Source organism: Medicago sativa, chromosome 8 (genome assembly GCF_051527215.1).
Source record: "Medicago sativa cultivar Bolivia chromosome 8, Bolivia_mono, whole genome shotgun sequence".
Classification (NCBI taxonomy): Eukaryota; Viridiplantae; Streptophyta; class Magnoliopsida; order Fabales; family Fabaceae; genus Medicago; species Medicago sativa.
Window position 1 is genome coordinate 70488248 of NC_140756.1, and position 60948 is coordinate 70549195.

Genomic DNA, 60948 nt, shown 5'->3' on the forward strand with positions numbered 1-60948 from the left:
CAATTCTTGAATCTTTTGCAAATCCAGTTGAGATTCAGCTTCTGGTGAAATAGCTTCTGATGAGGCAGCTTCTGATGATGCAGCTTCTGATGATATAACTTCTGCAGCTTCTGATGACGCAGCTTCTGATGATGTGGCTTCTGGACCTCTTGTCTTCAGAAGCACTATTCTTCAGGAGCAGCTTTACTTCAGGAGCGCTATTTCTTCAGGAGCAGCTTGACTTCAGGAGCGCTTTGCCTTCAGAATCATCTAAGCTTCATTTTCTTTTGCTCTTTATTTGCTCATTCAGAACCAATGATGATGTAACTTTATAATTATGGTCCTGTACACTTGAACAAATATTAGCTAGTCCAATTTACAATTTTTAATACCTTGTTATCATCAAAACTCTTTAAGGTTCATTGTTAAACACATTTTGTTCCAACAGTTTTGCATAAAATAAGTTGTTTTTAATAAGCTGTTTTTTAATAAACAATTGATAAAGATAAGTTATTTTTCATAAAAAAATATTCATTTTGGTATTTTATTTTATGAAATTAAAAATAAATATATGGATGGATTGGATATCCATCCATTAAAAAACTTAAAATAGATGGATTTTATTTTTCATGGATTGGATTGGATTGGATTGGATTATCTTAAAAAAATTGAGTGGATTGTAAAGGGACCATGGATATTTTTTTATCCATCCATTTACATACAAATCCATATCCATCCAAACCATCCATTTGCCACCCCTAGTTTTACTCTCAAACTATTAACTTTTTTACTATAAAAACAAAAATTTAATGTTTATTTAATTAAGAAATAAAATGTATAGGTGATTTAGTGATTGTGTTTGGAATAAATTGGATATTAGATTTGGCATAAATTTATTATATCTACATTTTCTCGACATCCTTATTCTCAATTTAAATTTATCATACCAGAGGTATTAGATTCATCAAACACTCACATCATTTTTCCTTTTTCTTTTTTTAAAAATAAAATAAAATTGGTATTCGGTCTAAAAACCCACTACTATGAGGGGTCAAATTCTACTGTCTACATGCGACGACTCCATTTAAACAAGAACAAAGTTCTCTATAGACTAAACCTACCAAAATTGACAACAAAAGAATCAATATTAATAACATAATCCTTCATCTCTGTAGCACATATGAATTCCAAAGATTGCAAGTAAAGAACAAAAACCAAGATTAAGAAGATCTGAAAAATAGCGGAGTCAAACTGATTTGTAAAATACATGCTAACTAATACGTTCGAATTCCTAATAAAAGGAAATTATCAGCTCATAGTTACCTTCAAAATCTGTTAACTTTTTACTTTAAAAACAATAAATATGATGTTTAGATATTTTAGTCCTTGATGTAGTATATAAATTTTCTCTCCGATTTTCCGCTTAGTAGAAGAAAGAGAGATATCAGAAAATGAAAGCAAGGGACCAAAGAAAAGGTATTAATGATAAAGTGAAAAACCACCTTTCATCCATGATGGTTTATGCATCTGAAACCAAGGTTTTCAAAAATAAGATTTTGCTTCAGGTCAAAAGGGAAGATCAAAATTGTAAAATCCCAATCAAAATCGAAGGAATTTACTCAACTATTTTTGTAGAATCCATATAAGAAATTGTAAAATCGCAATCAAAATCGATTGAATTTACCAAAAGAAAAATAATGTTAGATATATATTATAAATTGTATATAATCATAAATGACTCAGTTTAAAGTCCACAAAATACGTATAAATAAATGACTAAAAAATGGACAAAATCCTTCAAAACCCTTTAAAATCCTGCGATTTTGTATGGATTTCACGATTTTGTACGATTTTACTAGATTTTTCCTATGTTGAAATTCTGCTATGGATTTGAGTCATTGAAGGTGAATAAAGTTGTGAAATCCTAGATTTTAAGATTTAAGTCGGGATTTTGACAACAATGTCTAAAACAACATATACTTGATTGTGTCTTTAGATATTTGAACATGTGTATATGTTCACGAATGTAAATCAGAATATAGTTACAATATGTTTGATTAAGAAATGCCCTATGAGGAATTCCAAGAACACTCTTAAATAAACTTAGAAGAAAATACACAATTCAAGATGAATCAATCCCCTTTAAGCTTTCTAAGTGTCTCATTTTATAGGTCTCAATTCTTTGACATAACGGACCTCTCTTTGGATGTTCAGACCCAATAACCCTCTGAGATCCACATAGCTCGTTCGTACATGTATTGTAGCGCGTGAAGCTGATCATTTTTCCTTTGCACAGCTCGTCTGTACAAGGCGCGTGGAGTCAAGGGCATGCAGCTCACGTCACTTGTTCATGCAGGACGCGTGACACGTTATGAGATACCTTTACAAGGAGGACCACAATGTTACTTGGACAATAACTAGAAAAAGAGATATTGACATTGTTGAAGGTGGAACTCATGTGACCTGAACGATCAAGCTGAGCTACACATGTTGAAGGTGGAGCTCATGTGAGTTGAACGATCTCGCTGAGCTAAGCATTATGAAGGTTGAGCTCATGCGATAAATGATCAAGCTAAAATACACATATTGAAGGTTGAGCTCGTGTGACCTAAACGATCAAGCTGAGCTACATATGTTGTAGGTGAAGCTCGTGTGACCTGTCCGATCAAGTTGAGCTGAACATGTTGAAGGTCGAACTCATATGACCTGAACGATTAAGTTGACCTAAACATGTTGAATAGTCAAAGTATAGTAGTGTCCACGTGGCATAGTCCTCCATACAAGTCCAATACATCATCATACTTTTTTGTATCTCTTACCCTATTCAAAATCCATGAATTCCATCTCAGCTTAGCTTACCTAGAAATATCATCTTCATTTTCCTTCTTACAAGAAATCCATTTTCTGCATTTAGAGGTATTCAAAACAAAATTTGTCAAACATATATAAGTCAGTGCTAACACATCAAGTTATTTAATTCTCATTCATACGAGACATGTATAACCATCAACCGTTCCGTTTAACACTTGCACTCAAAATCAATATTTGTCTTGTTTCTGAAATATCTTAACCTGTCGTAGATTTATTCAAACTTATAATCTGACTGCATTTTATTTTTTCTGATAGAAAATAAATAATTTTTTACCAATAAGAAGCTTATTCTTTAAGTTGTACGTAATTCTAATGTAAATTTGAGTTGAATATGGATGTATTTGTACTCTGTTCAAGTAAATAAACCTAATCATAAATTAGTAAAACCAATTAAATTCAAGAAGATTCAGCCGTAATTATCCCTATTTTTTTAACCAATTAAATTAGTAAATCAAATTCACAAATTAGAACTAAAAATTAGGTTCATGAAACATTGTGAATATGTCAATTCAACAACCACGGTAAATTGAAAAATTCACAAATTATTAAATTCAAAAGAAATTGAAAATTTCAGCAACCACAATAATAGTTTCTTCAACAACAAGTGAATAAATAGGATTGCAAGGCGGGAAAAGAATAAATTTTAGTTTTTGAAGATTAGGAATTAGCAAATGGAGAAGCAGGAAGGCTAGCAGTGGTGGTGGCCTTGCCGGTGGGAGTGGTGTGTGGTTTGCGTTTTTTCTTCAATTGTGCATAGTAAATTGCATTGTACATTCAAATCAGATGGTACAAAAAACAATTGAGGGGAGGTATGAATAGACGAAAGAGAGTAACATAAAAAATAAAAAATAAAAACCTTCCAAATTTTGAGGCCTTGTGTTGCGGGATTGGATGCCCTTGCTATGGATCGATCTTGGTTAGAATATCTGGATGTTTTATCTTGGTTTTCGGGTGTCAAACATTGATTACGTTTGAACCTTTTTAACCGGTGATATCTCATTTTTTTGTGGGAAGGGAAAAATAAGAAAAACCCTTGAGAATCGAGGTCCGGGAGTTGTTTTCGCTACGGGAAGGTGTTAGGCACCCATAACGACTATAGTAACCTATAGGAACCGTCTTTACGTTCTACGCGCGCGCTTTATTTTTAAATGCTATTTGAAAAATGATATTTACACCTAAAGTTTGCTAAGTGAAGAATTGGAGGGAGAAGGAAGTGTTTGAATTTTTATTTTATTTGAATTGAAGGAATATTGTTTCCTTGCCTACGTACCCTTTTAAGGGATCAAATCCACCGTAGTTCTCTTCCAAAAAAATGTTTTTTGTTTTTGTTGGTTGATTTTAAGTTTGAAAATTGGAATTTTGAATAATGGAGGTTGAGAGGCCTTAAAGGCATGAGATTTTAAGAAAAAGGTGGGGTTTGATTAGTTATTTTGAAAAAGAAAGTCAAAGTATGATTAAAATTCATTGAAATTTTGATTAAGAAAATAAAAGAGAAAATCAATGGGGTTTGGATCCCCAAAGTTTATTAGGAAAAAGATTTGAGTGATGTTGTTCATGTTTGTTTAAAAAATGATTTTTTTCTCTAAGTGTAAATCCTAGGCATTTATCTAAACATTCAATCCTAAATATACATCTAAACATGCATATCCTAGCCATACATCTAAAAATATCTATGTGATGTGTGTGCATGTGTCGGTGCTTGTGTCGGTGCTTGTGTCGGTGTACATCATTAGAGTCCATTGTCCTTTACATCATTGGCCTAGATACATTCTATGGTCTTGCAAGAAATTAAAAAGCATAAGAAAAACATTACAAAATTCCTAAATCTTTACATTCTAACTCTTGGTAAAATTTAAAGTGCAAGAAATAAGATGAAGGAGGAGATGAAGTATGGAATGCTTATGAATGAATGAAACATGAAGTAGAGTGGTTAGTGAAAATAAGGCATAGAATGATAGAAAGATAGGCAAGGAAATACTAAACAAAGAATAGTACAAATGACAAGAATAAAGTGTCAAAATGTAGTAAAAATTCATCATAACCTCTCAATAAGTACATGACCTATAATTCTCCCATCATAAGCAATTTTCAAAGACTTCATTGTGCCATGAGTGTGAGAATTATAGGGCATATTCAAGTCAAGGATCATGACATATTTTTAGGTACACTTAGCACTTTATTTTCACATACACACATTTACATGACTTGTAAAACAAGAAACTAATTACATATACTCACATGCAGCAAGAAACACATACAAACAGTAGCTAAAACTTCACAAAATCATCTGGTATAGGTCACAAACATTTATCAAGAAATTGGAACTAGAATCAAGCAAATTTTCACAAATTTTTTAATACAAAACACCACAAAATAACAAGAAATTCCTCACATTATTATTTCCAAGTTTTAATATGCAAAAATCATCACAAAAATACCACAAAACTATCAAGGAGTGTGTATGAAAATTGTTAGAATTTTTAAAGAATTTTTAGACACAAAAACATATAAGACTTCACAAATTTTGATAAACATAGTAAACATTTAACTAAAAATACCACATATATTTTTTAATCAAGATTTATCACAAAAATATCAGGAAAATGATCAAGAACACATAGGAAATTTTTTAGGATTTTTTACAAGAATTTTAAGCAAGACAGGGGTGTAAACAGTAAGAAATAACAAGAATACACAGGAGAGGGGGGTACGCATAGCAAAACGTCACACATGGCAGGTTTGGGCTGAAAGGAAGAGATGGATCAGGCTAAATCCATGGGTTATGGGTCAGGCCATGGGCTGAACCGGTTCATTGGCCTATATAAGGCCTTGAACCGGTTTTGGTTCACTTTTAATCTCTATTTATCTCTCTAACTTCGCCTCTCTCTCTCTAAAGGCTCCTGAGCTCTGCAACTTGCAGGCCGGAGAAGACGACCGGTCTCTCCGACGCGGTGGCTGGCGTTAGCGCCGCCACGCCGGAGTTGAAACTTCGTTGTTTCTTGAAATTTTTTACATCATTAGATCGTCTTCTTCGTCCTAAGTTCAAAAATGATGTTCGTTTTCCTCAAAACCTAATAGATCGGTGTAGATCTACATCTAAACTTTTGTGATTACGACGTTTTCTTGAATCTGTTCGAATGTAAACCGTTACTCTTCGATCTACACCGTTCTATTGTTCTAATCATGATATGCAACTGGATACTGGAAACAAAGGAGAAATACGAATTTACCTGCGCTTAATTGGAGATTTGACGGAGATTCTTCGGAAAACTTCGTAATCTTCCTCGTTTCTTCTGGTAAGTGTTGCGATGTTGCTGGAAAATGAACCGGAGAATTTCTCCTTCTCCTTCTCTGGCCTAATCCTTTTCCTTCGATTCCTCTTCTTCTCTTTCTCACTGTGATCGTACGATCTGTGCTTGAATTGCAGTGATTGGTATTCGATGATGATGATTCAGTTGAATCTCTGAGAATCCACACTCAAATTCGTCGCAATTGAACATTTCTCATTGATTCTAGAAATTAGGGTTTATACGTGATTTTGTGAATTTCTTGTTTTCTTGTGAAATTGGACCAATCTTGATGATCGTGATAGTTCTGTGGTGTTGAATTTGGCGTGAATTGAATGGATTTGAACGGTTTTGTGATGGATTGTGTTTCTGGAAATTCAGTTAGGGTTTGTGTTCTTCATACTGTTCTTGAGAATTCTGGAATTTTCTGAGCTTTGATCCTTGAGATTAGAGAGAGAAATTTGAGAAGTGTTTTTGTGATGTGGCCTTGAATGATTCGTGGTGATGACACTGTGCAGTAAATGCACTATTTATAGCCTGCCATGTGTGATCCTGAACCAATGAGGAAATGCCACCTGGATTTGGACTGAGACTGGCTCGGCCTTGCTGGGTTGTGACTTGAGGGCCATTCTGCAATTTCCAGGACTTAAAGGACTGATCTGGAAAAAAACATTAAGGACCAATCTGCAATTCTTTAAGACTTTGGGACTGGAATGCAATTGGCCTAAAAAAAAGGACTAAAACTAAAAAGTTGACCTAAAAGACTTAAAATTTAAAATTAAAACCTAACAAGAAATTAAGGTGAAACAGAGGGACTAAAATGCAAAATGACAAAAAGGACTAAAAAGTAAAAATAAAATAAAATGGGTAAAAAAAATGTAATTTGAAAATAACGTAAAGTGAAACGATTAAAAATGACAAAACGGACTAAAATGAACCAATTACTTAAATGAGGTACTTTAAAGTAACCTCTCTCTGCCAAAATTTCGTGTGAAATGACCAAAATGCCCCTGGGGACCAAAATGACTCAAAATGACTCTGATGCAATTTTAAAATGATTTTTATCATGAAATTAAAGCAAGAGTTTATTCAAACTAATTGAAAAGACTCAGAGACAATTTTTAGAAATTTAACAGAGTTTTAACACATGAAAAGACTAAAATGCCCCTAGGGGCTAAACTGACTTAAAAATGACTTCAAATGCAATTCTTAAAATGGATTTTGACATGGAATTGAAATAAAGACTTATTCTAACCAGTTGAAAAGACTCAAACAATTTTTAAAGACTAAAATGAGTTTGAATGCAGGAAATGACTAAAATACCCTTTTTCCATGAATTTTGCAAATAATATTTGAAATAAGATGCAGAGAAAGATGCAATTGATCAGAAACAAATTCAAATGACTTGAAATGCAAGAAAACATGGACAAATACACAGTTAAAAGATTTGTAAAGCTAAGTTGAGAGATAAAGCAGAGTGAAATGTCAGTGTAAACAATAGCAAATTGGCAATTCTTCAAAAGTGATAGACATATATCAAAGATGAAAGAAAATTTTGAACAAGTATTTTTAGGTCCAAAATTAGGGTATAACACTGGAGAGATTTTTTTTTCTTGTTACATGAGAAAACGAGGAAAATTAAGTCATTGGAAAAGATACATCTAAAACATCATCCAATAGAGCAGATTATAAACATGATGGGGTTCTTAAAAGATGACAAGATGATCCGAACTAGAAACCCGTTTAGCGAGGATGTCTGCATACAAATTACCCTGTAGAAGGATATGATGAATAAAAATTACCAATATAATTTCAATGAGTTCCAAGATATTTGCATAATGATAAAACCGTTATTTATCACTAACTGCATCATATGAAGAGAGTCAGAGTAACACATAAGTTTTTTATAACCCGTCTCCCAATACAACATCTTGAAAGAATATAAGTATATGAGAAAGCGAGAAAAGGGGTGAAACTAGGGGTGTTCAAATCCAAACCGATCCAAAATAAAACCGCAAACCGATCCAAAAAAACCGAAAACCGCAAAAAACCGAATATATTTGGATGCGTTTGGATGTTGTTTTGTAAAAACCGCTAAGATCGGATCGGATTTCGGATCACTTTTTCAAAACCGAACCAAACCGAACCGAACCGCAAAAATAAATATTAATACTTATTTATTCATTTATTAGTATTATAAATTGCATTATTATGTTGTTTGTTAAATTTTAATCTTATACATTGCACTAATTTAATCTATATTATTATTACTTCATATGTTTCAAAAATAATTGATAATTTTCATACTATAATTTTATTTTTTTAATATATTTTGCATCAAACCTATTATTTTACGGTGTTTGTGTAATATTAATATTAAGAAAAAAATTATATTCTTCAAAAAAGAGTAAATAAAAAAATATATTTTGCATTTTGGACATCCAAAAACCGATCCAAATTAAACCGCATATATTTGGATCGGTTCGGTTTGGATTTTTTTAGAATACTCATCCAAACCGAACCGAACCGCATGTGATTTTTATTTTGGATCGGTTGACATTTTACCTCAAAACCGATCCAAACCGCACCGCGAACACCCCTAGGTGAAACATCATAAAAGATGGTATGCTTATAGATTAGGATCTAATATTTTCTTCACATTTTCTTTTACAATTGTTTAGATCTACCATGAGACACACATGTTTGGTCACAAACTTAATTATAACTATCAGTTATAATTGTTCACTTAATAATCTTTCATTTCATCTACTTTAAATTTTAAAAAAATGATACTGAAAATATTTTAAAAAAAGTAAACGGACTAACCTATTTACCACATCTAGTCTCGTTCTTTACCACCTAATTTCATCAAGACTAATTACGTATTCATTCCTTCTTTCACGTATGGGCTAAAATCATGCTCTATCTTTTTGAAGGTTTTTATGAAATATGAATCATGCTTTATTTATTTTATTTTTTACTTAAATATATATTTCGTCATTTATCTTTTATCAAATATATTTATTTGAATTTTTTATTTCATTTTCTTCGTTTTAGTTTTTTATCTTTCTTAAATGTTTTTTTAATGGAAAATATATACTATATATATTAAAAACAAAAAGGAGAAATCTCCTACAAGATTTCAAACATATATAAAAATTTGAGTACAAGAAGTACTTAAATAAAGTGATAATAAAATTCAACCCTTCCTCAAAAACAAAAGCAAAAACTAAAACCACAACTGAAACACAACATTACATATCAAAGTTAAAGCATTCAATGTTTAAGCTTCCTCAAAATCAAAATATGCTTTATTAAAATAGGAAATGAGCACACATTTTGCAAGAATTGAGAGAATTTCAAGAAGGCACTAAACACTAATGTTGTTCACTCTGGTATGAACATAAAGATCAATGACAAAATAAATGTGAGTTGTTTGTAACGACGATTGTGAATGAATTTCAATATGTGCAAAGTTTCCCGATAGAGACATACATAACATATAAGCTGGACTATTGATATAATTTACAATATTTTAATGGATGTCATTGTGATCTTTTTTTTCTTATTTACTACTTTATAGTAGTCAAAAAACATTATTTTGAATCATGTCACCTGACTATTTGGTCGAGAACAGCACAAGCCTACAAAATTAATGTCAAACAACTCCCTTTATAACGATGCCAATAGGACTATAGAGAAAATAATATTATTATTTTTTTGACAAGAAGGACTATCCTATTATCTGGGAGTTTAATTGTCCTCCTATAATGTAAGAACTTTCTTAGTCAAAGAAAACTGTAACGAATTTCTTAAAATACTAGTATTATATATTAATTTGATTAATCTAATGAAAATGAAAGGATTGTCTATGGCACAACACTCACCTCTATAAATTGGACAGCTTTTGGAGCTTTAATTCTTCATCATTGAGATATCATTTGATCATAGTCCAAAAAAACATTAATTAAGATTAGTACACAAGAGATGGCTGTCAATAATGAAGAGAAACCGCAACTCATTCCACATACATATTTAGTTCACAAGTCTCTCCTTCAGAGTGATGCACTATATCAAGTATATATTCACTCACTACAATTTTGAATTTTTGATTTAATAAAAAAATTTGACACATCAAATTTCATATATTGTTCAGTATATACTCGAGACCAGTGTGTTTCCACGAGAGCACCCTTGCTTGAAGGAGCTTCGTGAGTTAACAGAAAACCACTCACAGTAAGATTATACTACCTCCAAGACAAAAAAAAATTATAGTTTTAGTTTTTTATATTTTGTTATTAGTTTTGATATGATTTTATTTTCATACTATTCTTAATCATTTTATTAGAGGGAAGTAAATGTAAATACATTTATAAATATTCTTTGAAAAGAAAAAATTGTTTTATTTATATATCCTTTATTATAAAAGCTAGACTTGGTTAGCAAACATGTTGCCCTAATTTGCCCTAATCCCTAGCATTTTTCCCTCCTAAACATGCTAATCTAATCTCACCCGTTGATTCGATCTCTATTCTCAAACTCCTCATTTTCTCTCATATAACTTAGTTAATGCTAATTGAAAACGAACAACAAACTTTTAATGCAATTGAAAACAATTAACACACTTTTAATGGCAATTGAAAACGTAGTTAATGCCAATTCAATTAACAACCCACGTTCTCTCTCACGCGTAACAACACAAACCCTTCTCCTCTCCTTCTTCAAAAACACACACCAACCCTTCATCTTCTACCTTCATTTTGATCATTTTTCGTCCTTCTCCCACTAAATTAAAAGCATCAATGTCTTCATCTCTTCATCATCTACAAAACCCACTCACTTTCCACCACGTCGGAGTTGAACCACCGCCGTTGTACACCACATCGGAATTCGCTCTTCATTGTGTCGGGGTCGCTCTCGGAAGCTTCTTTTACCTTGCAAGGTTAATTGTTAATTTCAGCTTTTGTATTCCACATTTCTAATATTGAATAATTCATTGTTATTCATTTTGTTCTTTGTTTGGTTTTTTGCATTCAATGAATTTGTCGTAAACGTGATCAAGGGGTTATTGGCATGTATGATGCAGATGTGATATTCATCAACGACTCATTTTTAATTGCTTTCTTTTCTGCGTTTTTCTATTTAGTTTGAGTATTTATCTTCTGTGTTGATGGTTTTGTAATCCAAACAACATCTATGGATAAAATTTATAATTCTGCACTTCTGTTTCAAATTCTATTTGATAGTTTTTTTTGAGTAATATGTGTGATCTGTTCTGAAGTCAACGATGGCTAATCACATGTGTATTTACAATTAGGCTAAAACTCTGGAAAAAAATATTATTCAAAACTTATTTCAGTGGTTATTTCGACTCGACAACTAAGGCTTTGTATATACTTTCACTTCTTAAATGTGCCTGAAGTCTAACATTTTTAATTTAAATATACTGTCAATGTATTAGCATATCAAAAATTTTATGTCAACATAAAACAGTTTGAAATAGCATATAACAATTAAGTATGGTTAGGAAAGGATAATTAGTTTATTTCCATACATATGTTGTTCATCAAGTCTAACATTTTTCAAATATCATTTGCAAGTACTAAACCTTCTTCAATCACGTCATTCATATAGAACTTAATAGAACTTAATGATATTAGTTATAGCTTATAGGCGACACCAGTCGAATTTGAAAACACATTTAAAGACCTAAAATTCGAATTTCAAATATTTTTGGAACTTAAGGATATGCAATTGTGAATAAAAGATAAATTAATACTTATTATTGCAGAGGTCAAATTATTTCAATCAATAGATAGTTCAATAATGTTATTCAATGGCCACGCCAAATGTCAACTATTGGTATTTATGATTGACACTAACAACTTTTGGAATTGGAAACGTCATAATGCATTACAAAGCATTTGACAGTAATTGCTTTTATGGCTGCAATGAATAGGAATTATTACTGCAAGAAGTGAATGGTCATTCACATGTAATACTTTCTATAAATTGGTGTCGTCTCCTTATAATTTAGTTGCAGATTTTCAAATATCATTTGCAAGTACTAAACCTTCTTCAATCACGTCATTCATATGGAACTTAATGGAACTTAATGATATTAGTTATAGCTTATAGGCGACACCAGTCGAATTTGAAAACTCACTTAAAGATCTACAATTCGAATTTCAAATATTTATGGAACTTAATGATATGCAATTGTGAATAAAAGATAAATTAATACTTATTATTGCAGAGGTCAAATTATTTCAATCAATAGATAGTTCGTTAATGCTATCCAATGACCAAACCAAATGTCAACTATTGGTATTTATGATTGACACTAACAACTTTTGGAATTGGAAAACATCATAATGCATTACAAAACATTTGACAGTAATTAATTGCTTTTATGGCTGCAATGAATAGGAATTATTACTGCAAGAAGTGAATGGTCATTCACATGTAATACTTTCTATATATTGGTGTCGTCTCCTTATAATAATACTTTCTATATATTGGTGTCGTCTCCTTATAATTTAGTTGCAGATTTTCAAATCAAAAGACTAAACAGCCAGAAGATCATGTAAACCAATCATGTTAGATCTTAAGTCAACTATTATAGTTTAGGCTATTGTGACTAAACTTCTATCTTATTAATGCAAGTCATTATTCTTCCTTTTTTTTTTTTTAACACAACAACATTCCTACAGAATGTTTTTTTAAGCTTCATAGAATGGTGTCCTTAATATAGTGACAATACATCCGCAATAAGAAAAGTCATAATATTGCTACCTTATTGATGCAACTTATATTTCTACCTTTTTTTTTAACACAAAGTTTATGCCTACAATTTTTTTTTTTTTAAATTCTAAGAATGGCTTCCTTAATATAGTGAGAATGCAACCGCAATGACAAAAGTTGTAATATATTTCAAGGTGTTATCCTTTTTTTTTCTCGATATTCACCTGAATTTCAAAAAGTGATGTTGCGTTGCCAATTATAATGTACGAATCTATTTGAGCACGGGTCTTTTAAATGTTTATAAAACTTCTATTAACTATATATGGTTACATTGTTGCGACTTATTCGATTAACTTTTAAGCGGTAGGACCCGTGCGGTAGCACGGGTCAAGAGTCTAGTAATATAAACTATCAATGTTGTAAAACAGAAAAATTATGGCTATACCCGCTGATGAAGGACAACTTATAAGCATGTTAATCAAGCTCATCAATGCTAAAAATACTATGGAAATTGGTGTGTACACCGGTTACTCTCTACTCACCACTGCTCTTGCTCTTCCCAAGGATGGAAAGGTGAGGCTCCAACTTATATTATTTTATGGATAAAGTTTTTAATTGTATTTTGTTGAGTGTTATTGTACGTAGTTGTGATTTCGAATAATTACTTCATCCAGTTCTTTTTATAAGAGACAAACCGATCAACACATCAACTTTTGTTGATCCATTTGTCTGTTATAAAAATGACGGGAGAAAATATTTAAGAAATGGTGTTGTAAATTGTAATCACTCCTCTTATGTTTTTTAGTGGAGTTCATTTTAAACTTATCTTTTTGTTTCATGTGTAACTCATGGTTGATTTATTTTATTAGGTGTTAGCTGTTGACATGAGTCGTGAATATTATGAGCTGGGATTGCCCGTGATTGAAAAAGCTGGAGTAGCTCACAAGATTGACTTTAGACAAGGACCTGCTCTCCCTCTTCTTGACCAACTTCTTCAAGATGTGCGTACATCATTTCTCACCAACATGATTAATTTGATTTTGATTTTATCCATGCACGTTTTACAAACTTAGAATAAAAAATACTCTATTAATTTTGCAGGAAAATAACAAGGGGGCATTTGACTTTATTTTTGTGGATGCTGACAAGAATAACTACATAAACTATCACAAGAGGGTGCTTGATCTTGTTAAAATTGGGGGAAAGACGGGCAAAGAAAAAATTGTTTTATTTATATATAACTAGCGGAAAGACGGGCACTATCGTGCCTGTCTGTCCGCTCTTTCTACTGCGCTAACGCATGTGATTATTTTATTATGTTTGTTTGTATAATTTTGATTAAATTTTTTAAATTTTTAAATATTAATGGAAATTATTGATATATTGATTTATAAACAAAATATTGTCAAGTTATATAACAATTATTTATGAACTCAACATATTTTAGTTTGTCTGCATATAAAAGAAAGAAAAAATAATGATCTTTTATTGTTTATTCTAATATTAATTAGTAACATCATAACATAAATGTATAAATGACATTTTATGTGAAAGAAACATTGTTATGATTGCGATAAAAGAATATCTTTAAAAACTACATTTTTCGTAAAGTCTTCATTTTCTCCTTCTACTAGTATAGTGACCCGTGCCAAGCACGGGGAAATAAAAAACTTTTTTCATCAAATGTATAGATTTTATATTATGTTATCTTAAAGTTATAAGTGTGGTTATAATTTAAAATTGATATGGAAAAAAATATCATCTTAATTTTGTTAATTTTGTATATATTTTAAAATATTTAAACATTGCACATAAAGATTAAAGTATTTTAATTTATACTTATACTAATTATTTGTAGTATAAGATGTACTCATTGATAAACTTAGCATATGCAATATTTTTGCAAAAATACGTCGGCGTACTGTATATTATTATTTGTTGACATAATGTATTTTATTAATCATAAAAACTAAAAATTTGTATTTTTTTATATAATAGTCAGTGTCAGATGCATACACCTAGTCTGTGAATGCAAACGTTAAACTTTTTACGGGTGTGTATAAATATAGTTTGGGCTACAGAAACGCCGATTGTTATTTGTTTTTATTTTTTATAAAACCAATGGTTTAATGTAAATATTGTATTTTAGGGTAACAACGATGTAAAAAAAAAGTTCCACGTATTGTTATACCTAAAAAGTGCATCAATTAAAAGTCAATGGCAGGAGGATCTGCTTATATAGAAATTGCATGTCCCGTAATGACCAGTACGCCTTACAAAGAAATTAAAAAAAATGACTTCCAAACAATACGCAACTTTAGTTTTCTAAATTATAGCAACAACAATTCTAAAACATAACCAATGATCATACTTTTTGAAAAACTTCACGATACACAACATTTGTGGTCTCCTTGCAAACATTATTATCTTCATCCAAGATGAGCAGCTTCAAACCTTTTCTAGAAGTAACTCGAGAGACAACAACATAGAGTTGTCCATGCGTGAACACGGGCTTAGGAAGATAAACTCCCATTCGAAATAAAGATTGACCCTGACTTTTATTTATTGTCATTGCAAAACAAAGCGTCAATGGAAACTGCATGCGCCTGAATTTGAAGGGTAGTTCTGGATCACTTGGAGTAAGATTCATCCTGGGAATGAATACCCTGATACCTGCCCTTTTACCTGTAATTACGGTAGCAGCTATCGTGCTATTCCCTAGATGTGTAACTGTTAGCCTCGTACCATTACACAGTCCATTGGCCTGATCGATGTTTCTCATCAGCATAATTGGACATCCCACCTTAGTTTCAACCGGTGATTTGGAATTCCAGAGCTCTTAATACCATTAAGAAATTCCGTTGTGAATCACTCGCTTTGGACATCAGAATTTTCACCCAATCGACAAACAGAATCAGAGCTTAAATACTCTTTCTCTTCACCTGGAACCAGTGACATCATATATTCGTTAACATGCTCAACTGAATAAAGCGTTGGTGCGAGTATTCCCCTTTCTTGGAAAATAGTGGGTCACCAAGATTATCATTCAAATCGGGATACACAAAGTCTATAAGTGACATCAACGGATTTTTTGTGTTTGGTATGAGCAAATCTTCAGGAATTTCTACCTTCATTTCACCATTCTCATTCGAAGCGTCGTTGTCGTCTCCAATTGAGAGTATCCATTTGCCAAAATTAGCAATTTCTTACTGCTCTGCAGGTACCGAAGATGCACCCAATCTCATATTAACAGTAAGCCTCGACACATTACAATAAGCCCATATCTTTGATGAATTGATTGAGGCATCAATAATATCCTGCCTCGATCCTTTTCGGACAACAGGCAATATCTGCCTGAAATCACCACCTAAAACTACTGTCATTCCACCAAAAGGTCTAAACTCGTTTAGGGGATCATTCTTGGACATGATATCAAGCATTGATCGGTCAACTGCCTCAAAACACCATCGGTGCATCATTGGAGCCTCATCCCAAATTATCAACTTTGCAGCACGCACCAGGTCTTCCCCTAAGACTATCCTTTTCCATCGTAAGCGATGATGCTTCATTAATCTTAATAGGGACTGTCAGCGTCGAGTGCGCGGTTCTTCCACCTGGTAATAGAAGAGCCGCTATACCACTGGATGCATCATTCAATACAATTAACCCCTTCGATCTAACAGCAGCCGACAATGTTTTCCATATAAAGGTTTTTCCAGTACCACCGTAACCATATAAGAAGAAGAAACCACTGTCGTCAGAACCAATGGACTCCATGATCTTGTCATGCACACATCTTTGTTCATCAGTCAACATCAGTAACATATTAGTGTGTGTCTTTTCAGTTCATCATTGTTGTAATTTAGCTCATCAACGATAAGCTTGTTTGTGAAAGTTGGCACGTCTGCTGCGTTTGGCCTGGGCATAGATTTGAATTCAGTAAGAGACCATCCGTTTTCCTGAAGCAGCATTTCAATTTCAATCAAACACAGGTTCTTCAAGTCATCGTCACCTATACGCAGATCTGCATATTAAATGTGAAGTCACGCAATTAATATTAACACCTTGCATATGTGTGCACGTTGAAGAGAGAGAAAATATATTAGCTTTATATGAGAATCCTTTATATTTAAACATATCAGCCTAAAAAATATGGAAAATGCTAAATGGTATTGTAAAGTTAGTAACTCTTAGTTTGTTCTTTACTATATCTTCCAAAAAGTACCTCTTAACTACTTAAACTACTCTAATCAGCCTTTACTATATCCTAAAAAACACACCCCTCGAAAACAACCTTGTCATCAAGGTTGGAATGTGTTAAATTTCTTAATGTGTAATAGTCTTCAAATGTATCACCCTTATCCCTATTTTTTTATTAGTGAAGTACTGTTTTTCTTCACATCTTCATCAATAACATGAGTAGTTTCTCTCCACTTCCTTTACATAAGCATTTCATTTTGAGAAAAAGAGAGATAACTGATCTTGGAACCATTTGAAATAAATTATTTGTCTAAGAAACTTTTATAAAAATAATTGCCTCGTCCATGTCATTTGCACCCTGATGCTAAAATCGTCACCCCAGAATTCCAAGCAGTATTTGACTTGTGTTGCTTAAAAAACAACAACAAAGGAGTACACAAAGAAAAGTGCAGCGGAGACAACACTAACAAATATATCTCAGTGGAGATATGTTTTTATTTTGAAGTTTTATGTTACCTCTTAATGCATTTTAAGTGCATCTTTTCCCTTTAAAGTTGCATAATGACATGCCATTTGTTCTAATTCTCATCAATGACAATTACAACATGTTCTGGCCTTAAAAAAAAAATATCATTATGTCTTGAAACATGCTTATTTTCACTTCTGTCTTTGTCATAATGATAGTAAGAGAATATATGCAATACAACGAAAAAAATGACATTAAAGTTACGACTCAATTCTTAATCCAAAAAAGCTTCTTTTAGCTTAACTCAAACTAAAAAATTAAGCTTATTTGTAAAGGAGTTCCCAAGCCATTATTTATTTAACGCGAAAATAAATAGATATTGGAACTGCTACAAAATGATGTCATGAATGCTCACTAATCTAGATAACGTGAAAAATTAATCAATTAAAGAACAGAAAATGTGAACAAATTAATCAAGATATACATAGTGGAAATCTATATATGACAGTTTTGTGGCATCGATAGTAGGTCATGCATTAACCTTATGTTGTTTGCATTATCTGTGGGTGTGTTGACCTCATGTTAACCTGCTATTACGTGATGTAGCAGCTGGCTGGGAGGCTTCTGTATGTTCATAATTGTTGTTGCGTCCGCTTGGCTTTTTTGTTTTTTAGTTGCAGGTATTTTGGCCTGTTGTAGTGCAGCTTTGCTGCTGTGCAGCTGCGACTTTTTAGAGGATATTTGTGGGCATTAGATTGTGAGACAGGGGTACTATCGTGTAGGCAGCACCACGGTTTATCGTGATTCTTTGCTGGGTTTGGTCTTTGATTAAGGCAACCTAGTGTACACCTTGGCCTCATGATTTTTTGGGTGCAGGCGTGTTGCCTTTGTTGGTTCTTGTATTCATCCTCTGTTCATTTTTGCGAGTACTTGGCGTTTCCTACGCCCTCTCAACGAAGAATAATATTTGCTGTCTAAAAAAAATAGTGAAAAGCTATCTGGTGTGCCTACTTTATTAGGTAACCTTGAATTTATCTTTGTTTTACTCAAGCTATTGTTTTCTTACGTGCATACACTCGTATTTAAATTCTTTCTTTCTATTCTATATATTGCTGTATAAACCTGTTCTCATGAAGCACGGGAAATTAACGTACATATTTTATTTACTTTTACTCGAAGAATTTACGTATTTATATAAGTTTAACTATATATATATTTTTTAAATTGAAAATTAATTTACACAAAGTTAGTGAATATTTAAGTTATTTGATATATAAATTTAAAGTAACTTTAGTATAAATTGTAAAGTTTTTTTACAAAAAATATAACTTGTAATTTTGTGTAGTTTTCGTAAAAAATATTATATAGTTGTATTAAGATATTTGCTTTTAAAAATATAAAGTATATGTAGTTTGCAACTATATTTTATTTTAAATTAGTATCTTTATCCTAACTAATAAATTGTTTCAAGGGGTTGAATAGTTCAAATGGTTTGAGTTAAGGAATAAGAAGTTTGAGATATTGTGGTCAAACTGAAACGAAAGAGTAAAGATTAATGTTACAAATAATTACTAACATTTGTCATTAAAATAAATGACAACTGTTTCAATCTCTCCAACATAATGATATTTGGACCAAGACTATTTTACATTGACATTTAAAAAAAAAAACTTATATTTACTATTTTCAAATTCACCTTTTTAAAATGGTTTTTTATAAGATCTATGGTAGCCCATGATTGGCTTGTGAAACTTAGGCATGGCAATAAAACTTGTACACACAGATACCCGACTGAACTCATCTCGATTTGACGGATTTTCTCCTTTGTCTGGGTTTGGATTTTCCTCAATTTCAAAATACGGATATGGTGCGGGTAATAGAGATATAGATACTCACTTCGAACCCGTACCAATTGTAGAAATATATTGATATGTAACATGCAAGTCTCTAAATATTATCCCTACTTTTGAGATATTTATGAACTTTTAATCACTGTAATCATTACCTTAGTTTAAAATTGACTAATTACCTTATGGAGAGGTCTGTTTGATATAAAATTTGGTATTGGGTGTTTTCCCATTTCAACACTTCTTTTACCTTGTGTTCTTGAATTTGATGATAATAGTTATAGTTTCTCCTCTCTGATGTCTATCATGTTCGATTATGGTAATATATATGTCATAACCTTCATTAAATAATTTTTGAAAATACTACTTCCATGTACCCTTTATATCTCTTTTCTGGACAATAATTTTACTTGCTTCCATTTTAATACCCCTCACTTGATCCATATATCTTTTCTTACTTTTTTGTCCCTTAGCAAGAATATATATAAACTTTTCTCCCTCATTGGCGTGTAAGAATTGGTATAACTCATCAAAAACTTGTGATCTTGCTGCATTCAATGCCTTATCAGTCCCTTTCTTAGCTCTCTTATAATTTTCCTACATATTTGTACTTTTACACGTGTACCACACTTTAAAACATTCTCTTTTGATTCTCACTTTAATTTGAACATTTTGGTTCCACCAAGATTCTTTACTCATAGCTAGGTTCAAAATCTATTAATTCTCCTAGTGTCTCTTTTGCTGCTTTGCTAATCTCATACGTCATCTTGTTTCACATATCATTTTCGCTTCTATGTAGTTTTGCACAACCTTCCTTTAAAATCTTTTGTAGGAAAACACTATGTTTTTCATCCTTTAAATTCCACCACTTGATCCTTGTATCCCAATCATGACATCTCATCTTTGGTCTTCTCTTAACCCTTACATCCATAGCCAATATTATATGTTGGATAATCAAACTCTCTCCAGGTAAAACTTTAAGTCCAAACAAATATTTATGTCAGAATTGCCAATAAGAAATAAATCTATCTGAGAACATGATATCTCACTCTTGTATGTAATAATATTCCCTTTTCTTTTCCTAAAGTAAGATTAAAAGACAACAAAAAATCTAGGATGGATTTACCAAATGCGTTTTTCTCCCCAAGGTTATACCCTCATTCACACCTTCAAAAGTTATCAAACACTCCTTACACTTTAATTAAGCCTTTCAAATCCTTCCAAAATTTTACTTTAGGATATTCTTTCAAACCTATCCAAGGTGAGTAAACACTAATAACATTAAAGATGTCTTATTTCCTTTCAAAAAAATAAATTAAAGATGTCTTATTAAACTACAAATTTGTGGGCTACGATCCAATCTCCCTATCCTCTTTACATTCAAAATATCTTTTTTCCATTCCTTATCCTCAATAATGCCTACACCATTTCTTGATCTAACTATTCCAGTTTACAATGCTTAAATACTGAACTATCTAATTCTTTCGCCTTTTCACCCACCCACTTAGTTTCTTGTTGGCACATAAAATTAATCTTCCTCCTACTCATAACGTCAATCATTTCCATATATGTTCAAGTAAGAGTGCCTTTATTCCATGTTCAAAAACAGATCCTACTCTCATGAACTAACTTCTTTACCCACACTTGTTCACAAAGATGTGGGACCCTTGCTTATTTTTTACTTCATTCAGGCATCGATGTATCCACCTCTGCTCATTTAACATTGTACTTCAGCTATACAACACGTTTCTTCTTGTCACTGTCCTAATGTTCACACTATTATATATTAGGTCCATGCCTTAGAGATTCAAAGTGTTTCAATTAAATTCAAGTGTTCAAATTTTAAACAGTAGAATCTAGTCCAAGTCTTCAGTTTTTTTATAATATATAATGTCATTTAATTAAAGGGTTTTTATATCATGTGCAAATTTGCACATGTTAAGAAGTTTAAAGTAGTATGTTTGATTTGGAACTTGTGTATTTTCTATTAATATATAATTTTTTAATAAATAATTGTTGTTTTTCAATAAATAGTTGCCGCTTTTAGTTACTTTAACATATGCAATATTGCACATGTTAGACAAACCTTTTAATTATATATATATATATATATATATATATATATATATATATTTAAGATATTTGTTAAAAAGTTATGTGCTATTATTTGTTGATCCAACCTAATGAAACTTGATTGCATCGAGTAATAGATTACAATGAAAACCGACCCAGAACACATGTAGGCGTGGATACAAAAACATGTTTTCTTATTTTGAAATAGGTCTCCTCATCGATAATTAATTTTGTTCATACCCATAACAGCGTAGTTTTGAAATACATTTTTATTAAGCCAAAAAGGGTGTAGCAAAGACGCTAGCAACCCCCAAAATATATATTAGTCAAAAAAGAGAGATTACAAAATGAGGAAGGGGACCAAACCAAGACTTCCTCAATGAGAAGAAAACCTAAAATTTGGAATACCAGTCATGTTCCTTACATAATATTCCCTTGCAAACAAAGGTATGCAAGACCAGAAAACAAAAGAGTCCATGTTTAATCCAAAGTTTGCAAGAGAATCCGCCACTTGGTTTCCTTCTCTAAAGATATGTGTTACTTATAATATTTCCCAAAGAATAAATTGAATCTTCACTCTTACATATAAAACATGCATTTTATGATAATTATCAAGTACAATATTGACTCTCCGGTCTTCACTTTATATTGAGTCTTATGGTATTTAAAAGAAAAAAATCAATCCTAATTAAATTGTTAAAAAAATATCGGTACATATAATTTGTGATTTTTTTAAAGATGTAAGTACTGAATTATTAAATGTATTATCTTTAAATTATTATTTCTGCACCATAGAATTCTTTTTGTTTTTATATGTAAGAATTAAAGTGATTCTTGTAACACTCATCCAAAAAACTTATTTGACCTTATAAATTTGTTATTAAGTTTGGTGATCCACGCAATGCATATATCTCCAAAATATTTTCACACTTCAATTTGAACAATTCTTTTGCCTCACGTTCTTGAATTCGACAATAATAATTATGATTTCAATTTTCCTCTCTAATGTCAAGTTTGTTAGAGTTAAGTAAAATCTCGCATCCTTTAATAAATAAGGTATTCAAATGTTTTTTTCATATATCTTTTTTGGAGTTTTTTTATATAAATATTTACAAAACTAATTTTTTTAGTAAAAATGTGTACCAACTTGTAAGAAACATATTCAGTATGTAATTATGAACCTTTAAACAACTTTGTTGCACCCATTCTTAAAAACCGTGGTCGGGCCTAACACAACCCCACAAAACCGGCTTGTGATGTGATGATTGCCCCCATTTATAAACACATTGTCAGGTCATCACCTATCCGATGTGAGACTCTTAACACCCATAGACCAAATAGATAAAATAATTATTTGGTTTACATAGTAGTAATAACAAACTTACTACTTTAATGGTACGGTGAAAAAAATAAGCACATAAAATTGTTTAGTAATCAATCACTAACATTTTGTACATTTAATGTCATTGATATATTTATTTAAAAAAATTAATCATTAAAAATATCATGAGTGTAATTGGAAAATTCTAATATGCAATTTTACCTTTCTAAAATATTTATGAATTCATTGTCGTGTCTTATATTAACATATATTAAGTGATAATGAACTTATATGATTTTATTAGTGGTTGATCATTATCTCTTGTTGACAATTTTTTTTTAGAAATTGTAGTTTTCAAAGTATTAGGAATTTTCTCCCTCTCCACTCGATCACCAGTTTTTCTTCTCTATCTTATTTTTTTCCCTCATCAATATTTCTTTTTCATTATTTCAATGGAAGGTGAAGATCCATTTGATTTGTTTTCTTCTAGTGAAAATATGTTTGGATGCAATAAAAAAAGTGTTATTTAGAAGTCAAGTCTAATTCACGTGATATTTGGATTTTTATAAGACGCACACTAAATATAGCCTCATGTGCTATCACTTAATGAATAATATGGCATATTTAGAGGCACTTCCGGAAAGAAAAAAAAATGTATCGTATTCAGAAACATACACAACAACTAATAACAATCCTTTGCTATAAACATACACAACAACTAATAACAATCACTTGAAATATTTTATTTCTCCCAAGTATTTGGAAACAAATGTCGTGAATGAAAGGAAAAAAATAGATATCTTATTTAGAAAGTTCGTACCAAATAAATTTCATTCAAAATATTACAATGTTTATTTCAAATATTACAACGTGATCATTTATTTAAAAAGTTTGTACCAAATTAATTTCATTCAAAATATTGTTGATCCTTTGAGATATATGTCTTAAATAAAAAATAATAATGTGCAGAATTTCCATGATTTATAAACATAAAAATATAAACTCTTTAATTATTTTATCAAAGTTTCAATCCATGACAATCTTAAATTTTTCTCGAAAAAAAAAAGTTTCCTCTCTACTCTTATGTGAAAATGAATGAATGCGTGTAACTATATTAGTCAATCATTTATTTTTTATTAATTATCATTTACATCACAACAAATATGATGATGTAACGGATGAATTAATTATCTCAATCAAGATTATTGCTATTGATTACTGTCGAGTAAATAATTTCCATAGTTTTCTCCTCAACTTTAGATTGAAAAATCATTTTTTAAACAAACTATTGAATATAAAATCATAACAAACACTAAAATTTGGAAGCAAGAAATGAATATAAAATTTACTGAAGAAAATAGGACGGGATTGCTCGTTTGGGATTGAAATTTAGGTGTTGTCATTTGATAGTGTTTGTGTGTGTTTGATGTTTATTTGTTATTTCGACTAAACTGACATAAAGAAATGGAGAAAATGATGAACTCAATTATGAAATAATTGTAGTAAAAAGCATGAAAATGAGAATTAAGTTGCATATTAACTAATATCATTATAATACTTCTTTGTTCCATTTTTTTAGTCCATTACATATAAATCGTAACAGAAAACTATACAATCATTCTTTATATAAAAGACATAAAAGAGGGACTCATCCTAGTAGAAAATTAGTCTAGATTCTCTACTAAAACCGACTAATTCTTTTCGGAATCTCAAAGTTTGTCATAATGTCATTTTTTTTTCTTTCCTTTTAAAAAAAAATCTATTTTGTTTTATCTATGCTCTCATGTGAAGAATGTGTGTGTCTTGAACTCGACCATCATTTAATCGGTTTCTATATAAAATATTTTTTTCCATATTCTTATTTTTTGTGCTTGTTCCTGATATCTCAATTCAATGCACCTATATGCATAGAAACCAAAAAAGTAAAAAAAAAAATAAACATATATAGTCTTCATCTTTGAATCATCCATAAATTTAAACAGAATAATAAAGAAAACAAAAGAGCATAAACAATGTCATCAAAGCATAAAGAAGAATAAAATAAGTCATAGGGAAATATTAAAAGAGAGATGAAGAAAAAATTTATAGAAGAGTTGAAGAACCTGTTTATTTGTGTGAACATTTGATTCATCAAAATCACATACATAAAGGAAATATAACTACTGGAGCATTGACATCAATGAAAAAAATACGAAGAACAAATAATAAAAAACTGAACAATAACATTTGATTCATCAAAATCGCAACATAAAAGAAATATAACTCTTCGAGCATTGACAATAACGACAAAAAAATACAAAGACCAAAGAATAAAAATTGAAACAAAATAAAAAAGAAGGGTGATATGAGTTGTGATGTGAAATTATGTTAACCCATATGTCTAATTTATAGACTTGTTTCACATGGTAATTTAGTAAAATAACCATTATTTTTTTAACATTCTGAAAAAATCATTGTTCTATTAAGGGCAATGTGGTTATGAAATTATTTGGTCATGAAGAAATTTTAATTGCCATAAATTATTTTAATAACCATTAAAAGCATATCATAAAAAAAGTCTCCTATTCTAAGTTTTATTTTTTGAGAAAATATTGTATGCTAAGTTAGTGGTAGTGTAATTTTGACACAAATATGTAACAGAATCGCTAAGAAGTATCATAAAAAATAGAGCTTTTTTTTTCTGATTATATAATATGTAATGATTCAAACATAAACAATAAAAAAAAACTCTGGCAAAAAAACATTACAATACTCATTTGTGTAAAAGTAATTTTTTGTTGTTGTTAATATATTGTAATAGAAAATAGATTATTCTTATTAACAATAAAAAATTAGTATTGTAACCGTACTCATTTTTGGGTATTGATTACATCTTATTAACAAAAAAATGTATTTTTATCACTATTGATATCATTATTATTTATAATAAAATTATTATTATTACTACTACTACTACTACGAAACCAAACATGAAAATCAGTCTTGGTCTCATCCTCGTTGAGGAAACAAAAAAAAAATATTTCGAAACTTAGTTACCTAAAAAATATTATTTGAAAAATTAGTCACTAAATCACAAATATTCAATTCCATTTTTTTATCGTCATTGGCAAACAAAATATATTTCTACCATTATCGATATCATTAACCTTTGTAACAAAACTATTTTTTTAGCAAACAAAACTATTATTATTATTATTATTATTATTATTATTATTATTATTATTACCTAAAATAAAATCTCAAAATGAAATAAGATATTTTTTGTATCCATATTTGCTTGGTAAGCATTAAAAGCAAAAATATTACAATTGCATCACATTATTGTTATGAAAATAAAAAACAAAACAAATGACATCTCATTAATTGCCAAACTCACCAAATTGCTTGGTTTGGTTTAAGGTGCCACATGTCAATTGAGTAAAACACTTTCATATATATTATTGAGAGTGCCACATGTCATAAGAATAGATTGAGAAAAACACTTCCATATATAGACTTGAAATGGGTCTTAAATTTATATAATATAGATTTTCCCTTCATTAATGAGAACTTTTTGTTGAATTTTGAGAAACTCCTCTCGATAAAGCTACATATAATTGACCATGACTGAAATCATGTCGTGGAAGATAGATTCCGACATTGGGAATGGTATGCCCTTTAACATTAATTTTTGTTCACATTTGTTACTAATATTTTTTTAGAGGATTTAAAGTCCAATCTTTAACATAATATTTTGCTCACGTTTGTTACCAATATTTTTTTCCAGAGGATTTAAAGTTCAATCTTTAACATTATTTTTTGCTCACGTTTGTTACTAATATTTTTTTAAAGGATTTAAAGTCCAATCTTTAACATTATTTTTTTCTCACGTTTGTTACTAATATTTTTTTTAGAGAATTTATAGTCCAATCTTCAACAATATTTTTTGCTCATGTCTATTACTAATCTTTTTTTAGAGGATTTAAAGTCCAATCTTTAACAATATTTTTTGCTCACGTTTGTTACTAATTTTTTTTTTAGAGGATTTAAAGTCCAATCTTTATGGAATACTGTTTTTTGTGGAAGGGATATGAAAATACTTGACAATCTTTGTCGGTTGTATTGAAGAGAACAACACAGATGTACAACATAAAAGCGGCTAATAAAAAAGTAACATGAGTTGTTGTTTTGTGCTAGTTTTTTTTTGTGAGTTTGATCTTTAGTTAACAGAGGTAAAAGAGGGTTAACGGTGATGATTAGTGACATGGGTTACTAATCCACGTATTATTTTATAATTGACTATTTGTATTTAAAATTAAGGGTATTTTTGGAAAGAAAAGTCCAACGCAAAGGTGTGCTTATAGATAAAAAAAAAAAGCACACTATCATAGTTTGTATAAGCAATTATAAACCAGCAAAGTCAAATAATTCTTAAAATTAATCGTAAATAATTTGAATCATAATCACTTATAAACCAGCAAATCAAATAATCCATAAAATTAATCAACTTTGATTAGTTGTAACATGAAATAAAAAAAAAACTCACAGGTTAATTATGAATTCTGATGCAGAGGGCAGAAAGATGTTGAGAAAAACTAAACAATGCGGGAACGAACTATGAACTGTGAAAACCCTACTTATTAATATTTTTAATATTGTGCTAACAAATCTTTTTCTAAAAGATTTTGAATCATAATATTTTGCTCACGTTTATTAATAATATTTTTATCAGAGGATTTAAAGTCCAATTTTTAACATTATTTTTTTCTCATGTTTGTTACTAATCTTTTTTTTTTTGCTCACGTTTGTTACTAATCTTTTTTTAGAGGATTTATAGTCCATTTAATATAGTGCTAACAAATCTTTTTCTAAAAGATTTTGAATCATAATATTTTGCTCACGTTTGTTACTAATATTTTTATCAGAGGATTTAAAGTCCAATTTTTAACATTATTTTTTGCTTAGTTTGTTACTAATCTTTTTTTTTGCTCACGTTTGTTACTAATATTTTATTAGAGGATTTAAAGTCTAATCTTTAACTTTATTTTTTGCTCATGTTTGTTACTAATCTTTTTTTAGAGGATTAAAAGTTCAATCTTTAACAATATTTTTTGCTCACGTTTGTTACTAATTTTTTTTAGAGGATTTATAATCCAATCCTCATCGGCTATTATTTTTCTTTAAAAAAAAATTAGAAAAACTCATAGACTCGTGAGAAATAAAGCAGGAAAAAACATAAATTTGGATTATTTTTTTTTCATAAGTGATTATTGTTCAACTTTTATTTTCTCAAATTCTGATTCATTCATTCTTCTAACAAAAAAAAGTAAAAACAAAGCTTGAATTGTAATGTTGGCGGAAAGTAAATGCTCGAAGGATAATACAGAAAGATATTCAATTCATGAAGTGGACCTTAAAGATATTCCATTCAATGGTGCTTCAGAAGTATTAATCAAGTTCGTGAGCCCTGGAACTTTCTAATTTTTTAGAGGTGATGAGATGTGATCAGAGGGTACTATGATGAATTCTGGATCGATTTGAATTCATGAGAAAAGACATAAAGAATGCAAATATAATTTTTAAACTTTTTGTGAGTTTGATCTGTTGTTAACGGTGGTAAAAGAAAGTTAATGGTGACGATTAGTGACATTGATTATTAATCCACGTGTTATTTTATAATTGGCTATTTGTATTTAAAATTAAGGGTATTTTTGGAAAGAAAATTCCAACCCAAAAGTGTGCTGAAAGGGGTAGTTTTCTTTATATATAGTATAAATATAAAATATCAATGTTGTAAAACAGAAAAATTATGGCTATACCCGCTGATGAAGGACAACTTATAAGCATGTTAATCAAGCTCATCAATGCTAAAAATACTATGGAAATTGGTGTGTACACCGGTTACTCTCTACTCACCACTGCTCTTGCTCTTCCCAAGGATGGAAAGGTGAGGCTCCAACTTATATTATATAATGGATAAAGTTTTTAATTGTATTTTGTTGACTGATATTGTACGTAGTTGTGATTTCGAATAATTACTTCATCCAGTTCTTTTTATAAGAGACAAACCGATCAACAAAATTTAATGTATTTGGTTCATAATATAGATAAAATACATCAACTTTTGTTGATCCATTTGTCTGTAATAAAAATGACAGGAGAAAATATTTAAGAAATGGTGTTGTAAATTGTAATCACTCCTCTATGTTTTTTAGTGGAGTTCATTTCAAACTTATCTTTTTGTTTCATGTGTAACTCATGGCTGATTCATTTTATTAGGTGTTGGCTGTTGACATGAGTCGTGAATATTATGAGCTGGGATTGCCCATGATTGAAAAAGCTGGAGTGGCTCACAAGATTGACTTTAGACAAGGACCTGCTCTCCCTCTTCTTGACCAACTTCTTCAAGATGTGCGTACATAATTTCTCACCAACATGATTAATTTGATTTTATCCATGCACGTTTTACAAACTTAAGAATAAAAAATACTCCATTAATTTTGCAGGAAAATAACAAGGGAGCATTTGACTTTATTTTTGTGGATGCTGACAAGAATAACTACATAAACTATCACAAGAGGGTGCTTGATCTTGTTAAAATTGGGGGATTGATTGGATATGATAATACCTTATGGGTTGGATCAGTGGCAGCTCCACCTGATGCACCTATGCATAGTTTTATTATGAATTTCCGTGGTTATGTGATTGAGTTCAACAAGTATTTAGCTCAAGATTTAAGGATTGAAATTTGTCAGCTCTCGGTAGGTGATGGAATTACCTTATGTCGTCGCATCTACTAATCTATCCTGCTTGGCAATTTGTTTGCATGGATAATGTTTGGATTTTTATCATAAGTATTTAAACTTTTAATAAAGATGTGGCTGTATAACAGCAACAATCAAGTCTTGTGTTACTAAGTAGATTTGTGGAGTGTATGATTGAAATAAATTTTATAGATTTTTAATTTATAAAAGGGTAATGTTAACCGGCCCGAGGATAATAATATATATGAGAAGATTTGAGTGCATCAAGTTTATTACTTGGAGTGTATCATATTATATATATTTTATATATTAGTATCTTCTATGTTATACATTTTTAAATTTTATATATTAATGAGTTTGATTTTTTTGGTGTTATTCTCCGGTTTTTAGGGAGAATGGACCCTAATTAATCTGAAGTTAGGCCAAAAAAAATTTCAATCCATAATGAAATTTTTTCTAAGAGAGGAAAGTAAAGTCATTGCAAGAAGTGTTCCATCTATAATGAGTTTGAATTTGAATTAGAATTAGAAAGATCACAGAGAATATAATATATTGGAGAAGATTTGATAAAAAGATCAACGAATAAAAGTAACAGGTGACCGTAAATATCAACAAAAAAGTTGAATATTTGTTTGTCAACACAAATACAAAAGAAATTCAAACGAAAAAGAACTCTCCAAAGAGAAAAGTTGTCTAGCTAACATTATCACCAAGAGAATAAAAGGATAGTGGTAAAGAATGATAAGAGAATATGGCTTAGAATTTCAGAAAATCAATAATTTCTTGGCTAAAGTGCAACTTTGGCCCCCTATCTTTCAAAAAGTTGCGATTTTGGCCCCCTAAGTATGAAAACTACAATTTTGGTCCCCCATGTTTAGGGAAATATGCTCTTTTAACCCCCTAACTTAAGGGAAATATGTCTATTGACCCCTTATCTTTTCAAAATGTTGCGATTATGGCCCCTTATCTTTTCAAAATGACCCCTTTTTTTGGACACGTGTCGCCTTCTCAGCAGTTTTCAAAGTTAAGGGGCCAAACTTGTAGTTTTCAAAGTTAGGGGGCCAAAATCGCAACTTTTTGAAAGATAAGGGGCCAAAGTTGCACTTTAGCCTAATTTCTTTTAGCCTGACCGCGTTACAACCCTAAGAATGACCTTAGTGGTCTATGACTACGTGTATATTTGATTATTGTACTTAAGTTGTATTTCAAAATATAATTGATGTATATGCATTTGCTTTGAGTGAAACACCAACCACAAAGTGTATTTATTAGTGACATTAAGTGATTTAGAACTGATCATCCATGAGTTCAAGTATTTGGAATCTTACTTTAAATAAGTAGTCTATTCATATTTTAGTCCAATGCTATACATAAGATTTGATTTATATCTTGCATTTTCATGAATCATGCAAACTTCAAGTGTTTTGATTCATCACAAAACTATGGTCAATATAATGCATTATGGAAATTTAAAGGTTTTGCACTGTACCTGTTTTTTGTCATACTTTTATCTGAGAATAAACAAAGTTCTAAGTTGGGGAGAGTTGGTAAGTATCAAATGAACTTTAGTCTACCTATGTAAAGCATGACACTTGTTAACTTATTTTTGCAAGAAACATCATGAAAATCCCTAATTATAGTAAATATTATAATACCAACTTTATATTAGTATTCCTTGTATTTTTACCATTTTTTCCAACATAAATGTCCAACATCTAGAATAAGAATCAAAGCTACAAGCATTGATCCTAAAAGAGGAAGATCAAGATCTTCGCCCAATGAGCAAAGCGACTCGCCCAACAATGCAAGTTTGAGACTATGTCCTAAAACAGGGGAAAATCACCCAATGAAGGAAGTACCTCACCTAGTGAAAAATGGTTGTCTAAAGGCCCAATTGGAAGAACTAGAATTTCACCTAACAAAGGAGAGGACTCGCCCAATGAGAAAATGCGATCTGAAAGCCCTACTTGGCTGAAGTGGTAGAGCCCCATTGAGCAAAAATTGTTGTTCATCTAGCAAACTAAACTCTTGACCGACGAAGGACCATGTCTAGAACCTATAAATAGAGCCTTGCAGCCTCACTCAAATTCATTCATTCATTAGAAAATTTTAGAGAAATAGAGAGCTTAAGAGAGAGAAAATGGGAAGATACAAGGTAGAAACGTCAAAGGCTTCTAGATCAAGCTAACATATGCAACATCTTATCATCATCTCATATGTCTTGTAAAGTTATAGATTATGTGTAGGTAAAATTTGTATGTGTTGGGATTAAGTGTAATTAGTTAGGTATCTAAAATAGATAAATCATACCAATTATCTACATTAGATACCTAACTAACTAATTACACTTAATCCCAAGATACCAATTGCATACACTTAATTTTAGGTCTGATGTATCTAATGTTTTAGGTTTAATTTATCTTGTTCTCATTAGAAAGCTCTCCGCTCTTCCTTGGTTGGTTTCCTTTTCCCACACCTTGAGGGAAGATAATGGACGTGTTGATTGCTAGTTAAATATCAGGCTGGAAACATTGACACTCTAAAGATATGGACTGCTCTTCCTCCACAGTTAGACTCTACCTTGTTTGCCGACTCCTTTAGAGTTTTTAGGCACCAAGATACTTAGTATTTTTTGTTTTGTTTTGTTTTGTTTTTCTTCTGATAAAAAAAAAACTAATCCTAATCTAAAAAGATAATCCTTATGAATTGTCTTACACAATGCGAGATTAGGTTTGTTTTATTCAGATGTTTAACAGTGACTAAGATTCTTCGAATCCCCTCTACCTTCTTTGTTGGATCAATTCAAAGTACACATTGATTAAGACCTAAGGATTATATAAACAATGGTTCATTCGTAGGAAGAATATTCTTGTCCTTACAGAGGTTAGATTGCTCTTTAACCTCCATAACTAAATTATGAAAGCCATGGACATATCAGTTGACCTCAACATCTTGTGTGCCTATCCTAAATTCTCATCTAAAGGATTTACACTCCATGAAGATTTCTAGCCCTCATACCATAAGGGTCCGTAATAAATTAAAGACTCGTGAGCAAATGTCATATATAACGTTTCAGGAAAGCGTAAGACTTAGTCCAGGGCCGTTCCTAGCACTTTATGGGTCTTAGGTCAAGTTTGAGAAAAGGCCCCTTATATAATATATCATAATTTTTTTTATCAATGATGAATAAGACATTCAATAATCATGGCGATTGACATCTCTTGTCACCAAAATACCATAATACAATGTTTTGAAATCTCAGCTATGCTGACACCCCAAAACATTATGTATTAAATACACATCGCCTTATATATTATTATCAAAAAAAAGTTTGTGGGCCGAACCAAATCCAAGAAAGCTAAGTAAACTACACTTCTCTCACACCCATTAACATGAAAACATTTTATCATTTGATGTTACTTATAAAAAAATCACAAAAGACTAAATTTGATGTCTATAACATGAAACTTTAATGATTAAAGTCATATTATTATATTATGAAATCTAAATACAAATTCGAGTTCGTTTCAATTTGAAACACAAAAGAACATTCTCAAAATAAATAAAAAAAATTTAGTCTTTAGAAAGGAGTAGAGATTTTGCGTTTTACATGTTGCTTCTGCATTTTACGTTTTACTTTTAAATTTTGCGTTTTGACCAAAGAAATGATTGGGAGTGTGAAAAGGAAAGTACTGGGCTAGGGGTGTGAAAATGAAATACTGCTGGATTATAAACTAAAAAGGATAAAGGGCTACTGGGCTGAAGTCAGATAAAGGGTTGGGACCCTCATTGGAAATTTTTCTATATAAACCCCCTTTAGAAAACGTATTTATATATACACCCCCCTTATTAAAAAGTTTTTTAGCCCCCCATGGGCATGAGCTATAGGCCGCCACACCCCCGGCCTATGCCTTGTGCCGGCCCTGACTTAGTCTATGAACCTTAACCCTGTTTCTAAAAGATTTAATCGATGAAAAATAAGACAATCAAATATAACTTAAATCATAATGAATAAAGAAATTACATTAATTTAATCCAATAAATAAATAGAAGTTCATCTTAGAACCATAATCTTAGAGGTTTTCTTACTCATGGTAACCGAGATCATAGCAAAAGAAAAGAAAAACATACTCTAGAGAACAGGAGGAGGAGGAAACCCTACTTTGATGCTCCGAATGTTTGACCCTTGCCTTGTACCGTAAACTTTCTGAATGAATAAAAGTGTGTGCAAGGGTCTCTATTTCTATGCATCTTTACTTCTAGGTTAAGTGTTGAATATTGGGCTTTTTCCTCCAATATCTAGCTTCGAAAACAAGCTGAAAATGTATTTTTCCTACAACAAAAGCGCAAGGGCGCATTAGACAGCCCCCGAGGTGCAAATATTATAGTTTTTCGTCCTTTTTCGAGCGTTCTTTCTTCTTGAAATGTCTTGGAACTTGAAATGAATTTTCCCCAACTTGTATTGTCTTCAAAAACATTGTAAGTACCATTGATCTTCATTCTTCATATCCCTTGATTCTTCATGTGGTGTCTTGCTTTGCCGATTTACATGATTTCTCGATAAAAAGACTCAAAATATCTATGAAGTTGCATGATTAGAGAAGAAACTTAATTACAATAAACTCAAATGAAAACAATATAAAATATTCCTCAAATCATAGACAACTCCTCTAATTAACCTCTTATTTATCTTCAAACACAAATAAAATAACTAAAAATATAGTCTAAAATATCATATGATACTCTATCATCACTCACGTAAGCCGTTCACATATCACTTCATACCCTCTAATGGAAAAATGAATAGATATACTATTTTGATAGACACACTTCAATTTGAGAAGCATTTTTACTATTTTAGCAAATTTTGGCGGATAAATTATCAATCTTTACAATGCAAAAATATTATTCTTATTGTTTTTCAAATGCATTCTTCTCAGCTTTAACTTTCACCTTCTATCTATCACAATCATGCACTATACAAGTTTCCTTCTCCTTAATTTAAGAAACACAAAATTTTAGAAAATGAGAACTAAAGATATTTTTATTGAATAGTAAACGAACCTAAGCTACTTACCACATACAAGACCAAGTTCCTTGCTACCTAACCTCCCCGGGACCAAGTTCCTTACTACCTATATATTCATTTATTTATTTTTGTCCTTGCTATCTAATCTTTATATCTGTAGGACATGAGCTAATTAATACTTTTATGTTTTTATTCTGTGAGCAACCTAGTGCCACCCACGTCAATAAGATTTACAAAAGTTTAATGAATATCATTGAATTATATTTCATTTTCTATTTCCTATTGGCATAGTAGTTGAATAAAAAACTTCATTTTGCAACATGTCCCCCTGGCTATTAGGTTGACAACAACGCAGGCCTATAAAATTAAAAAGATTAGTCACTTTAGTTCCTGAATAGGAAATGAGCTGTCACTTTAATCCCTGAATGTAGATAAATTGCAAAATAGTCCCTGAATGTAGACTCTGTTAGTCAATTTAGTCCATGAATGCAAACTCTGTTAGTCAATTTAGTCCCTGAATGTAGACTCCGTTAGTCACTTTAGTCCCAGAAATTGACCAACAGAGTCTACATTCAGGGACTGTTTTGCAATTTCTCTGCATTCAGGGACTAAAGTGACTACTCATTTCTCATTCAGGAACTAAAGTGACTAATTTCTCATAAAATTAATGTGCAACAATACAATGTCCTTCCTAAACGATGGCATTACTAATAATTGTGTATAATATATTCGGGGAATTTCATGGAAAGGAATCTATGTAGATGAACAATCTGTTAGTATTTTAAAGTTCGGTTGCATGTTTATTCATCATCATCTCATCATTTAGTGTCATGTTATTTTTTTTATATTTAATATTTTAAATAAATTTTAAATAAGTTATATGTACAAATGTAAACTTAATCAAGTTTCAGGATTTCAAATAAATTCTTTTATGTTATCTACCTACTTATTAAGCCTTCTTAGCTGTAGGAACATTTTTAAAGATTATTTTAGATTATATTACTCTAATGAGAATGAAAAGATTTGTGTATCATACACTATGTCCGTTGGTTCAATTGATAAAAAGTTGATTTATATTTTACAAAAGAGAAATGATATTTGTACAATTATTTTTTAACAATTTTTTTTGACAATTTTCTCTTTCATACTCACATTACATTCTAATTCTCTCTTCATTTGTCTCTCTCTCTCTATATTGTTTTGGACCAACGAGAAGAGAGAAAATGAAAGTTGTCGTCAAAATTGTCCCAAATAGTTGTACATATATCACTATTCTTTGCAAAATAGGTGTATTATTCGAACAACCATTTGTGTAACAACCTTTAAAACAACCATGAATTTTTAAAGTAGGTATTAATATAAAAACCAAAACAATAGAAATAGAAAATAAAAATATAATGTATGTTCAAGATAAAGTTTTCATAAAACAGTTGTTTATCGAACAAAAATATAATGTTTGTTGATATGTGATTTTTTTTTGTTGAGGGAATTGATATGTGATTTGTAAATATATCTGTCGGTGTTTGTTTTATAAACCTTGAGCTTTGCTCTCATCGTGATAAATTTTTAGAAGTCAATTCACCTATTTATTTATTTTAAAAAAATATATAAAATTGTCTATGATACCGCACTCTTATCTATAAATAGAACAGCTTTTTGGAGCTTTATTCTTCATCATCTAGAGAGAGCTTTTCATAGTAAAACAACATTAAGACAAACAGTACAAGAGATGGCTATCAATAATGGAGAGGAACAACAAAACCAAATCATCGGACAAACAGATCTTACTCACAAGACTCTCCTTCAAAGTGATGCACTTTATCAGGTTCACTTTCCACAAGACCATAATTCTTGTTCAAGATTTTTACTAGTTGCAATTTAAACTCATCAATTGCTAAGTCTCTTATATTTGCTAACACTTAAGTTGTGCTTTGTCATAAACTTGTGCAGTATATACTTGACACAAGTGTGTTTCCAAATGAACACCCTAGCTTGAAGGAGCTCCGTGAGATGACAGAAAAACACCCTCGGTAAGATCATACGCTGTTTGTTTTTCTCTCCTTATAATGAAAAATAGACAATTTTGTGTGTTCCATAATAAGTATATGCTATTTTGGGGAATGCTTATTTTCACTTGTTTAAAGTGAGTGATATATGTCTCCTTGAGCATAGCTAAGTTGACAAGAACATACATTGTTATATGTAGGGACCGGAGCTCGAAATCTGAACACCTCACTTATTCAAAATATATATTTACATTAAAACAATAAAGTAAATTGTAGTGATAATTGCTCAATTAATAATTAAGATTATGATTATTTTCTAAAAAAATTAAGATTATGATCAAATACATACTTTTTTTCTCAGTAACTATATTATTGATGCAAAAATATATACTAGCACTACTTTTTTTTTCTTCATATGTACTTGTACTACATATATGTAATAAGTTATGAAATTTGTTCCAACCTCAAATGACATTTTCAAAGTATTGTCCGTTTTTTTCTTCAAAAAAGTATTGTCCGTTTTGTGATCTTGTGCAAAGACCACACAATTTTGTGACTTTGCAAAGACCACGCAACTTTGTGTCTTAAAGTACTCCACTTCTTTCAATGCTCATTGGGGTCACTTGACCCCACTTCTTTAACTACTCCCTCCGTTTCAAAATGAGTGTCGCTTTAGCCAAAAAAATTTGTTTCAAAATGAGTGTCGCTTTCAGTTTCCAATGCAATAATAACTTTTTCTTTTCAATTGTACCCTTCAATTAATACTCTGCACACTACTTCCAAAATATTACTTTTAAAACTAACCAATAGTTAATAAGGATAATTTGGTAAAATAACTATTCTCTTTCTTTTAATCATTGCATTTCTTAATATGTGTGTAAACACCTAAAACGACACTCATTTTAAAACGGAGGGAGTATTTTTATACTAATAATAATACTATGATAATTAATGTTTTACCCTCACATGATTATTGTGGTTGACCCCACAAGAAGGTCACCAATGAAAATTCATACACAAATTATTGCTTTTTGATTCTTTTAGTGGTGGAGTTTGAACCCCGTACCTTGTATATAGTATGCATTGTTCATACCAACTGAACTAAATTTACGAGGACTGCTTTTTGATTATTAAACAGGCACAAATTATTTACCGTGTTCCTCTAAAATAAATAATTATTTACCCACTTAAAATTATGAAAAATTATGAAGGAGTAAGTTAACAAACCTACTCCCACTTAGTTTTAACAAAAAAACCAATTTAACTATTTGAAACCAATTTTAAATTGAAGGTTAGTTTTGTAAACTTCAATTTTCTTAATTTTAACAATAAATATAAAAACTCCTTTCTCTTCGCCGTGTTTCTCGGGATTTTGCAAGTCCAAGTTTCCTGTTCTTTTTTTTCCCCACAAGTTTCTAGTTTATTTTTCCACTCCAAAAAATGTTTCCATCAAATTAAAGATTATTTTTTTTACAATAATAATGTCATATTAGGGGCTGTTTGGTGCATAGGATAAGAAGACAGGATATGATAAGACTATCATATCCTGTTTCAATCTGCTGTTTGGTGCATCAACAGGAAAGGATAACTTAAACTTGTTTTTAATCCTATCTTACTCCTCCTTTGTTATTTTTATCCTTAGTTTTTGGTGGGTTAGCAACATGATAGCATAAAATCAAACACGTGTACCATCTATTTTCACAATACCTCCTTCGACTCCTAGTACTTCTACCTTTCTTCATGTTTTTTTCTTTTTTCATTTTTTTATTGATTTTCTTCCCAATTGATTTCAACTCCAACGAGATGTGTTGTTGCTTTGCTTTCAACATGATTTTCTTCTTCTCTTCAATTCGTGGTCTTCTTCTTCTACCCAATTCAATTTTTCGCTGATAATTTAAACCTTTTTTATCCTTAGTTTTCATTTCGTGATCTTCTTCTTCTTCTCTTCAATTTAATTTTTTGTTTTCAATTTTTTATTTCAATTCAATTCCTCATAATGATTTCGACATGCAGTACTATTGAGTTTTTTTATTTCAATATCAATTCTTTACTCAAGCAGCTGAGTTGGGGATTCATTATTGATTTAAATTAATATCAATTCCAATCAATTCAATTTCGATTCAATTCCCAAAATATTCAATAAAGTTCAATTCCTCATAATTTTAATTAAACTAAATGAATTTTTTGTTCTCAATCATCTTTCTTATCATGTGTGCACCAAACGCATGATAGGATAAGTGTCTATCATGTCACTATCCTATCCTTTCCTTATCCATTTTCTAATCTTATCATGTCTCTATCATATCATGTGTACCAAACAGGCCCTAAGGGTTTAAAAGGTCCGTCAACCCTTTTATATAGTTTTAAACTTTCTTTTCTCACATACGACGTCAATGTTTCAACCTCAAGCTGCATTTACGAGGTAGTGTCTACTTTGAGGTATTGGTACAAAACCCTCGGGGTTTATTATTATGTAAAAGATACCTCACACATAGAGAAGTGTTAATGTTGTTTATAAACTAACTTTAACCTTGATTTTCAATCAAACCAATTTTTTTTGTTGTATCAGAAGTCCAGGCCGGGACAAAATTATCAATATAAATTTTGTTGTAACTTTAGCGTCTCAAAAAGACTATTAATCAATAATATACATGATGTAAAAAACAGGAACCTTATGGCTACACCTGCCGATGAAGGACAGCTTATAAGAATGTTGATTAAGCTCATCAATGCAAAGAACACAATGGAAATTGGTGTGTACACTGGTTACTCTCTGCTCTCCACAGCTCTTGCCCTTCCTTCTGATGGAAAGGTAAGGCTCCACCTTACAAAATATAATTAAATTTTAATATTGTACTGCATATTATTGTCATTGTAATTGCGATTTTTATTTATTTAGTTAGGAAGGGAGAGACATTAGACCATATATTACCTAATGAAATTCGTACTTAATAATAAAAATAATAATATTGTTCCTCAAACATCTTATAGGAACTTGTTTTATAAGAACATTAAAATGAGTTGTTAAGAATTAATATTGAACGGTTGTTTAAGTAAGAAGGAATATACTGTATAATTAAAAATAAATATCTACCTAATTAATCATCATCATGAAATAATGATTAACTCATGATTGATTTGATTATTAATCTTATTAGGTATTGGCTTTGGACGTGAGTCGTGAATACTATGAGCTGGGACTGCCAATAATTGAAAAAGCTGGAGTTGCTCACAAGATTGATTTTAGAGAAGGACATGCTCTCCCTCTTCTTGACCAACTTATTCAAGACGTGCGTTTGCATCATTTGCCACCAACTTCATTTCATTTTTATATAAGTCCAACTTTATTTCATCCATGCACGTTTTACAAACTTAGGATATAATATATTAGGATTAATTGAATTGGTGTCCATTAATTTTGCAGGAAAACAACAAGGGGGCATTTGATTTTGTTTTTGTGGATGCTGATAAGGATAATTACTTAAACTATCATGAGAGGGTTATTGATCTTGTTAAAGTTGGAGGATTGATTGGATACGATAATACTTTATGGTTTGGATCAGTTGCTGCTCCAGATGATGCTCCTATGCTGGATTTCGTTAAACGTTTACGTGGTCATGTGATTGAGATCAACAAATATTTAGCTAATGATTCAAGGGTTGAGATTTGTCAGCTCCCGGTCGGTGATGGCATTACCCTGTGCCGCCGCATCAGCTGATCCCTCCTTTTGTGATGATTAATTTGTGTGCATGGAGAATTTGGTTTTCTTGTTATTGATATTAATCTTTGCTTCATTCTTGTCCATTGGAAAAGTTTGGTTAGAGTATCCAAATGAATGTTTCACCTACTACGTACTCCTTCCGTCTTATAATGTAAGCAAAAATTGGTCAGCACAAATTAATGTAAGTGGTTCAAAATTTGTATCAAATACATTAACTTATGTTGACCTATTTTTGCTTACATTTTAGGACGGAAGCAATACGTACTTGCCACTTTTGTAATTTTTTTAATGTAATAAGAGGCCAAAGAAGCCACTATGGATGTTTTTTTTTCTTCAGTTGGATTTTATAATATAATATTATTTTCTACTTCTATCAAAAATATATTATTCTCTCAAAATAAGAACTCTAGTAATATTCTCACAAATAAATAAAAAAAAAACTCTAGCAATGCCGATGTATGTCATCCTCATTTGACAATATTCTTCTAGACTTGATTTTGATTTATTTAGTATTGATTTAATTTTTAACATAACAAAATGATTAAATATATGTGTACATTTTTTTTACACGAGATACATATCAATTGAAAAAACTGTGCCTCGGGGCACTAGTTAATATTTCTTTAATGATAATTAACCCATGATATTGTGATTTTATCATCACTGTTCAACACTTCAAAATATGTCACACTTTCATTATCTCATCATTGACCATAGTAATAATAGGCACTAATACATTACTTGACTCAATAAATAAGAAAATACCAATTTATTTAAATGACTCTAAATTAAATACTAAATTAATAGAACTAAAATAAAACTTAATTAAAAATGACTTTAAAAATAGTGTACGATTTGGAGAAGGACTACTTATTTTAATATGTTATGCAATATTGCAGACAAATCATATGTCTCTGTGGTAATTGTTAAATTCTGCAGCTGCTCACCATAGAAAATACACCTACTTTCGACGCCATTATGGGGAGCATCTGAAACAAGTTGGGACCAATAATTAAGAGAAATGATATTTGAACATCTATTTTTCAACAACTTTTGTGACAACTCTCTCTCATACTCTCATTATACTTTTATTCTCTCTCTTCCTTTTTCTCTCTCTATTGTCATTGTCCAATAGAAAGAGAGAGAAAAGGTTGTCACCAAAAGTTGTTGGAAATTGGTTGTCAAAATATCACTCCTCAATAATTAATTGTTGATAGTTTTTCGTCCTTTTCAAGTGACTTCACTGAGTTTGATGACATTATACGCCATTGCAGGAACATGTTTTCATCTTTTTATGAACACTCTAGTGTTAAGTGTGTCAAGAGACAAGTGAATGAGGTTGCTCACGCTCTTGTAAAGACGGCTACATTTCAAGCTAGTTTTCAAATTATGGTAGTATAAATCGTTGTATCAAACAAGTTTTGATTAAGGAAATGTTGGAAGTACTTTTCTCGCATATAGAAAAGAAAAAAAACTACAACATGACGATGTCCGATCTTTACTAGTGACGATGGCCCTTTTTTTTGCCTTGCAATTATAACATACCTGCTTTATTTGAAATTAGAATAATTTTTTTTTTGAGGGAGAAATTAGAATAAATATAAAGAGTAAAGAGGTTTTAGTTAAAATAATAATGAAATGAGTGATTATATAAAGCTTGTAACCAAGATGCGTTAGTGAATATATCATCAAATGATGGGATTGGATTGTCTTCTAAGTTAAAAGTGAACCAATAAACATATTTGTATGAATTTCTCTCCCCTTTCTCTGTAGTCTTTACATTACAATCTCAAATTTAAGTTTTTTTTTCTTGAGTCTCCTCAGGGGCAGGGGACGTGCTTCGGAGATTTGGAGTTCGGTCAAAATGTAAATAAAATCTAGTCAATAATTTTTCTAACCAAGATTCAAACTCAGATTCCTCTGAATGGTTCGTTTTTAATTGAAACTCATTAACCACTCAAACTCAATCACTTGGTTCAAAACATATCCATACCCTAAATAACATGATGAAATAAATATCCTAATTTACGAAAGGCATACAAAACATATACACATATACAGAGAGTGACAGACACAACATAAAAAAGGAAAAGAGTGTACTTTGGCATAGGATATCATTGGTAAAGTCATCTTATCTTATGCATATGCAGTCATTAAAACATATAAATGAACCCCTCCATGATACATCTAAAAGCTTATAAATCTATATGAGGTTTAACATAAACTAGTGTATTGAACCCACAACTGCAATCATCATAAATCATTAATACATAATTCAATTATTTGGCATCATAAGTAACTCTTACCACTTTTTTTGAAACCATTGGAAAAATGGACTCATCACCATAAACACGTACGGCTAAGCTCATTTTGGGTATGTTAGGATTGGCTTAATTGAGTTTATCTAATGATGTAAACACTTATATAAACACATGTATATAATCGGTTGTCAGCTTATTTTCATAAGCTCTCCAGGATGGCTTATAAAAACATCTTTATAACTCATGAATACAGTTTGACATTGTTTTATCTTTTGTAATAGAAATAGCTTATACATAAGCAATTATATGAAAAGTGCACTTATATGATAAGTGGTTATGCCATAAGCGCATAATTATGCTGTTTATACAAACAAAAGTGAAAAAGCTACCAATTATAGCTGGTGGAATCACAAACTTCCCAGGAGAGAGAAAAAAAATATCCAATCCAACTTGACCGTGATGATTGATGAATGATGAGTAAGTGTTCAATACAACATGTAAAATTTGTAGCATCATTAAAGCACCTAAATGAGTTCAATTCAAAAGAATTTGATTAACTAATCATAGCTTGGTCCATTAGATCCACATCAACAAAAGAGTGCAATGACAGAAAAGAGTGCATCCAAAAAAGTTGCAATATTTAGAACTTGATTTCTACAGCCAAAGAATATAACATACCTGAACTGCTTATAGCTCAGATAAGCTCTTGATCTATCTTGATTACATTTTACCACAGATGACTTAAATATCCATGAATTTAGCCTAAGCATAAACAAAAGCCTATCTAGCGTAGGCTTGGATATACGGTGGAAACACCTAGACACAGGGTCAACTCAAAGCTAGTACCTTTAACATAAATGCAAGGTGACACCACGGAGGTTAAAGCTTCCAAACACATTACTAATTTCCTAACCTAGCAACGGTTCAATGAATTTCATAGCTCGAGCCATATGATAATGCTTAGTGATCATAGTTTCAACAAGACTGCAGTGAGCAGGAAGTAAAACAAGAAGACAAACACGCAATTTGGGTAATGGACAGGCGAAGCAGATTGAGAGAATTGAACAGATCCATTAAAGCTTCCACCTCCACCAGTGTTGCTCACTGGACTTGTATTAGGTACAGAAATATTCTTGCAAGACCCAAAGGACGCACCTGCCTGCAAAATTTCAGTAACCACGTAACCGTTAATCTTTTCATTTTTATAAACAAATAACTTTTTGGTGTCTAATAAAGACTTTAGTTAGATAAGTATATTTTTAAAATTTCTAGGACAGAAAGGGAACATGGTTAAAATGAAATTTTGAGATACAATCAATTCAAACATATTAATGATGTTTTCAGTGCTTTCAACATAAATACACAATGAAAATTCACCTTCACCCTCAAGTGACTAAACCTTTCTTTTGTCTTATCAAATTATTGTCAGTTCAAGAATTATAGAAACAAATTTATATCAGTGTTGTCAATCGTATATCGCTGAAAATAGAGGATTGTTCGAAACCTGCTACACAACAGCACTATAACGCCACTATTTGACAATATTTTGTACTAAATAGAGTATAAAAGAACAATAGCAATTTGTTCAAATTCCACTACGCTATAGCGCTATTGCAGCAACATTTTACAACACTGATTTATACCCCAAAAAAACGTGGATAAACTTTAAATGAGGTGACTGACTGACCAATTACCTGATCCTATGTTCGGAAGGACAAGTTATATTACTGTGATCTAATGCTCAACAAATACATAATCAAGCTTCAAAGAATATCCTCTGGATATTCTGCTCATGTGAACGAACATTTCAAATAAATTACTATTAAAGTTTGTAAATTATCAAAATCTGGAAAATTTCTACGGGGTGTAAAACAATAATCAAATAGGTTTCCAGTTATTAGTTTGGGAATAGAAGACACACAGCAACAAGTAGTTAAAAGAAATCTGAAGCTTCAGACACTAATGGTAAAGGCAAGAAACGTAGACAAACCTGACAAGCAGCAACTGTACTACATCCACACAATGAGTGGCCATTCATTTTATCCACAATATCAAAAACACCGCCTCCATCACTCCTCTGCATCAAATTTCAATCAGAATTAAATTGTTTGCAACGTGTGTGCTATATAAGTATCATAATAAGTTTCTATTAACAACAATGAACATTAAGGAATACCATGTAAAAGTTAACAGCTATGAAGTTAGGCACCACATTCCCTGCAGCTTTATAACATGTATTCACCATCTCAGCAAGTGGAGCGGAGTGCTCTTTGCACGAGTCAGCTTGAACTGGATATGTTGGAAAGTAATTCATCAAGAAAAGCGACGCACTTTTAGAGTTTAATGCCTTTGATTCTTTCCTATGTGGGCAAGAACCCTTCTGAACTCCAGGGTCTCCAGCTGAAAACAAGTGAATTATGAGTTTTTTCATTACAAATCATGTATAGAGTATATATGCGTCGAAATGATATTGTGCTTACACTCATTTTCAACCACGTGCTTCCACTGATAAGCTATTCCTTCTTCAGCTTCCTTCGAAGCATCGGAAGTGAAAACAACAAGTCGGTGATTCGCTTGAACCATCTCGGTTACAGTGGGCCAATCATTACCTTTTTTTGGCATCTTTGACACGGGAAACCAATACTTATCCAATCCAGCACTTGTGAAAAGATTAGTCAAACCTTTTGGAGTACGTACATAGTCTTCAATTATGATGGTAACAATCTCAGTTGGATTTTGCGTCAAGAATGCTTCCACTTCTTTCAAAGTATTGATTGCAGGTTGCTGAAATCGAGAACATTTCAATGTAACCATGAAAGCACAAAATGCAATCTTAGATTGTAAAATCAGTATAACAAAGAGGGCTAGAGTTAGATTACAAAGGCAGTGAAGTTAAAGCATTTCCCTTGGAACGAATGACAGAGCCAAATATCATTTTCAAAGTCATACATATCCAACATTAGTCCTCGCACTCCATTCTATATCATCAAAAACAAACAAACAGTAAACACATAATTAATTTCCCAAAACACAAAAATATACTTTTGTCAAGCTGAATTATAATAGAATCCAACTTAATCCATAAAAAGCATGCATTTACAAACACAATACTGTTAACAATATACACATACCCTCAACTGATTAGTTACAGTGTCTTCTTGATTGTAAAAGGTTAGTCTCTGAACACCCGGCAGGGGCGGCGAATCGACAATGCTGAAGGCATTGTGAGTCACTATCCATGAATACTTGTTGAAGGGCAACCCATTCACCTGCAGCATGCCTCAAAAGCTAAAGTATCATCACAATCACAATCACACTTCAAATTGAAAAAGTCGTGTCTAGTATCTGACTCCTGACACGTGTGATTACATTCAATAATTCAAATATTCTTAAATTATTATCAGTGTCAACATGTCAGTGTCGAGTCTAATATCAGACTCCTAACACATATGGCTACATTCAATAATTCAAATATTCTCAAATTATTACCAATGTCAACATGTTAGCATCGTGTCTGGTGTCCGTGTTTGTATCAGTGCATCATATATCACAAAAAGCTTAAATTTTTCAACAACCCACTTGCTTTTTTTTTAGCTACAAATGTGAATAAAAGTCCCTATAATTAAAAAGAAGGAACTTACAGTAGATGTAGGAATTACAGGCTGCCCTCTAGTACAGATGGGTTGGTTCAAACCCAAAGCAGGACAATTACCACAAAAAAGCCCCGACCCACAATCCGTAGCAGCAGAACAAGCTTCCAAAACCTGCTAAATTCAGTTCAGAATCATAGAAAGAAAGCAAATTTTGATGGATCTCTTGTGTTGAAAGGAAAAAACAGAACCTGGCAATTGCCGTTGGAACAAGCGGTGGAAGAGGTGAAGAAAAGGGAAGAGATGAGTGGTAAAAGGAAGAAGATGGTGGTGGTTAGTGCTCTGCATTTTGAACGGTAATGTGAATACATGGTAGGTAACTATGGTAGAGGTAACTTTTGCAGAAGAGCACTATGAAATAACCAAAATAGATGGTTCAAGTGTTCAAGTATATAGTGATTGATAATTTGGGTGTAAAATGGTACTCCCTCCGGTCACATTTATAAGCAAAAAACAACTTTCTAGATACATTGAATCAGAGACGGACCCAGAAATTTTAAGTAGTGTAGGCCACATAAATATAAGTAAATAATTATTTAACCATTCATCTTCTATGTAACTTTGCATCCAATTCTAGTAAATACTCGTAATATAAAGAAAACAATTTCATATACTCGTAATAAAGAAAACTATTTCATTAGTTGCAGTTGCCATGTTTTCTGATGGAATGGGGTTTGCAATTTGGGAATTAAGATATACACTATTTGGTTTTTAGTTTATTGTAAAATTACATAGTTCATCTCTTAATTTAATTTTTGGCAACACTTTCGTCCTTCATCTTTTTCCGTCCCGATTTAATCCTTTATGTTATAAAATGACAACATCTTATCAATTTTTATGAGATTTTTCAATATAATCTGATTTTCTAGGTTTGCATGATGAAGATTTGTATTTGTTTATGAATTTGATAAATTGTTTTGTAGTTTTTGATTTTAAGGACAATTATGTTGATATTTTATAACATAAATGACTAAATTGGGACTAAAATGTTACCTAAAATTAAGTTAAGAAGCAAATTTTGTGTAATTTTAATTTAGTTTATTAAATGTAAGCCTTTTATCATTCATCAATTTATTCATCAATGGAATAGTAGTATATATAGGTAAAGAAATGTTGAAAAAGCAGTGAGGGCCTTGGCCCTCAATATGTTGGACGTGGGTCCGTCCCTGCATTGAATAACTAATGTATCTAACCACATTTATAAACTAGATACATTAGTTATTCAATGTACCTAAAAAGTTGTTTTTTGCTTATAAATGTGACCAGAGGGAGTATATAATGTCGATGCATAGTTTTATTTTATGTATTCAATCATGTGTTTTTTTTGACAAAATGTATTCAATCATGTGTTGTTAGGTTGATTAATAAATATAATGATTCTGGGTTTTTATATTTACAAAAAGACCAACAATACTTGATTTGATATATGTGTAAAATAGTTTTACAACAATGTAGTGTATGTAGTTAATTTTTTATTTTATTTTATTGAATCATGATCATCCAATTTCATTTTAAAAATTTGAAATAGAAATAAGATAAGAATACATGTTAATTGGTAATGGATTAAAAATTTGGGGAAGACATTGTGGAAAACATGGTTTGCGTTAAAATACTTTTGTTAAGACATTGTGGAAGACATGTTTGATGGAGTTTAGATTTAGAAGAAATATTTTGAAGTTGTTTGTCTTGGGACAGCGTCCAACCAAGCACCGAGGTTGTGGAGGACAAGCAAAATTCATTTTAAAGTGAATAATTCCTTCTTAAATAAGCCAAAAAAAATCAATTCACACTTATTAAGACTCTGTTTGACAAGATCATGAAACTAGCTTATAGCTTATAGCCGATAGCTTATAAGCTCGTATGATAAAAAAAAGTCATGTTTGGTACTGTCTTTTTACAACATACTTATAGCTTATTTCATGAGCTTATAACTTATTTTTCAGACGCTATTTCAAGTAGCGTTTGAACTTATATCTTATTGTTTTTCTGTCCACTTTTACCCTTATTAATTTATTTTTGTAACAATATACAAAAAATGTATGTTGTTCTTGTCTTCATAAAAAATAGGGTGGTATATGTCTTTTTGTGTCATTTTACATTTATAAGCTAGATAGCCGTTAATTTTACCAAACACTTCAATTAGCTTTCCAGTCAGCAAACCTTTAAACAACCACAAAATCTTCAACAATATTCCAACCTTCATCTTATCTTTCACAAAAATTCCTAACCCTCTTTACTTCAAAAAAACTCCAAAACCCCAAATCACTTTACTTTGCAAAAACCCAATCATTTTAACCAATTTCAAAAGAAAACCCTCATGGCTAGGGGAGGAAAAAGAGCAAGAGAGTCAACACCCGAGTAACACACTTATGATGAAAAAAAATTTCCTAGGGAAAAGAAAGCAACAAGGTTTTCAAAAATTTGTCACAAGCAATTTGTTGAAGAACATGCTTTCAAGAGAGGAGATTGCTTGGAAGTGGATGAAGAATTAAAGAGAAGTGGGTGGGAGAAGATGAATATCATGATTCAAGATTCCAATCGATCAACTGCAATTGAATTTCTTGCAAACACAATTTATTTTTCTGGGAAGAGGAAGAGTGTGGGAATAATATGTTCATGGAAAATTGGTGCCTTTTGATGAGAATACAATCAACAATGTACTTGGAGTTCAAGCACCGAAAATGTGCCATGTTGAAAGAAGAAGGGTGGAATTGGAGGAGACTAGGGAAGAGGGACCTTTGAAGGAAATCAAGGATGCCTTGTGTGTACCCGAAGCGGGTTCGTTGAAGCATGTCGAAGGATGTTTTCCTAGAAAATATTTTCAAAAGGATACGAGGCGACTAGCAAAGACTTGGGGAACATAGTTTGTTTCTAATTTATACTCCCTCCGTCTCTAAATAATAGTCGTTTAAGGTTTATGCACGATTATTAAGGAAATGATTAATTTTGTTGATTTTGATGGTAAAATTAGTTTCATTTACTAAAACACCCTTATTAATTGTAGTTAGTGGGGTAGTTAAGTTGGATGAAATTCAATAAATAAGGGTATAATAATGGGAAAAAAATAATAAATGCTGCATTGGTATTCTAAAGTGACAATTATTTTGAGGAAAAAAAAAGTGGTAAAGAGACAATTATTGTGAGACGGAGGGAGTAAAGTTGTGGGAATGCTTCGGAATTCAAATTGGTCACCGCGATTGGTGTACAAACAATTATTGAAAGAGACGACATAAACGTGGGGAGGATAATTGCAAATGACTGGAAGAGGCTAGCATTGTAGCCTCATCAATGCTTTATGCAAGGCTACACGCGTTCCGATTAAACCCACCGATTTACCACAAAGAAAGGCTAACAACATCGACAAAATGTGGTTTAAGAAACTCCAGAAGAAGAAGAAAATGGTTTTACACAATAGAAAGTCCAAGTTCAAGTTCTAAGACAAGTAGCTCAAGAGAGAATTCCATCTCCACATCAAGCTCAAGAAGAAGAAAATGTACCTATTTTGACTTAGTTGTGGTTATAAAGGGTGAGTATGAATATGAAAAATTACACAATAATTTTTTTTTATAGGTTATACTTGGAGGAATGTCATGAGATACATGCAATGATAGTAAGAAATTGGGAAGTGTTTTATTATTATTATTATTTTTCTTGACGTTGTTTTATAATTTGTTTAGGTGCACGATAAACGTTACAATTTTTTTATATGGCTATAGTAAATCAATGGTGATTATGTTGATTAAAGTAATGTGTTTGTTAAATTTTTCTGTCTAGTGTGGTTCGTAATCCATTCTAGTCTAATGTAATGCATTGCGGTGTGATTAATAATATAATGCATACACGGTTGAGTTACTATTATATGAAGTAAAAAATGTGAAAAGCTTTTGTAACTTAGTCTACTATAGAATGGAGAGAGAGTGGATTTTAGTATATTGAACAAGTGTTCTATGAGGAGAGTTCGGAAAATTATCCATATTACATTCAAAGTAATTATACATGAGTTGAACACCACATTTTAATCCATAATCTTAAGATATTAAAAATTAAATTAGTCAAACTAATTAATAATTAAAATAACTAAACTATTTAAACTAATAATTAATAAGCAATATAATAGGTAGTTAAATTAATCTAATTACAACCAATGTCAACATATAACTACATTCAATAATTCAAATATGCTCAAAGGAAAATGCTACTTCTCAAGAAAAATAGCTTCAAGAATTTTTCAAGACACAGTTGGCAAATTTTAATTGGATGATTTATTTGTCCACTTCCTATTTTTCAGCCACACCTCCTTGAATTGTGGCAAATAGTGCATTGTGATTGACTATTCTTTATTTTTGAAGAATTCTTGATGTTATTTTTCTAGAGATATAGCATTGCTCATGCTCAAATTACTATCAATGTCAACATATCAGCATCGTGTCTGATGTCCCTGTCCGCATCAGTGCATCATATATCACAAAAAGTATTGGTTATAAAAGTAATGCTAGCGACACTCTATTTTGAACATTCTCTCTAATATTCACTCTTGTTGCTAATATTGCCGGGTATGATGTCCAGAAGCAATATGTTGATTGCAAACAGTTCACCACGGTTCAATTTTTACGGTAATGACTTTGGTTGGGGTAAAAGCCTATTACAGTTAGGAATGGGTTTGCAAATAAAAACTATTGGTAAAGGTACTGTGTTTGGTGGTGCAGACTCAGGGGCGGATGCACATTGGTGCCATGTGGAGCTAAAGCTCCACATGTTTTTTCCTTTTTTCTTTTATTTTTTTTATATAATTGATAAAACACAAAAGAAGTAGCCCTCTTCTCATCCTATCTCTCAACTTTCAATCCCATCCCCATAATTTTGGTGTGCTGCTGCTTTTGTGTGGTCACTTTAGCAGTAAGCATTTTTGGCTTGCATAGTGTTTATTTTTATGGAATTGCTAAGTATTGGCTTGGCATGTGCTTGCTTTTTTGTTTTTAGCACCTTTGTAAGAGCACACTACTGTATTTTAGACTATTTGATCCGCGAGTTTTTGTGTTTTTTACACAATCTCGACGAGAATAATATTTGTTGATTAAAAAAATATTTAGTTTGCATTATTATTAATTTGAAATTTTAGCTCCACATGTATCTAAAGTCTGGATCCGTCCTGCAGAGGAAGGTAGTATTTATATTGATGTTGAAGTTTGTCTTCCTTATGATATTTTAGAGGCTGTGGGAAATGACCAATTGTTCATGGATGCCATGACTGTCTACTACACGAAGATGGGTCCCTGATTATATATTGAAAGCAACCAAAATATTATTACAAGTCTTGTTTGAAAACCATAATAGTGCCTGATTATGTATGTTTGTCCACGCTAGTGGCCTCTGGATGATTTCTACGCACTCTCATGGGGTGAGAAAGCAATGAATTATCACAAGTCTTGTTTGAAAACTATGTCTCTGCTTAAACTAGAGGCGGATGAGTTTTCAAGCAATGCATATGTTGCTTGTTCTCGTCCTAAAACATAATCAACCTGGGATTGGACCGAGGGCAGTGGTGATGCCGTGATGATGTCAATTTGAGGATACGTACATGCAAAAGACACGCTAATGCTTAGCAAATTAGCAAACCGACTCTGTAACACCCATACTAGACGTATCTAGAAAGTCTAGCAGGTGTATTAGTTTAGTACAGGATACATTAAAATTTTACAACATAAAAACTTCGAATGAATATTATATACAACAAATGCGTTCGTACAATAAATTACAACTCAATTTTCTAAAAATATGTCATATGCATCCTTGAACATCCATGCCATGCTGCAGCTGGTACGAACGAACACTTGCTGAAACATCCATTCGGCTACTAGCTTGCTAAACCATCCTGATATCTGAAACAAATAAGGATTGGGATGAGACATAATGTCTCAGTGAGTTCCACCTAACCCTAGGCTATAGGCAACCACGGGGGAAACCTACGGTCACCACGTGTCTACAATACAACCTGCCGGTTGATTATACGTGTGTGGGGACTTGCTTTCTTAGACGGCGGTGCTTGCTAGGGCCGTCTTAATATTCTTAACTTGTTATAGGCTTCTCTGCTATACGTGTCATGGCGGTGAAGGGGGTACTAAAACCGCATTGCCAAGAGTACACTCTAAGCATCAAGGCTCTCTTATATCTCTATCATGACACGATTCTAAACCGGACGATTAGGGGTAACCTAAGATCGTCGTCGGCATATCTTTCTTTAATTGCTTCTACTTGCTTAATATGTTGTATCTACAACATATCATCTCTTATCACCTAAGTGATTCTTGCTATTTTACTACTTCTTGACGAACTACGCCAAGTCTCTACTTGTTCTTGACGATCTACGTCAAGGCTCTATGACATAACATAAACATGTATAATAGATATGCATAGTTAGCTTCATTGGTTATGTTAGCGTGTAACAAACAACTTATCTGAGTTCATTTTACGGATTAGTCCCGAGTGGAGTAACCCCGGAAGATAATCCCTTACTACCGGTGATATGCTTAGCAAGAGCGCACCGGACTCCCTTAGTGAACGTGCGGGTCCCTTACGGCTTACCTCATTCCCCTTGGAGAACCTTTTGTACCCAACCTTGGAAGGAATACAAAAGACACGACACCTTAACTTAGTGAAATGCGGCTCCCTTGCGGCTTAACCATTCCCCTTGGGGAACCCCTTGAATCCGATTTGGATAACAAGAGACATGACACTCTTTCTTTCTTAAAATTCTTAGTCTTATGCATGAAAATTATCTTAAACATGCTAACTCTTTACCTCGGATCCCTAGACGATCCCACTAGAGGTAACTATATGCTTGCTCAACTTACTTTGTGAATGGATATAAAATCAATTCACGTCTTGCCATACTCGTATGGCACTTGCTTCTATGCGAAGATAATACTCTCATTACCTCGCGTCTATCAAGCATATTACTAATGCAAAGCATTCTATTCTTTCTAACTATTCTAGTTCTCGATAACAATACCGAGGCTCTAGTTCTTCCCTTTCCTTAAAGATTATCTTGCTACCCGAATCAACCTTCATAGTCTCGCTTACCATGCTTTACCATACTTGCCAAACACTTGGTTCATTTAAAAGAAAGTCTCCTTTCAAAGCTTAACAATTAGGACCTTGGTTTGAGGGGTTTACTTCTCTTAAAAAGACTGCACAAGAAAAAACCGCTCGCAAAACGCCGAAACGACCTGAGGCGAACAAACAATGGGTTTCCCCACTGTGTAGCTCGCCTAGGCGAGTAAATTGGTGTGGGAGGCGAGCTCCTACTCGCCATGGCGAGTTGGGGGCGAGCAGGACCCCCTGTTCGGCCTCCTAGCTCGCCTCGCGAGCTATTTGCTCGCCGTGGCGAGCTGTGACAGTCCTGCAACTTCAAAATTGATATTTTTGACTTAAAAATCTCAAACCAAGCATCTCCAAGTGCTATGTGACTCTTAGGATCATTAGAAACCTATAAAAACAGTCATGGAACAAGTGTATACAAGTATGACAAGCATGGTAAGAAAAGGGCAACTAACTTATACTTTAAACCCTAGAATTCATATAGTTTCCTTACATGAATGAAACACATAAACCAAGGGTGGTAAGCTATCTAAGGAACTCACCTAATGAAGTTCTTGAAGCATCATCAAATCACAAGCTCAACCAAGCCCAAAACCCTAGCTTTAACCCACTTGATTCCTTTGCTCAAACCACTCAAACTTGTTGTTCTTCCTTGAAACCTAATCATCTTGATCCTTGACCATTAAGAAGCCATACTTGAATCATCTTTTACCTCACCAAGAACCAAACCTTAACTCTTGCTTCCAAGTCAACTCAAACTTCCATTCCAATCCATTCTTGTTCTTGCTTAGTTCACCAATTCCATGAAACATATTCAACATAAGTTCCATCCAACAATCTAAAACCATAACTTCTTAATAATAACCAAACCCTAGATTGAATCTTTTCTTGAGAGGGGAAATAAAGAGAGAGATCAAACAAAATTCAAGTCTTCTTAAGCTCAAAAGATCATGAGGGAACCTAACTTAGAAACTTGCCATGAAAGGAAGAAGCTTTGGAAAGATTTATGGTAGAAAAGAGAGAAGGATGGCGTGAGAAAGAAGAGAGAAGGAAGAGAGAGTTGTTTCCCAAACCTAGAGAGAGAAAAGGATAAGAATTATGAAAATATCTTGCCCAAAAACACTTAAATATCTTTTCTCGAGAAATTACCATTATGCCCTTGCCTTTAAACGTGTTAAATCCGACACGGATACTTAATCCATAATAAGCTCACATCTCATAATAAATATTTCCCATTACACTTACTTTCCTTAAACTTTAATCCTCTGGCACGATCGTCTGGTTAAAATATCGATACTGATAGGCGGGATATTACAGACTCTATCAGAGATGGGCGAGTACTCCGGTACAGTACACAGCTCTCTGAGCAGTGAGCCTTAAAGATGAAAGTATTTGCTGACTCCGACCATGTTCTCCAATACGATACATTGCTCCCTAACAGTTATGAACGGTTCAATTTTTGCAGTCATGATATGTCTGATAGGTGTGCAAGTGCAAAAAACTTGGAGCATTCTCTATTTTCTGTTGATATTTCACCCCCACCAGTGAGGCAGCCTGTTTGTTTGTTAGCTCCTTAAACATTGTTTACCTAAGCATTTCCTAAACAATTTCAGACCAGAAAAATGGAAATAGCAACACATTGAACATAAATGCAGTTACAACATTAGAACAATCTCAACACAATAATTGGAATTAAAGTGTAAAACAAGATCGCAATAAGAACATTACCAGTCACATTACTATATGACCTAGGAAAGAGCCATGAACTCTGTCATTTCTCAAAGCCTCCAAAATCTCGTAAGAAAGACAAACTTTAAAATCTATACTACCTTCTTCAGCCCCAAAAAACACAGTAATCTTCCCCCAACCAAAATTATTACCATAAACATCAAACCTCAGAGACCTGCGTAGTGAATCAACCGGAGGAGTTGGCGGAAAGTATGTGGCCGGAACAGTCACTGTAGATATTCTAACTTTGGACAATCTAATTGAAGTTAAGGGTGCCGTTTACCGTGCGCACGCTTAATAGGTCATGTACGGTGGGAGATGCAATATTACAATTTTTTTTTTTTTTTGTTGAGAGAAAGAATATTATATGTAATGGTAGGTCTACCTACTGTAGTAGGCAACAAGTATTACAAATTATATAAACGATTTACTCACATATTTAATGCGCAGGTAGTTCATATCAACTATTATAATAACGTCAAATTAAATAAGTTGATTTTTGGATTTTTTTTTTCTTGTTATACCTTCGTTTTAATCTATCAATACATTTTTATTTTTTTTCCACACATGTTATCTATTTAATAAATTTAATATGTTATATTTCTCTAATAACAAACAATTGTTTGTTACTCTCTTTTGGTGAGACCTAGATTACCCTCTCTTGTTTAAGAGGTATTTACCCTTTCAAGATATCAATCAATCAAAATGTAATATATAAATGTAACATTAAATGTCAAATAAATGAGTCAATTTTTCTATAAAAAAAATCAATTTTAATAAGGTAACTTTTAATTTTTATTTAATTATATTTAGGTATACAATCTTAATTAATTTACACTATAGGGCTTGTAACAATTAAAATTTCACATCAAATTCAACCCATCATATACGTTCATAAATTTTGTTCTATTCCAAAACCTAGAACACACATAACGTTCAATTTCTTCTTCATTCTTCTTCCCATCTTGATTGTTCAATTCTCTCATTCCAGAATTGTCGGCGTTTCCAATTATCATGAGAATCGTTGTCGTCCGTTTGATTTCAGACATCGTGAGATCGCTGTTGTTTCCACAAGCTATATCCACTATTTTCTCACGAATTAACGCGCACCTTATGAAATTCATGTTTGTATTAGCATTATTTATTATTTATTTATTTCACTTTGTCTTCTCTTCCACAACGTTAACCGACCTCACACCGTGTTCACAATCTCAACAAATGTTCATTTCGGCAACACAAAATTCACCAGGAACAGAAACAACATAACAACACAATATAATGATTTGAATAAAACAAATTCCAAAAGTAAATTTAATAATCAATATTGTACCAAAAATAAAATTAATAATCAACACATTGAAGATCCATTTTATCTATCTTATTTTTTTTATTTTTTTTATTAGTTTTTATTTTATTTATATTTCAATCTTTTACTTTATCTTTATTTTTATTTTTATTTTATTTTGTTTTGTTTTTATTTTAGTTTATTTTATTTTCTTTAAAATAGGTCCAAAATTAAACATGCAGGGTCCAAAATTTTTGATTTCTTCTCCACGCCACAATCGGTGCATAGTCAAAACTTTCTTTCCAAAAAAAGCCAAACGCTTTCCATCACCATAATTTTCCATCAGAGTCCTTTATCAGTTTTTATTTTGTGAAAATTTCCAAGATCATTGAGTTGGTGAAGACCAAGAATTGCTAAATGTGTGAGCTTGTTGGGAAAATATGCAAAAGAAATGCTTGCTGGGATTTTCATCCAGAAAGAATAAACAAGGCACGTATGAGCTTTCTTGAAATTTTTCCAGCAATACTAAAATCACCATTTCTTAAATGTGAATCCAAAATTAATTACGTTTTTTTAAAATTAATATATATCTTTAAGAAATACAATCCTTGTTTTCTTTTTCTGACCAAAAAAAAAAAAAATACAATCCTTGTGGGTCACATAACCTACAAATCTCAACCATTTAAAAATTTTCAAATACATCCAATCCAATGGTTGACATCCTTTTCAAAAAAAAAAAAAAAAGAGTCAAGTCTCCTACGGTAGGAGACCTAAAGAGGTCACCTACCGTAGCCTTTGCCGAAGTTAAGCCGAAGAAACACACAAAGAGGAAAACTCACTCCACTTAATTACTCTTTTTAGTTTATTGTCCAAAATTTAAGTATAGACATATTAATTTTCGTTTTAAAATTCTATAGCAAGTCAAAAGAACACAAGGCTAAAAAAATCAAAGTTGAGAAAGATCCAAATATGTTTGAGAATCCGCCGACTTCCTTTTTCTCTTATGGTAAATCTTCTATGTTTAACACATTTTTCTGTTTTACTTTCTTTATTATTAAGTAAGTAATAATTTTATATTACAGGGATAAATTTGGCGAAAATTTTAAAGTAGAACAAAATTCTGATGTTAATAAAATGGTTGTTGAAGCATGGAAGTCCATGAGTAAGAAGTAAGGCCTCAAGTATGTTATAACACATGCAATATTATCAACTTATGCAATATTTGTCTTTTTAAATTGATTATATTATTTAACCAGGATAAACAACATTATTTGGATAAAGAAGCTAAGCACAAGGCAAAACATGATAAACTTAACAAAAAAAAGGTATTATGCTTATCGCAAATTTAATTGATTGTGTTATTGAACTCAATTTCTAATAATGTTCTTATTGTATTAATTTTCTTTGCTTATTCTTTTGGTGCGTTTGATTGAATAGACTGACTCCGAGATCAGTGGAATACTTCACAGTTTGAATAATGGTAATTTTAAAATTGTCCTGCTCTTTTAGATAAAAAAAAGATTGGTGTTGCTATCTCTGTATTGGCAATTTCTACGGTGCTCCAAACAAAATTGAGTGTTTCGGTACTCCCAAATGTTTGACCAATAAAAGAGTGACATTTCAATTAAATGATTCATGTCAGCATTATTAGAAATTGACTTAAGGGAAAGTGTATTGGTATGTTTGTCTATTCAATTTAACCCCATAGATTGCACAAATTATTTATTCAGTAATTAATTAATTAATTTTAATTAAAACTAAACAAAATCAGTAACCGGCATCACTATTTTCTCTCCAACCTTCATCTGAAATGCAAAATCAGTAACCGCCACCACAACTTCCTCTTCATCAACGTAACCTCTTTTTCCTGTTTGGGAACACAGAAGTTCATCTATGTACCAATTTAGTCACATCTTTAAACAAAACTTCATTTAATTAATAGCATTAATTCTTTCTCACTATGGTACTATGTTCGTTCCTTCATTTCTTTCCTCTCTATTAATTTCGCTTGAAATGCTGGTACCAAAGGAGAAGAATAATTGCAATGAAGGAGAAGAAGCAGAATGGAGTTAATTAAATAATTATATCATAAAATAAAGTCCCAAAGTGCAAAATTCACAAGTTTGGTAGTGCTAAATCAACAAATCCAGTCAAACTTACTTGTTCCATGCTGTCAGAAAACTATTGGTCATTTTGGTTTGGAGTATTGGTACATACATATATATATATATATATATATATATATATATATATATATATATATATATATATATATATAGAGTCAGGATCCGTTGACACCAGGTGTCAACGGATTCGTTGACACCAAATCATATCCGTCCTTTTTTTAATCTTAACGGACGACATTTATTCACTTTAATTGTTAAGATGAAGACTCCTTAGCGGATAAAAGAAATCTTCTTCTTCTTCCTTTTCCTTAAACTCACGCACGGCAGCTATGGTGCTTTTATTTTTGCAGAAAAAGTCCTATCATAATTCTGTAAATTGATCGGCCTCAATTCCATTTGACATTAGCAATCCTAGAAGTTTCAATGATGAACGAGAACCTCAATTTCAGATGTCAGCCCCCATTTCTTGTTTTCATAATATTCATTATTTATTTTTTTATTTTTTGGATCTCGTGGAAATTTGGATGTTGGAAACTAAACAAATAATGTGATCGATTGTCTTGAAATTTGGATTGAGCATCTAGTATTTCCCTAAATCCCCAATTGAATAAAATTGAATTGCTTATAATTCTGTGTCCTGAATACCTAAACAGCTCAATTGCTTTCACCATTCTTGATATTAATCGGAGATGATAGGGTGAAAATCAGTGATGGAGCTACAATGGTGGAGACCGATAATCAAAATTCAGTGACGGGGCTGCAAGTAGAGAGACAAACTGAAACCCAACATGTAGAAGGAGATCATGTGGGCGAACAGATACAATAATCACATGAGCTGTTTAATGAATAATTTCTAGCTTTTAGATCAAATGATACGGACGGTCAGTATTTGGTGTCAACAAATTCGTTGACACCTGGTGTCAACGGATCCTGTCTCATATATATATATATATATATATATATATATGAGACAGGATCCGTTGACACCAGGTGTCAACGAATTCGTTGACACCAAATCCTATCCGTCTAATTTTTTAATCTTGCGGCTGAAAATTATTCACACGATAAGAAGTGAAGCCTTCACTGTTAATCACCCGCAACACACATTGTTTTAGGTTTTGCCGTTTTGTTTTTCCATTGCCATCAATTACGCTGTCATGTTTTTCTCCTGCTTGTTGCTGATCAAAACATCAATATATTTACATCAATCCTAATGATAATGGCTATTTCCCCTTTTTAATATCGATTTGCTGTAAATTACTATTGATTAGAAATATTAAGGTGAAAAGTGAGAAATCAATCGGGATAGTATGAATGAGAGAGAGGTAGGCAATGACTAAAAGTGAAATATCAAAAAAGCATTTAGACATTGAAATAGTAGAATGGTTCTTTCTGTACTACCGCCATCACCAAATTAAAAGCCATGCTCTTATTTGAGAAATCAAAAACTATATCGTAATTTCAATTGAATGAAACCAAGGTAAGATCATTGGACTTTTTCGAAAAAAACCAGAGCATAATTATTGAGTGAGTTTAGCGAGAAGATGTCCACGTGAATACTAAAATGATTAAATGTGGGCCATTAAGATTAAAAAAACTAATGGATAGGATTTGGTGTCAACGAATTTGTTGACACCTGGTGTCAACGGATCCTATCTCTATATATATATATATATATTTGGGTGTACCATAGAAGGCGCCCTCTGTATTGCTTGAGTTTTAGCCTTATGCTTCATGTTGATACTATCACTAATTAGGATGAGAGTTTTGTCCTTCAGCATGTAGCGATGGGTTCTTTGCTCAAAATTTTGTTTGAGTTTAGTCTCTAATTCTGTCTTTAATCAGTCTAGGTAGTCCCCTGGGATGTCTTTTTGTTGGTTGCTACAATGGTTGATGGATCCTTAGGTTTTGAAGTGTTCTGTTCCGTTGTTTAGTTATGAGTATTGTTTTGATTTTTTTGTTCAACAACATTGGTTTTGCTATTGTATGTTGGTATGTGCTTGTTGATATTAGTGTAACTTTTTCTATGCTACTACCTGATTTTATCAATGCAGGGTTTGATGAATTTTGCTCTCCACCCAGCAACTTTTGCTCGCGCCCTGCACTGCTTCCAAATATACCCTTGCGTTAGTTAAGTCACGTAGCGTGACTTAACTAACGCACGTTGTAAGCCATGCGCGACTTAAGTCACGCAAGTTGTAAGCCATGCGTGACTTAAGTCATGCACCACTGGCCTATGCGCGAGTTAACTCACGCACGTTGGCCGGTGGTCAGAACTGAAGAACAAACGTTTTTTTGGTCTGTGGTCAATGTTTCAACATTCAATCCACAAGTTTTCTACCAAATTTTAAACGTTTTTTGACCACATTAATGGTATTTACCACCTATACTACCATTCCCACATATAAATACCCCTCCATACTTCCCTAATTCCTCACACCATACTACTTTCTCCCCCTCATCACTCTCTCCCTCTATTTCTCTTCTTTCTTTTTTTTTCTTTTCAATATTCT

General features: G+C 31.8%; 4 protein-coding genes and 1 long non-coding RNA gene across 6 annotated transcripts; 3 read left to right on the forward strand and 2 right to left on the reverse strand.

The window, feature by feature from the left end:
- The first annotated feature begins 10062 nt into the window (after window positions 1-10062).
- On the forward strand, window positions 10063-14198 carry LOC146901061 (caffeoyl-CoA O-methyltransferase 1-like). Its single transcript, XM_085739399.1, has 5 exons — window positions 10063-10214; window positions 10294-10373; window positions 13310-13454; window positions 13751-13882; window positions 13983-14198. Exons 1-5 carry the CDS (start codon window positions 10125-10127, stop codon window positions 14124-14126), a joined length of 591 nt encoding a protein of 196 aa, XP_085595525.1. The 5' UTR covers window positions 10063-10124; the 3' UTR covers window positions 14127-14198.
- A 13408-nt stretch (window positions 14199-27606) lies between these two features.
- LOC146901062 (caffeoyl-CoA O-methyltransferase 5-like) lies at window positions 27607-29853 on the forward strand. Its single transcript, XM_085739400.1, has 3 exons — window positions 27607-28714; window positions 29047-29178; window positions 29274-29853. Exons 1-3 carry the CDS (start codon window positions 28577-28579, stop codon window positions 29565-29567), a joined length of 564 nt encoding a protein of 187 aa, XP_085595526.1. The 5' UTR covers window positions 27607-28576; the 3' UTR covers window positions 29568-29853.
- A 6380-nt stretch (window positions 29854-36233) lies between these two features.
- Window positions 36234-40667, forward strand: LOC146901063 (caffeoyl-CoA O-methyltransferase 2-like). Its single transcript, XM_085739401.1, has 5 exons — window positions 36234-36385; window positions 36511-36590; window positions 39234-39378; window positions 39725-39856; window positions 39991-40667. Exons 1-5 carry the CDS (start codon window positions 36290-36292, stop codon window positions 40282-40284), a joined length of 747 nt encoding a protein of 248 aa, XP_085595527.1. The 5' UTR covers window positions 36234-36289; the 3' UTR covers window positions 40285-40667.
- A 2098-nt stretch (window positions 40668-42765) lies between these two features.
- Window positions 42766-46562, reverse strand: LOC146901064 (PLC-like phosphodiesterases superfamily protein). Of its 2 annotated transcripts, XR_015021684.1 has the most exons (9): window positions 46390-46562; window positions 46190-46312; window positions 45680-45817; window positions 45428-45526; window positions 45029-45332; window positions 44725-44948; window positions 44539-44625; window positions 43227-43707; window positions 42766-43072 (listed from the first exon to the last, which is right to left on the reverse strand). XR_015021684.1 is itself a non-coding variant. In XM_085733218.1 (8 exons), exons 1-8 carry the CDS (start codon window positions 46507-46509, stop codon window positions 43516-43518), a joined length of 1287 nt encoding a protein of 428 aa, XP_085589344.1. In that variant the 5' UTR covers window positions 46510-46562; the 3' UTR covers window positions 43167-43515. The 2 variants fall into 2 exon arrangements, 1 of the variants encoding a protein (XP_085589344.1); XM_085733218.1 differs by lacking the exon at window positions 42766-43072 and having other exon boundaries at window positions 43167-43707.
- Window positions 46563-51890: 5328 nt separating this feature from the next.
- On the reverse strand, window positions 51891-54343 carry LOC146901065 (uncharacterized). The gene is made up of 2 exons (XR_015024227.1): window positions 53839-54343; window positions 51891-52077 (listed from the first exon to the last, which is right to left on the reverse strand). It is a non-coding gene; the product is annotated as an uncharacterized LOC146901065 (long non-coding RNA).
- Window positions 54344-60948: the final 6605 nt, after the last annotated feature.

Excerpts from the sequence above, each read along its gene's own strand:
- LOC146901061 (XM_085739399.1), top strand. The coding sequence starts at position 10,125 with ATGGCTGTCAATAATGAAGAGAAACCGCAACTCATTCCACATACATAT. Across the intron at positions 10,215-10,293 it reads AGAGTGATGCACTATATCAA|TATATACTCGAGACCAGTGT; the intron begins GTATATATTCAC and ends TATATTGTTCAG. Across the intron at positions 10,374-13,309 it reads TTAACAGAAAACCACTCACA|AAAAATTATGGCTATACCCG; the intron begins GTAAGATTATAC and ends GTTGTAAAACAG.
- LOC146901062 (XM_085739400.1), top strand. The coding sequence starts at position 28,577 with ATGGCTATACCCGCTGATGAAGGACAACTTATAAGCATGTTAATCAAG. Across the intron at positions 28,715-29,046 it reads CTCTTCCCAAGGATGGAAAG|GTGTTGGCTGTTGACATGAG; the intron begins GTGAGGCTCCAA and ends TCATTTTATTAG. Across the intron at positions 29,179-29,273 it reads TTGACCAACTTCTTCAAGAT|GAAAATAACAAGGGAGCATT; the intron begins GTGCGTACATAA and ends TTAATTTTGCAG.
- LOC146901063 (XM_085739401.1), top strand. The coding sequence starts at position 36,290 with ATGGCTATCAATAATGGAGAGGAACAACAAAACCAAATCATCGGACAA. Across the intron at positions 36,591-39,233 it reads ATGACAGAAAAACACCCTCG|GAACCTTATGGCTACACCTG; the intron begins GTAAGATCATAC and ends TGTAAAAAACAG. Across the intron at positions 39,379-39,724 it reads CCCTTCCTTCTGATGGAAAG|GTATTGGCTTTGGACGTGAG; the intron begins GTAAGGCTCCAC and ends TAATCTTATTAG.
- LOC146901064 (XM_085733218.1), bottom strand. The coding sequence starts at position 46,509 with ATGTATTCACATTACCGTTCAAAATGCAGAGCACTAACCACCACCATC. Across the intron at positions 46,313-46,389 it reads GTTCCAACGGCAATTGCCAG|GTTTTGGAAGCTTGTTCTGC; the intron begins GTTCTGTTTTTT and ends TGAATTTAGCAG. Across the intron at positions 43,708-44,538 it reads GTACAGTTGCTGCTTGTCAG|GCAGGTGCGTCCTTTGGGTC; the intron begins GTTTGTCTACGT and ends GAAATTTTGCAG.